The 51,036-nt window shown below is 41.8% G+C and overlaps 2 protein-coding genes, 1 long non-coding RNA gene and 1 pseudogene across 5 annotated transcripts; 2 read left to right on the forward strand and 2 right to left on the reverse strand.

The window, feature by feature from the left end:
- Nucleotides 1–2,316: 2,316 nt before the first annotated feature.
- LOC106577577 (la-related protein 7-like) lies at nucleotides 2,317–15,167 on the forward strand (annotated as a pseudogene). Its single transcript, XR_014381313.1, has 12 exons — nucleotides 2,317–2,337; nucleotides 10,058–10,141; nucleotides 10,209–10,373; nucleotides 10,469–10,575; nucleotides 10,744–10,852; nucleotides 10,906–11,074; nucleotides 11,655–11,790; nucleotides 12,018–12,157; nucleotides 13,359–13,463; nucleotides 13,560–13,727; nucleotides 14,320–14,411; nucleotides 14,590–15,167. The product of XR_014381313.1 is annotated as a la-related protein 7-like (transcript).
- On the reverse strand, nucleotides 15,165–18,149 carry LOC106577576 (stabilizer of axonemal microtubules 1). Its single transcript, XM_014155737.3, has 4 exons — nucleotides 17,963–18,149; nucleotides 17,112–17,294; nucleotides 16,787–16,986; nucleotides 15,165–16,563 (listed from the first exon to the last, which is right to left on the reverse strand). The coding sequence occupies exons 1-4, from the start codon at nucleotides 18,010–18,012 to the stop codon at nucleotides 15,524–15,526; spliced, it is 1,473 nt and encodes a 490-aa protein (XP_014011212.1). The 5' UTR covers nucleotides 18,013–18,149; the 3' UTR covers nucleotides 15,165–15,523.
- Nucleotides 18,150–24,272: 6,123 nt separating this feature from the next.
- LOC100380740 (perilipin-2) lies at nucleotides 24,273–30,448 on the forward strand. Of its 2 annotated transcripts, none has more exons than XM_045701337.2 (9): nucleotides 24,273–24,532; nucleotides 24,873–24,912; nucleotides 25,337–25,532; nucleotides 26,678–26,760; nucleotides 27,067–27,385; nucleotides 28,282–28,466; nucleotides 28,686–28,796; nucleotides 28,995–29,285; nucleotides 30,002–30,448. In XM_045701337.2, the coding sequence occupies exons 2-9, from the start codon at nucleotides 24,883–24,885 to the stop codon at nucleotides 30,119–30,121; spliced, it is 1,335 nt and encodes a 444-aa protein (XP_045557293.1). In that variant the 5' UTR covers nucleotides 24,273–24,532; nucleotides 24,873–24,882; the 3' UTR covers nucleotides 30,122–30,448. The 2 variants fall into 2 exon arrangements, with proteins under 2 accessions (XP_045557293.1, XP_045557294.1); XM_045701338.1 differs by having other exon boundaries at nucleotides 24,474–24,656.
- Nucleotides 30,449–34,523: 4,075 nt separating this feature from the next.
- On the reverse strand, nucleotides 34,524–39,714 carry LOC123728661 (uncharacterized). Its single transcript, XR_014381391.1, has 5 exons — nucleotides 38,476–39,714; nucleotides 37,643–37,753; nucleotides 37,316–37,436; nucleotides 36,888–37,203; nucleotides 34,524–35,010 (listed from the first exon to the last, which is right to left on the reverse strand). It is a non-coding gene; the product is annotated as an uncharacterized LOC123728661 (long non-coding RNA).
- Nucleotides 39,715–51,036: the final 11,322 nt, after the last annotated feature.

Genomic DNA, 51,036 nt, shown 5'->3' on the forward strand with positions numbered 1-51,036 from the left:
TCTTAAGTAAAGTGCGTTGTTCACTCATCTCTGCTCTCCTGCGCCTGAATTCATGCACCAGCTACACCTACCGCCTGACAGTATGCAATGCTCCTCCTCATGGGGTAACTTAATCTGGTCCTATGCTTCCTCTGAGGGCTGGACCTTTTTGTTGATCAGTTTGAAGGGCTAATTGTTTCAAAATAAAAATGGTCTTAATGAATATAGTTCTTAAAACGCCATAATTTAGACAATAGCAATTCACAGGGTTACTAATTGAAGACAAGTATAAAGTAATACCATTGATAGGTTTTCATATTGTGTAGTAAGATACCCAAAGTAAGTAATAAACACAATAATTACAACAATACTCAATGATATCATTTAACTACTACCATCAAGTTCTGTCACTCGAGAAGTAGTGGAACTTGAGCTACGGTGACTAGACGCTCTTGATGGAACATTGTGAAAGGAGGCTTCCTGACCAACCCCCATTATGAAGGAGGGAAGATCAAATGAAGCAGCAATCACAAATCTTCTCCTTTTGAGATAAAAAAAAAAAGTCCAGCCTTGTTAGAACAGAGTCTGGAGAAGTGACCTGCTGCAGCACTTCAGGATCAAGATTTTCAATGACGAGGCTCACCCCATTATTTCTTGGGCCAATCAATGAGGCCTCCGACACAATATCATTCTTCATATCAATACATGTGCTTCTAACGATAGGGAACTATTGTCCAGCAACTCAGTTGACATTGGAGTTCCTGGAAGTATTGCCAAATCTCTGAGACCTTGAGACTTTTCCTACAGTAGATAAAGAAGATGAAGGCCTTTGAGTCTCTCGCCACGCGCTTTATCCCCCTTACTGCAAACTGTCTCCACACTCTCCAGTATTGTTCCCACCATGTCATGGGGTTGCACCAGCTCCCCTGAGGTCATCAATTCCTCTGAACTGATCAGGTCCCCTTGGATGGCAACCAAGATTTGACTGATGCTTTTCTGTGGTGTTCACATCTGGTTGATGATGCCGAGTGAAAAACTCTCAAATAGTCTGTGCTGTAGTCCACATTTTTTTTATTCAGAAATGGCAACACCACTTTCCCAGCTCTTTGTTGAAGTCGCAGAAGAACTTGAGGTACCCTGTAGAAGGACAAAATCAGTTGGCTGTAAATCCATGCTCATAGAAGAAGTTAGAGAGAAATCCTGTCGAATGCCAAAATCTGGTTGACTGACCTGACAAGTGCGGGACTCTGATCGTCTGGAACTTCCCGAATTTCACTCGTTTAGCTGCCTGAGTCTGAAACGTTTCACCTGAGCTTTCGCAAATTACTGCTTTGGCAGCAACGCACAAACCTTCTGATGAAGAAGTTGTGGAACTTGCGGCAGAGATGTCCTCTAACCAAGCCATGGCGTTGTCCACAAACTCAGTAGACAAAAGAGACATATCCGAGGACGTCTCTTCAGCTGAACATGTCAATTCCTCCTCAGGAACCTCTGTCTTGTAAAATGTCACAATTGTGCTCATAACCTCCTTGGTGGTACAGTCGAGGTGAAGCTGAGTGATCTGAGGGATAAGAGCCATCATAGATCTGGAGCTTATGCCCTGACCTCCACGAAGGGCCACTTTTTCTGATGACATGACCCCTGGAAGCAAAGCCCCACTCTTACTGGATCTAATATACTTTTGGATCAAATTAGGAGTGAAATGTTTTTAGTTTGCTATAGATTCTCCTCTTTGTCTCGATCTGAACTTTTAAGGGGCAAAAGTCGAGAGTAAAATCCCCTCAGCATATTCTGCAACCTATTAGTAAGCCTAAGAACCACAGATAGAGCTTTCACTTTTGTCAAATCTGATTGTGCGACACACTTCATATCACTCACAAAGGAATCCATTATTTCAGAGGCCTCGGAGCCTAATGGTTGTAGATAAATGTTCTTCTGGCATAGCTGGCAGATTTGTTTCACTGGCCAGATTACTTGAAGGCTCAGGTCTGCCAGCAGACATTTGTGCAGATAGATTTCTGCTAGACCTAATGAGCCTCTCTAATAGCTTCAGTGACTTCTGACTTCAGCTCAACACTGGATATTTTCTCAATGGTTGACATTACAGGAGAGTCAAGCATTTTGTCTGGAGGTGAAAGTATGAGCATGTTTTGACTCACCAAGCTGCCATAGGATACAGTCTTTTCAGAATTTTTTTTCTCCACTAGGGAATCTTCCAGAAGACCACCAACACAATCCTTTCAAGCAAAAATGTTTACTTTGTGTGAGATTTCTCGAAGTGCATACATTGTTCCTTGCTCTCCTTCCTGGCATTCTCCGGAGTTGACAGTGACAGCCATGACCGCTCCTGTCAACGGTGTAAGGGGGGCCTCAATGTCTATATTCTCCATAGATGGATTAGTCTTGGCTTGAGACGCAGCCTTTTCAGTGACTCCAAACTGCCGCAGCTTGGCAGAGGTAACAGACACCATCATCTTCTTGGTGACCTGGATGCCATTTTGCCTGCTAGTTCACACAACACTGGGCTTAATTTACCTGAGCTGGAACAGGAGATGATCAATGAGATCTAAGAGTTAACCTGAATCACGACATCTCTTACCACAGATCTGGTCACTCCAAGTGAGCAAAAAGAGCAGGATTGGTCTCCCAGAACCTGAAGAATTGTGTCCTCTGTGATCCCAAAGAGGGCATTAACCTCTCTGGGATCATTCGGGACGTGAGCGTCCCACCTCGTCAACAGCCAGTGAAATTGCAGGGCGCAAAATTCAAACAACAGAAATCTCATAATTAAAATTCCTCAAACATAAGTATTATACACCATTTTAAAGATAAACTTCTTGTTAATCCAGCCACAGTGTCCAATTTCAAAAAGGCTTTACGGCGAAAGCACACCATGCGATTATGTTAGGTCAGCTTCTAGCCACAGAAAACCATACAGCCATTTTCCAAAGAAGGAGAGGTGTCACAAAAGTCAGAAATAGCGTTAAAATTAATCACTAACCTTTGATGATCTTCACCAGATGGCACTTCCAGGACTCCATGTTAGACAATAAATGTGTGTTTTGTTCGATAAAGTTCATCTTTATGTCCAAAAACCTCATTTGAAATTGCCGCGTTATGTTCAGAAATGCATTGTCTCAAACAAACATCCGGTGAAATTGCAGAGAGCCACATCAAATTACAGAAATACTCATCATAAACATTGATGAAAGATACAAGTGTTATACATAGGATTAAAGATAAACTTCTTGTTAATCCAGCCGCTGTGTTCGATTTCAAAAAGGCTTTACGGCGAAAGCACACCATGCGATTATGTTAGGTCAGCGCCTAGCCACAGAAAACCATACAGCCATTTTCCAACCAAGGAGAGGTGTCACAAAAGTCAGATATAGCGTTAAAATGAATCACTTACCTTTGATGATCTTCATCTGATGGTACTCCCAGGTCTCCATGTTAGACAATAAATGTTTGTTTTGTTCGATAAAGTTCATCTTTATGTCCAAATACCTCATTTTTGTTCACGCGTTTAGTCCAGTAATCCAAATGCACAAAGCCCGGGCACAAAGTCCAGACGAAAAGTCAAAAGAGTTCCATTAAAGTTAGTAGAAACATGTCAAACGATGTATATAATCAATCTTTAGGATGTTTTTATCATAAATCTTTAATAATAATATTCCAACCGGACAATTCCGTTGTCATTAGAAAGGAAAGAGAACGAGCGTCGCGCTCACGCGCGAGACTAAACTAATGTCTTTCAGCTTGACCACTTGTTGAAACAGCTCTTATTCGATTCCCTTTCACAATGCAAGCCTGAAACAACTTCTAAAGACGGTTGACATCTACTGGAAGCCTTAGGAAGTGCAATCTGACCCCACAGACACAGGATTTTGGATAGGCAATCACTTAAAAAACTACAAACCTCTGATTTCCCACTTCCTGGTTGGATTTGTCTCAGGTTTTTGCCTGCCATATGAGTTCTGTTATACTCACAGACATTATTTTAACAGTTTTGGAAACTTCAGAGTGTTTTCTATCCAGATCTACCAATTATATGCATATCCTAGCTTCTGGGCCTGAGTAGCAGGCAGTTTAGTTTGGGCACGCTTTTCATCCAAAATTCCGAATGCTGCCCCCTATCCTAGTGAAGTTAAGAGGGTCTGTCAGTCGAGCCTCTCCTCCATGTGCCCTCTGCAACAGATCTAAATTTAAATAAAAAAATGTTTTTATCAATCTTGACTGATGTTTACATATTGATGATCTTTACAAATTGTTGCTTTGAATGAACCAATAGTTAATTATCTAACCAATATGTAAAATGTAGTTCTATGAAGTGTTTATATGTGGTGTCTGCTTTGTTATTTTACAATAAAAATGGTAGTTTCTTAGCTTTGTATTCTAACAGTCAAATGCTGTGTAATATGTTAAAGTACAGTATACAGTGATAAGATCAGTTGGGTCAGGCACACAGTTGAGGTTGGTGAACATGTGGTAGATGAAGATACCTTCCAGAAGAAGAACGTGGAGTGGGTGCGCGGGAGTTGTAATAATGTATACTACTTCTGCTCTTCCTCAATTCTCTGTTGTAACTTTTCACGCATCAACTCCAGCCTCTGTTCAAATTCAGTGGATGAGGGTAGGGAGTCTTGACCACCCAGAGACTTTCCACTGCTAGGCCTTGTGGGTAGGTCTGTCATTTAAACGTCACCATGCGTGACTGCTTAAAGTCAGTGGCAGAGGGATATGGAGCCTTGACCTGTTGGCTGAACTGACTCTCCATTGCCAGGGATCTTGGGTAGACCTTCATTAAACCTCAACACACATTCCTGGATGCTTGCAATGTTGAAGCACTCTAGTCAGCGAGGGGGAGGAGCTAGCTTCCCTGGCAGCATTAAGCTGTAATATGTGTGCAAGGGCTGGCATGAGGATCTCTACCACTATGGGAAAACGTTTTCGCTATCTTCCAGCACATTTTGGCAAGGTGTACTTTGGGCGCCTGTTTCAATACAAAAAGCGCAGATGTATTTTGAGATGATGTGGTGTCAACAGGGGCGGAAATCCCGGGGGGGACTGGGAAAAATATGATTTGTCCCCCCAATATATCACTGAAACATAACTATGTAATTTAAATAATATTAATAATACGCAATGAAAGCAATTGTGCTGATTATAGACACTTAATAGCGCGTTTTTAAGTTTCAAAAGATTGTGACCCCCCCACCCTTTTCCTCACAATGGTTTGATCCACTGGCAAGGGAACAGAGGGGTCGTAGCCACTGTCTGAAAGGCACTCAATGAACGTAACTGACGTGAGGTTAATCCAGTCAATCGCGCACACACACTAGCTGAATATGCAGAGCTAGTGCGCAAATATTAACTATTAAGCTAGCTAGTACCTATTCCATTTATGTGGCCTCGTCAAAGATGGAATCTTTGCTATCGTCAATTTATTCCGAGATCAGCATGCAGATGATGTAAGTTAGTGCTTCAAAGTCCCTGTGATAAGGTTAGCGATAAACTGAAGTCCAAACTGAACAGAACTACACTCTCTTCTACCATTGTCTTAAATATATTTAATGGTCTCGTTGCAAAAGCTAAATTGTCGCAAGGGAACTTTTATTTATTTATTTTATTTAACCCGGGTAGCAAAGATTATAGCAAACACCACTGAAACTGAATTGGTGCTCGCTAGCTTTGCAAATTCAGCTATTGTTGGAAGCCAGCCAATATGAAACAAACTATTAAAATTACAAAAGGTTGCAGCATATGTTGTGTAAATGGTGAACTCATACAGCTGTCAACTCTTGTCATTTTAATCCGTTTCACATTTGCTAGCTACCTTTTAGATCGAAGCCCAAATAGAATGATAAAAGATAAGATGATAGAAGCCCATCTCCTACTGTAAATAACCTACACACTGTGTGTGTGTGTAGCCAGCCAGCCAGGTAGAAAAATGGCAGAAAAATAAAAGACGGACATCAGAGTATTTTTCAGTACACCAAAACGCAAAGTAAGAACCCTAGTAGCCTAATATCTCAAAGATTAGTTGATAAAATGTTCATAAGAAAGAAATGAAATTCTAATGGAAATGTTTCACAATGATGTCATTAGGCAGAGCAGGCAACAGATGGCACACAGACAGCAGAGTTGGGGACAGATATGCAGGGACAGACTGGCAGAGACAGGGAGTCTCAGGTAAGTTTGTTGAGTCTTTGCTTGGCAACATTATGAAAGGTTCTAAATTTTTTTGACTTGTAAAATAGGAACATAATTGGAAAATGCCATGGATACCCCCACTCTCAACTTAAACTGGTGACTGAACTAAGATTTGTTAAAGGCAATGGTATTGCTGTTGTGAGTAGTTGTGTAGTTTTGGGTACCGGTAGTTAGGAGTACGGCAAACACCTTATTTTTTTGGTTCCTCAATATACATTTACCATATTACAATGTAGGCTATGTGTTACAGCACTACTTTTGGTGTCCCCCTCAGGAATTGCTCTTGAGAAAAGTTCATGTAATTGTCCCCCCCAAAGTTGATATCAGATTTTCGCCCCTGGGTGTCAAGTGTCAATATGACAAACATGTTCAAATTTCTATCATATAATCTATCAAATGTTGACAGATAAACTTACAGGAGATCAAATGCCCTCTTGAATCACTTTCCACTGCCTGATAAAGACACAAGTAAACATGTTCAGTTGTTTTGTACTGGTTCAGAGAGGTTTGTTGTATACAGAATGTGTGCTATTGAAACACTGCATTCGGAAAGTATTCAGACCTCTTTACTTTTTCAAAATGTTATATTACAGCCTTATTCTAAAATAGTTTTTTTTCTCATCAATCTACACACAATACCCCATAATGACAAAGCAAAAACATTATTATTTATTTTTGCAAATGTATAAAAAAAAAACTGAAATATCACATTTACATAAGTATTCAGACCGTTTGCTCAGCAGATATTTTTTGATACCCTTCTCCAGATCTGTGCCTCGACACAATCCTGTCTCGGAGCTCTACAGACAATTCCTTCGACCTCATGGCTTGGTTTTTGCTCTGACATGTACTTTCACTGGACCTTATATAGACAGGTGTGTGCCTTTACAAATCATATCCAATCAATTGAATTTACCACAGGTGGACTCCAATCAAATTGTAGAAATATCTCAAGGATGATCAACGGAAACAGGATGCACCTGAGCTCAATTTCGAGTTTCATAGCAAAGGGCCTGAATACTTATTTAAATAAGGTAGGTGTGTGTTTTTTTGCACACATTTTAAAAAAACCCCGGTCATTATGGGGTATTGTGTGTAGATTGAGGGGAAAAAAATATTTCATCCAATTTAGAATAAGGCTGTAACTGAACAAAATGTGGAATAAGTGAAGGGGTCTGAATACTTTCCAAATGCACTGGACCTATCAGTGAGATTACTCATGAAATTGGTGAGGATAAAGAATCAGACGTCCTCTGCCATTCCTGAGGGGTGAAGTAGACTATTGAGAAGTTCCTCCTGTAAGAGTTGAATTACTGCTGCCCTGTTTTGGTATTTATCCAAAGAGAATGCCACAGAGGGACCTAAAGGACAACAATTATTATGAGTTTTTCCCTTTTTTTATAATGAATCTGCACAACAAAGGGCACACTAACTAAAAAGTACATGTACTGGGAAAAGTAATGTTTTAATATCGAAAAATCTCTAACCTGCTTCAGTGTCAAGTTCGGCTGAGGTCTTCTTGGCATTTGATTTCCATTTTGCCTTCAATAAAAAGATTTCAAATCCCACATTATTATGCTTAATGTGAAACTTCAAGTCAAAGCAGCCCATTTTTTAGCCAATACATAGACAGATAGATTAAAAACTAGCAAAGAGCCCAAATGACCAGAGGACCAATCTTACCGTTCTCTCTTCCTTCAGCTGAGCAACTGGCTCTTCTTCCTACCTTCTCCTCCATTCCTTTCTTCTGATGACTATCTTCCAAGTCCTGTTCATCAAAATGAAAGTAATACGTTTTTTAAATCTGTAGAGATTCTATAAACGTTTTGTTGAAACAACTGTAACACAAAGTGGCCAAATGTTCAATGTTCAGCCCCACCGTGCGGTGGACAGCGGCCGTCTCTTGTGCAACCCCATCTCTCATTATGATGGACGGTAGATAACCAAACTCGTCCTTATTACTGTAATACGTCATGCATGTTGTACATGTCATGCATAGAGATTAGAATGAGTATTCTAATTCCTAATTCTATTGAGGTGAGTGGGTGTGTGTGTGTGTGTGTGGGAGAGAGAGAGAGAGAGAGAGAGAGAGAGAGAGAGAGAGAGAGAGAGAGAGAGAGAGAGAGAGAGAGAGAGAGAGAGAGAGAGAGAGAGAGAGGGGGGGTGGTATCAATATTTTCATAGGGCAGAAGAAAGGCTTAGATTTATAATAAAAAAGTTTGCCCTAGGCAATCACAATGTAGGCCAAACGGATTCTTAATCCATAAAATGAGGCAGCTCTATCGTTTTCTTACACAACTATAATATATATAATTATATCCGTAAGAAAAATAAACAACATTTGCCTTTCATCTGCATAGGAGACAATCTAGTGAAAATACAGAGTACATTTCCTGAACAGGCTACAGTATTTGGTATTTACCATAGAGATAGATAGAGGACTGATCTTTCTATGTTTGAAATTATAGCCTCTGTGACAGCATGGGGAGCGCCATTGAGGCTACAACCCATATGAATCCCCACTCAGTTGACTACTTTGAATACTTTAAAATGGCGGAAGCATGGTGTAAGCCCCCAATGCCGCTAGCCATGCTAAAAGATCCTTTTGGTCCTTAGAGGCCTCTATCATTCTCTATGGTATTTCCCTCCTTTTTTGAATTCCCGCGGATGACACGTCATCAACAAGAGACAAAATAGGTTTGCAGAAAGCTTGGTTAGAAAATTAGAGTTTGTTTACCAACTAATTATTCGTCAAGAAAGGTTGTCATACACTGTTTCTCAGTGTATGAGGACCTCACAGAACATAAACGCGAGTAGCTCTAGTCTTAAGTCTGAAAGATACGTTAGCTAGCTAAATTATACATTTTTGCCGCAGATAATAAGGTAATGTCTACCGTTCAATTTGCTACCTGCTTCCTTCTGAAATATAGTTCAGGTGAGGGGTCCCCTTGCTATGGCTATCTCAGTGCCGGCTGGCTTTCTAGCTAGCTAACTAAATGCACTTTAGCTACATAACATTAACATTCGACTCCGTGTTCTTAATTAGCAGAGTTCAAAACACTAGTTAGCTTATGATGAATTAATACCAATAGCTACCTTCAGTGTAATTTTACACTTAAAAAAAAAAATATATATATATATATTATATATATATTTAACCTTTATTTTACTAGTCAAGTCAGCTAAGAATAAATTCTTATTTACAATGATGGCCTAACAAAATACCCCCTGCGAGGACGGGGGCTGGGATTAAACATATTTAAATATAGGACAAAACACACATCATGACAAGACAGACCTAAGGTAACAACATAGCAAGGCAGCAACACATGACAACACAACATGGTAGCAGCACAAACATTATTGGGCACTGACAACAGCAAGAAGGTAGTTTCAGTACAGTACTTTCTATTATTTAGGGCATTATTAATATCATTTACAACACGTACAGTGGCCATAGTGGTACTGTGTTTAGGTCTGAAGCCAGTTTGATTGCCAGAAAGAGTATTGTTAACAGTTAAAAAAGATTGTAGTTGCCTATTCACCAATGACTCTAGAATTTTAGCCCAACAGGAGAGCTTAGAGATGGGCCGATAATGATCCAATTCACTACCATCACCTCCCTTGAGGAGTGGTAAAACAAAAGCTGTTTTCCAAGCTTTAGGAATCTTTCCTACCACTAATGTTTGATTAAAGATATGCGTCACTGCACTAGCAATGATAGGTGCCGCACACTTGAGTAAATATGGATCCAGATTGTCAGCGCCTAATGATTTCTTAAAATCTATCAGTTGCATGCTGGTTGGAGTTTTGTATTGAATCCATAGACTTATGGTGTTCACTGTGGTATGTTTTGGTCCTTTAGGTCAACCTAGAGGGAACTAAAGTGCGGCGGCAGCGTCCAATAGGAAAGGATCCAAAAGATGTAGACAACCGAACAATCTATGTGGTTACATTCATGTTTGTCAATTCATGACGTGGTCCTTTGGCTATTATAAAATACAACTTCCCCCCAGGAACTTCTGCCCAAGAAAGTAACACACGACTGACTAGAGCAAGTGTTCACCAAATGTGGAAATGTGGTTTACGTCAGCGTGCCGAGATACAAAACCACAGGCCACTCCAAAGGGTTTGCCTTCGTTGAGTTTGCGACGGAAGAGGAAGCACAGAAAGCCATAGAGGTGAGATATCATAAAGATTCCTCTGTATTTCATTGATGTGTCTGTCCTATGTAGTAACAAACCGGTAGATAGCTAACCATGTTATCCTTGTCCAGATGCTAAACAACCCTCCAGAGGACACCCCCAGGAAGCCTGGCATCTTTCCCAAGAACAGGAAGCCTATCCTTGATCCATTTGATCCACTCCCTGAACACCACACAAGGTGGGTATTGGGAAGAATGTAGCATCACTAGTTAACTCTAGAGTGACTACACACAATAAGAACAAATGCGTATATTGGCCACTTTTGATTTAAGTGCCAACGCTTAAAGTGTCAAGTTAAAACCCTTTACCATCTGTTAATCTACTGTGTGTGTGTCTGTCTTTGCAGACGAGGAAGAGGAGGAGAAGAAGAAATCCAGGGGGAGCGCCAAAGAGGATGCCTCGTCACAGACGGAGACGACAGTGGGCGGGGGCAAACAGGAAATAGAATCCGAGTCTAAACCGTCTGACAGGAAGAGGAAACACACGGCCGAGGTTGCAGAGGGCGTAGCACCTGCGGAGGGCACAGGGAAGCCACCCGTCCAGAAAGCTAGAGAAGAAGAGACGGCGGTCCCAGACAGGGGAGAGCTCAGAGAGTGACGCACAGGGAGACATGCCATCCAAGCTGAGGAAGACGAGTGAGGGGAAGGAGGATGACAAGGTGGAGAGCGATGGGAAAGGTACTTCATTATATTGAACTCGCATCACATTGCTTGTAGGGCTGGGAATTACCAGGGACCTCACGACACGATATCATGATACTTTGGTGCCGATACAATATGTATTGCAATATCGCATGATTCTATATGTATTGTGATTCGATACAGAGAGCCATGAGAACGAGTTTTGATCAGTCATGGAAATAAAAGTGCTGAAAACAAATTGGCTCCCTATTTCAAAAGATGGAGAACCACCTATGAAGGAAAAATTGAGTTTTGGTGCAACTAGTGCAAAAATAATATTGCAATATTGTCAAAATGATACAATATATCATCAAATTATATCCCTATATGTAACTATCGACCCCCACCTCCCCACCATCACTAATTGCTTGTGAACGGATAAAATCACACAAAAGGGTTTGGCATACAAGAAAATCTGGGTACACGCCTCTCATTAACATGTCGATGCTCCTGGTTCAGAATAACATGTGGGCAGGTTTGACTAAATCCTGCCCTAAGGCTGGTCTCCTGGTCCGACACTATGGTGAGTTGGTCAGCAATGATGAATAAAGCCTAATAATAATCTTGTGTTCTTCAGACCTGCAAGTCAAGGGTGAGGAAGAGGAGGAGAAGATGGACGACTCCCTGCTGAAAGCCAAGAGGACCAGGAAGAAGAAGCACAAGGAGAGGGTGAAGATCAGGGAAGAGGTTATTCCTCTCCGGGTTCTCTCCAAGTAAGAACCATCATGCATCTTTATGACTACTATAGGTTACTCTTAGTCAATCAGACCAACAGCATTGATGTAATCTAAATAAATCCCTAAATAACTTAGTCTAAAGCATAGCATCTTTATTGAACAATCCAATACTCTAGTGACAAGATATCATTTAGAATCAAGCTCTTTCTTTTGTTCTCTCTCTCTCTCCTTTATCTATCTCTCCTTCTGGCTCTGGATGGAAGGAAAGACTGGCTGAAGCAGGAGTATATGACCCTGCAGAAGAGGAGCATGGGAGCTCTGAAGGCTTGCTTGACCAAGTTCCACCACAAGGGGGCAGGAGCCGGAGGGAAGATGGAGATCGACACCAGTCTGCAACAGACATGTAAGTGCCAAAACTGAACAGAAATATAAACGCAACATGTAAAGTGTTGGTCCTAACATACATGACGTTTCATGAGCGGAAATAAAAGATCCCAGAAATGTTCCATACGCACTAAAATCTTATTTATCTAAAATTAGTGCGTTAAGTGAGCATTTCTCCCAGACTTTTTCCATATGCACAAAAAGTTTATTTCTCAAAAATTGTGCACAAATGTGTTGACATCCCTGTTAGTGAGCAATTGTCCTTTGCCATGGTAGTGTGGGCAAGCGGTTTGCTAACGTCAATGTTGTGAACAGAGTGCCCCATGGTGGCGGTGGGGTTATGGTATGGGCAGGCATAAACTACGGACAATGAACACAATTGCATTTTATCAATGGCAATTTGAATGCACAGAGATACCGTGCCGAGATCCTGAGGCCCATTGTCGTGCCATTCATCTGCCACCATCACCTCATGTTTCAGCATGATAATACACGACCCCATGTCGCAAGGATCCGTACACAATTCCTGGAAGCTGAAAATGTCACAGTTCTTCCATGGCCTGCACACTCACCAGACATGTCACCCATTGAGCATATTTGGGATGCTCAGGATCGACTTGTACGACCGACCACATGCTCCAGTTTCCGCCAATATCCAGCAACTTCACACATCCATTGAAGAGGGGTGGGACAACATTCCACAGGCCACAATCAACAGCCTGATCAACTCTATGCGAAGGAGATGTCACGCTGCATGCGACAAATGGTGGTCACACCAGATACTGACTGGTTTTCTGATCCACGCCCCTACTTTTTTTGTTTTGGTATCTGTGACCAACAGATGCATATCTGTATTCCCAGTCATGTGAAATCCATAGATTAGGGTCTAATGAATTCATTTCAATTGACTGATTTCCTTATATGAACTGTAACTCAGTTAAATCTTTGGAATTGTTGCATGTTGCGTTATTGCCTAATATTTACCCACTACTTAGCTATCTGTCAGTAGTACAACTCCTGCATAATTAAACCTCTTAGTACTCTCATATAAACACCCCAAATATTGAACATATTGAGTCAAATGTTAGTTTGCTGTCCACATATTACATTACAATAAATGCTGAAAAACATTTGAAACCGGTTCCCTTACAATTGAGCATTTCCGAACACAATATTATGTCTTCACCATGTATTTTAGTGTTGTTTCTTTTTTTCCTAAGCTGAGGAGAGTAAGGCAGGTGAAAAGGAGACTTCCCTCAGGCCTCAGTTTGAGAGTGGCTGCATCATCAAGATCACACTCACCAAACCCTTCCCTGGCAGAAAAGTCATCAAGGTAGAGATGTGCTTTAACTCTCTTCTTTTACCACGTAAAACATATTACAGCCATGTATTCTTCTAACCAAAAGTTTGTGTTTGCCCATGTGTCAAAGATGCTCTCGCAGAGGTTACCCCAGTGGTGTATGTGGACACCATAGAGGGTGACGCTGAGGGTTACATCCGCTTCAAGAGTCCAGTCGAGGCCAAGGCCATCATTGACGCTCGCACCGGGCTGCAGAACAAACACAGCTGGCAGCTAGAGATCCTCTCTGGTATGCTGACTCTCCCATTACTTCTCTGTAGTTCATCAAGGGCCCTGTTCAAATCATCTTTAATTGCGTCCTTCCTTCTTCCCTATCTTGAGGTAATCACTGAGCTGACATGGCTAGTGACAGCAACACAGAGATCAGTGATTTCTTCAAAGATGGGAGGAGGGAGGGATGTATTTGGGAGAATTCAAACAGGGCCATAAACTATTTACTACATCTGAACAGAAGCAATGGAGATGTAAGATAATGGTCAATTAACAGTTGGGGGTCCTCTGTAGCTCAGTTGGTAGAGTATGGCACTTGCAATGGCAGGATAATGGGTTCGATTCCAGGGACCACCCACATGACTAAGTCGGTTTGGATAAAAGCGTCTGCTGAATGGCATATAATAATATTATATATTAACAGTTGTTTTTCAATTCCTCTTACAGCATTATCATTAGAGGATCAAGAAAGTATATTTATAAATGGATGTCTTTTACCGAAAGATGTTTGATTAATTTGGCTTCATTTGCTCATTAGGAGAAAAATGTGGCTGAATTATGTCACATCGAAATGAACAATTGATCAATTGTTCATACATTTTTACTTTTAGGCGACCATGAACAAAGGTACTGGCAGAAGATCCTGGTAGACCGCCAAGCTAAGCTGAACCGAACCAGGGACAAGAAAAGGGGCACAGAGAAGGTAAGATTCCCCTCCATTTTAATTTTCTACGGATTATTTTCAAGGATCTCTAGCAGCACCCAACCATTTTAATTTGAGGAAAAACATTTTGTTAATGAGCATGTTGTTCACTCATTATTGTATGCCTTAAATTGATTTTAACAGAACAATGTCTCCCTTTTATCTCTTTCTGCCCCAGCTCATTTCCAAAGCCGAGAAAATGATCATAGCCAGGGCCAAGGAGGCCACTAAACACATTCGCTTCATGGAGGACTGATCAAGACTGTCAAGTTCTACTGTGCGTCCTTTCTTTTTCTGAATCATTTTCTTCCTTAAGAGTTTGACTGTCGGCCATTTTGTCATTTCTACATAGGATGATGTTTTTGTGAAGCTTTTTTTTTTACTCTTCATGAGAATGGTACAAGCAGAGAGAAGCCATGGTTTTAAAAGGGATGTTGTAGTTTTAAACGGGATACATAATAACCTTCCACTGATGGGAAGGTTATCATGTATGGCGACTGTTTTACAAGCAGAAAGATGCTACATTATTTAAATTGGGAATAGGTTCTCTCACTAGTTTTTTGTGTTGCAGTGAGAGGTGCCAAAATTTCAGTTATGAATTGTGAATGTGTATATTCTGTAAATATGCTTTCAAAACGTGCCCAGAAAAGCTTTGCTCAAGAACGTTTTTTCGGTAACATGGCAACGATAACCTTTTCTTTTTGAAGAAATGTTACTATTTTCTAAATAATAAATATACATTTTGGTGCATAGTAATGGAATTGTGGCTTTTTTATTCAGCTCATGAACAAAAGCCTCATGGATTATATTGCTCATACGCATTAGGTGCATTACCATGCTAAATGGTGTCTGATCTTCGTGTCCACATTGTTAACATTAAATAGAAAACAGCTTAACAATTACATAATATTCAAAGTAAGAATTGTTATGAATTCTTTGTATATAAAAAAAAGCTCTAACAATCAGGATTATGCTTTTTTTATGTGAGTGACCATACAAAATACCTGAGGTGCTCGTGATGAATTCATCTAAAATGTCAATTAATATATTTGAATAGAAATATAAGAATCCCCTCTAGCTAGCTGTGTGTGTGCAGGTCTGTGATCGGGACTCTATGGCGCCCTCTTGGCTCGGCTGGGGACCCTGCAGCTCTTTCTGCTGTGGGAGTAAGAGGACTTGTCGGACGTTGCAGCGGCCAGCTGACTCAGCCCCGTTTCCTGTACCGAGATGGTTCGGTACAGCCTGTGTCCTCCAGCCCCCATGGAGCTGTACTGAAAGCCAGGAGGACAGCCATCCCGGGCTGGACAAGGTGGGATCTCCTTGGGTGTGTAGGTGGAGCGATAGATGGAGTCTACATCCATGGTCTGGGGGCTCAACAGCTTCTGGGTGGGTTTAAAGCTGGTGGCGCGCTGGGCCGTCTTGGGCGTGTATGCTGAGCGGAAGGTGGTGGTATTGGCGAAAGCTCCCTTGGGTTTCTCTAGCTCATCTGCGTAGACCATGGGGGGACGACGTACCACGTCCCAGGTCCGGTAGTCCTCCTTCATGGTGGACCTGGTCTGGAGGGGCTCTCTGGCCTCCTTTGTCCAGGCCTCGACCGGGGGACGGGCGGACTGGGGCCGCTGCTGGCTCTCGTGGTCGAGATAGTCAGCATGAGCTGTGGACAGACCGACCATAGTGCCCTCGGGTGGGCAGTACTCCTCAGCCTGGTGCCGGTGCTTGGGCTGCAGGGGCCAGGCCTTGTACTGGTCGCGGAACTCACTGGTCCCCTGGAATACAGCTGGGCTGCTCTCCCAGGCCACCTTGGCCCTAAAGGGCTTGGCGGGCTCAGCCTGCAGGCCCCGGTAGTCCTGCCTGTGGGTGGAGACCCCATTGAGGGGGGCGCTGGTAGGCCTGTAGACGGCCCTCTCTTTGGGCTGCCTGGGCTGGACCGGGTGGGGGACATACTGCGTCTGGTAGTTGGTGGCACTGTCAAAGGGCAGGGTCTCCCGGGCGTTGGCAGCCGGTTTGAAGCTCTCCCTGGCCTCGGCCGGGCCCTTGTGGCAGTAGTCGTCTTGGAAGGTGGTGGTCACCTCGAACTTGCTGTCGTTCAGCTTCAGGTTGTCACAGGTCCTGTAGGGTTGGACTTTCTGGTTGTGCCATGCTCGGAATTCCCCTGGAAACAGAGTGAGAGGACTACATTTTATGTCAATTCATTGTCATCTTTGATCATTAAAAACATTTACAAATTCTACGAGCGACCCAATGTTAACTCCAAGATGTATTCATTTGATTTGAACAATTATTGTTGATTTGATTACAACTGATTTATTCATCTTCCGTATACTGAGTAGCCTAAATCTTAAACTATTCTCCTACTAAAGACACAGATACTGTACCTGTGTATAAGGACTGAGCGACCATCTTTGCTGTGGGCGGATGATACTCCTCCGGCTTGGTCACGGTGTGCTTCTGAACAGGGTGTGATGGGTAGTCCCTGGCGTAGGTGCTGCTGTGTCTCATTCTCCCGTCAGGTGGCACATACACCTTGGTGACCTTTGGGGGCCTCTGGGTCACTTCATGGGCCACGTAGTCTGACCTGGAAGACATTACCCTCATGACTTGCAACGTGCAGACTGAATAAACTACGCAAACAATTCAACGGTGAATGTTGTCATTCACTCTTTTTCTACCAGAATATCGTATCTTCTTTGTGTGTCTCACTTGAAAGTGGTCATGTTGGATATCCTTCCCTCCAGTGGCTGATACTCATTATTCTGCTTCTTGGCTGCCCGGACAACAGTGGTGCAGTAGGCAGGGTACTTTTCCTGGTATTCCGAGACCATGCAGCCTGGGATCAGGACACAAGGTTCCTCTGGAAGGGATCCTTGTGAGCAGTGGTGATGCCTGCCAGAGGAAAGGGATTAAGTGTTGGGATTGGTTGGAATGGCGCAATAAAGTGTGTTGTTGAGAATCTGCTGTTGGTCAAAGTGGTATTCTGAACCACGGGAGGTTGGTGGCACCTTAATTGGGCTCGTGGTAATGGCTGGAGCAGAACGGTATCAAACACATGGTTTCAATGTGTTTGATGACCATGTGTTTGATACCATTCCATTCGCTCAGTTCTAGCCATTATAATGAGCCATCCTTCCCTCATCAGCCTCAGCGAATGTAGTTCTTATCAGAAGAATATTACAATTATATTGAGCTCCGATTAGTTTGTCTCTCTTCTCTCAGATAAACTATATTAAAAAAACATAATTTGGTGTCACACAGCATGCAAAATAATTCTACGGCAGTTAAACTTGTAAATGTAATTAGAAGATGAACGATAACACTAGCATGATGTACAATGATCATGTCCTTTCATTGGGTCAAAGTCAATATATTTGCATTATGTTGGTACGCGCGTATCCTACCCTGCCTTCAGGTAAAACTGTATTGCAACCCACTCCCCTTTCTCCCATCAAGGATTTTACAGCCATATCATCTCTCCATCATCAGAATATAACTCACACTCCATGCACGATCCGAGGTATTTAACGACCGCAAAGTTGAAACGTTAATGATTTTACCTCATTGGCAAAGGTGGGCATCTCCAAATTCCAGATATAGCTTGAAACATCACACTATGGAATAGGTCTGCGCGTCTTTACGCTGTGCGCTCGGGTGTTGTGTTCCAATCCAATGTACAAAACCCGTTTAAATTATTGACCAGAAGAACATGGGCTGTGTTGTGTAGTAGGCTACATGAAGTGCGTAGCGACCGAGAGAGCTTCTAAAAATAAATGCCCGTGGATTATTCACTCTCTCTACTCTCACTCTCTCAAGCCCTGTTTATACCTGATGCTTATATGGGTCCTTTATCCTGATCTTGTCGACATTCTGATTGTGCCTACATTTCCAGAAATGTGTCTACACACAATGTGTCTGTTATCCATCCACTATGTCTGCATTGTGACCAGATTTTCTGGTCCCTTCCTTTATGCAAATGATTTCACAGCTTTTCTTTTAGAATTATATTTATTGTAAGACACATATTTGATGTAATCAGTCAATGGTGCCACCTCTCAATGATTTTAGTGGGCGGAATAATTATGATTTATATTGTTTCTCCGTCAAGATCTGTCTACACTTGTAAGATATCCAGACAAAATGCGTGTCTGACTACCTCTGGGGGTGGGCGGGATGATCTGATGACAATCAGATCACAATGTGTCTTTTGATTGTCACACCTGTCTAAAAATGTGTGCACAATCAGAATGTGGGCACGATCAGGACAAAGGACGCAAATTAGAACTAGGTATAAACGGGGTTTTAGACACTCTCCCAGCTCTGGCTCGCTCGAAGGATGAGGACGCGACTATGCTATTGCTCTATGTAGAGAGTTATTTACAGGGCATTCGTTGGAGAAATGGATTACATAAATCCCAGCTACTTTAAGTAAACAAAATACTAACAATTAAATGAATGCTGAGCATACATATTGGTCATCCCATATCTACTCCAGTTACGAAATAGGAGTAGAAATTGGTGATAGACATCAATGAGAATAGTCTATGAGACATGTTGCAGCAGATTTTGAGTCAGTGTGACCTCGTAGGCTGTGTCGTAGTTGCAGCTCTCTCCATCTGTTACCTTTTATTTGCCCAAAAATCGATGTGTGAGTGCACCGTCGGTTGAGATATTGGTACTTACCCGCAGGTGCATATCTGGCACAAACATTGGATTTTCATGGTGTCTGTCTGTTGACTATACACTCCACTCTTGCTGTCAGATTAAACTTTGACCATCATTTTGTGGTTGAGAGAATAATCATTCCAAAATTGGAATTTAATATTCTAGAATGTGTTTTTTGTGTCATAATGAAGGCATTGTTCCACAGGTGTGATCATTCTTTGAATGTGACAAACTTTATGACATATACACTGCTCAAAAAAATAAAGGGAACACTTAAACAACACAATGTAACTCCAAGTCAATCACACTTCTGTGAAATCAAACTGTCCACTTAGGAAGCAACACTGATTGACAATAAATTTCACATGCTGTTGTGCAAATGGAATAGACAACAGGTGGAAATTATAGGCAATTTGCAAGACACCCCCAATAAAGGAGTGGTTCTGCAGGTGGGGACCACAGACCACTTCTCAGTTCCTATGCTTCCTGGCTGATGTTTTGGTCACTTTTGAATGCTAGCGGTGCTTTCACTCTAGTGGTAGCATGAGACGAAGTCTACAACCCACACAAGTGGCTCAGGTAGTGCAGCTCATCCAGGATGGCACATCAATGTGAGCTGTGGCAAGAAGGTTTGCTGTGTCTGTCAGCGTAGTGTCCAGAGCATGGAGGCACTACCAGGAGACAGGCCAGTACATCAGGATACGTGGAGGAGGCTGTAGGAGGGCAACAACCCAGCAGCAGGACCGCTACCTCCGCCTTTGTGCAAGGAGGAGCAGGAGAAGCACTGCCAGAGCCCTGCAAAATGACCTCCAGCAGGCCACAAATGTGCATGTGTCTGCTCAAACGGTCAGAAACAGACTCCATGAGGGTGGTATGAGGGCCCGACGTTCACAGGTGGGAGTTGTGCTTACAGCCCAACACCGTGCAGGACGTTTGGCATTTGCCAGAGAACACCAAGATTGGCAAATTCGCCACTGGCGCCCTGTGCTCTTCACAGATGAAAGCAGGTTCACACTGAGCACGTGACAGACGTGACAGAGTCTGGAGACGCCGTGGAGAACGTTCTGCTGCCTGCAACATCCTCCAGCATGATCGGTTTGGCGGTGGGTCAGTCATGGTGTGGGGTGGCATTTCTTTGGGGGGGCTGCACAGCCCTCCATGTGCTCGCCAGAGGTAGCCTGACTGCCATTAGGTACCGAGATGAGCTCCTCAGACCCCTTGTGAGACCATATGCTGGTGCGGTTGGCCCTGGGTTCCTCCTAATGCAAGACAATGCTAGACCTCATGTGGCTGGAGTGTGTCAGCAGTTCCTGCAAGAGGAAGGCATTGATGCTATGGACTGGCCCGCCCGTTCCCCAGACCTGAATCCAATTGAGCACATCTGGGACATCATGTCTCGCTCCATCCACCAACGCCACGTTGCACCACAGACTGTCCAGGAGTTGGCGGATGCTTTAGTCCAGGTCTGGGAGGAGATCCCTCAGGAGACCATCCGCCACCTCATCAGGAGCATGCCCAGGCGTTGTAGGGAGGTCATACAGGCACGTGGAGGCCACACACACTACTGAGCCTCATTTTGACTTGTTTTAAGGACATTACATCAAAGTTGGATCAGCCTGTAGTGTGGTTTTCCACTTTAATTTTGAGTGTGACTCCAAATCCAGACCTCCATGGGTTGATAAATTGGATTTCCATTGATTATTTTTGTGTGATTTTGTTGTCAGCACATTCAACTATGTAAAGAAAAAAGTATTTAATAAGATTATTTATTTCATTCAGATCTAGGATGTGGTGTTTAAGTGTTCCCTTTATTTTTTTGAGCAGTATATATATTTGGGGTGTTCTTATTCTTTTTGAATGGATTTGTCATACTGAACTCAACCTGTTATGCCATTAATACCGTCATTGTAAATAAGAATTTGTTCTTAACTGACTTGCCTAGTTAAATAAAGGTTAAATAAAAAAAATACACGGCTGGGCATATGGGCCCCAATCTGAAAAGGATATCCAATCTTAACTTGCAATGTATCAAAAAGTCCACATAGGGGCAGCAATACCCTGTATTTTACAGTATCACCACAGAATCAAAATCACACTACCTGCTTTGTGTCGAATTATTTAATAATCACGTTGATAGAGGGAGAGAAAGAGAGACAGAGAGAGAGACAGAGAGAAAGACCCAGTGGCAGGTATTCCTAGATGCCAAGGGAAGCATAGCTGCAGGAAGTAGTGCTGCAGCACCCCATGAAAAATCACAATTAAATGAAAATTGTTCAAAAAATATATAGTTTTTTCACAAAAGTAGTGCACTGTGCCTTTACTAGTATTACTGGACCGATATAGAGGTCTGTAGCATGGGCAAAACACATTTCTAGTATTTCCACTTTGGCAAAAAAGGTAGTTGTACACCTTTGGCAGAGATTACAGCCTTGAGTCTTCTTGGGTATGGCACTACAAGCTTGGCACACCTGAATTTGGGAGTTTCTCCCATTATTTTCTGCAGATAATCTCAAGCTCTGTCAGGTTGGATGGGGAGGTTCGCTGCACAGCTATTTTCAGGTCTCTCCAGAGATGTTCGATCATGTTCAAGTCCGGGCACTGTCTGGGCCAATCAAGGACATTCAGAGACTTGTCCTGATGCCTTTCCTGCGTTGTCTTCACAGTGTGCTTAGGTTCATTGTCCTGTTGGAAGATGAACCTTTACCCCAGTCTGAGGTCCTGATTGCTCTGGAGCAAGTTTTCATCAAGGATCTCTCTGTACTTTGCTCCATTCATCTTTCCCTCGATCCTGAATAGTCTCAGTCCCTGCCGCTAAAAATCATTCCCACAGCATGATGCTGCCACCACCATGCTTTACGGTAGGGATGGTGCCAGGTTTCCTCCAGACGTGACACTTGGTATTCAGGCCAAAGAGTTCAATCTTGGTTTCATCAGACCAGAGAATCTTGTTTCTCATAGTCTGAGAGTCCTTTAGGTGCCAATTGGCATACACCAAGCGCACTGTCATGTGCCTTTTACTGAGGAGTGGCTTTCGTCTGGCCACTCTACCATAAAGGCCTGATTGGTGGAGTGCTGCAGAGATGGTTGTCCTTCTGGAAGGTTCTCCCATCTCCACAGAGGAACTCTGGAGCTCTGTCAGTGACCATCAGGTTTTTGGTCACCTCCCTGACCAAGGCCCTTCTCCCCCAGATTGCTGTTTGGCCGGGCCGCCAGCTCCAGGAAGAGTCTTGGTGGTTCCAAACTTCTTTCGTTTAAGAATGATGGAGCCCACTGTGTTCTTGGGGGCCTTCAATGCTGCAGACATTTTTTGGTACCCTTCCCCTGATCTGTGCCTCGACACAATCCTGTCTCGGAGCTCTACAAGCAATTCCTTCAACCTCATGGCTTGGTTTTTGCTCTGACATGCACAGTCAATTGTGGGACCTTATATTGACAGGTGTGTGCCTTTACAAATCATATCCAATCAATTGAATTTACCACAGGTGGACTCCAATCAAGTTGTAGAAACATCTCAAGGATGATCAATGGAAACAGGATGCACCTGAGCTCAATTTCAAGTCTCATAGCAAAGGGTCTGAATACTTATGTAAATAAGGTATTTCTGTTTGACATTTTTTATAGATTTGCTAAAATTTCTAAAAACCTGTTTTTGCTTTGTCCTTATGGGGTATTGTGTGTCGATTGATGAGGAAAATTTTTTATTTAATCCATTTTAGAATAAGGCTGTAATATTACAAAATGTGAAAAAAGTCAAGGGGTCTGAATACTTTCCAAATGCACTGTATTATATCACAGTCACAAAGCATATGAACTAACAGATTATAGAGCAAACGCAATTATCACAACACATACTGTAGGTTGTAAACTGCATTTTTTTCTGGCTTCTCCAGTGATTTTACCCACGCACCACTACTGGAGAGACCTATAAACTATAAAGCTGTGGCATGACTCAGATGCGGTCAGAGAAGTCAAAAAAGGACAATGAACTTTGATCACACTCAACAGGCCATTGAAGATACTTTCACAACTAGCAACACTAAGTAAACATTTATATAAAGTTGGATTACAAAACCTACCACATCACGTACAAATATGTAATCTTGTCAGTTTCTCATGTCACATGCAAGACATAGCCTAAGGCAAACGGCAAAAACCAACAAGACAAAAACACAAAGCTACACATTTATTATGTGCTTCTAGACAACTGCAACTTGTAAAATATCCCTTATTGTCCATGCTACGTAGGCCTACTGATTCTGTACAGTTGACGGTGATATCACAAAGTGCATCAATAAAGTGACGACATTCATTGTTCTTGGTCCACAGGTTGTACTTTGCTTGACATCACATCAGGCCAGGCAAATAAAATTATATGATGGACCCTTCTGGATTGTAATACACTATGTGATTGGATTATAGTCCAGATCAAAACAGCAAAGTAATCACAAATGTCACTTAGTCATTGGAAGGGTCAATTCTAGCCTATTACAACTTAGAACTATTGAAGTAGCAAACTTTGCTTTTACCCACCTTTTTATTACCCTAGATCATTTTCCCCCCTTTTTCATTAGCATTTGCCCACCTATTTACCCACGGTGCTCAGGGTTAACGTACTTTACCACTACTTCCATACTTATAAATATAAAAGGCTAAGGAAAGGGGGTTCAGTTATGTAGAAACATCTATTGTAGTCCAATATCTCTTTAATCCAGACTTTTGAGCAAGGTCAAAAATGACGGCCAACTGGGGAATAGTTCATTGAGTAATACTGTATTCCAAAATCACATGGCATGATGATTCATAGTCTAAGTATGAATTACACTGTATTACAGCCATTGTAATTATAGTGTAACACACAGAGTCAGGTCATACAGCCTAAATGGTTTGATAAAAGTATCCATTCTTCTGACACCTCTCACTGCAAAGACTCTAGTACCTTAAAACCCAGATTCAATAGCCGGTCAGTCTATGAAATTCAATGACTTTTTGGCTAGGGATGTATTCCCGAAATGGCCATCGCCTACTTTAAGGGTTATTAAAAGGGAATCTCTGAATGAATGTGGAATAGAATCCAAACAGCAGTAAATTATATATTCGTATACATGTTATCCCAGTAATCCTACAAAATAAATATAACATCTATGGGATATCCACTATAGAGGTTGTTAGTGTAAGAAGCTACCACATGCAATGTGTTAAATGTCTGACATCGTTTATCCTCAACTGATGCAGGACTGTGTCAGCCCATTCATTTATCTAGGAAATCCCCTGCCAATTTCCCCCTCGTTACCTTTGCCCTAGAAGTTTTTGTGGCGATTACGTCAAGTTATTAGCAATATCTCGCGAGAAGCAGAGACTATAAATGGGACGTTGTTAGTTCACTATCAAATCAAACCTGAAACGGAGTAAGTTATTACACTGCTGGGATCATCATCATCATTCACCAAAATTAACCAACTAACGTGGTAGGTAACCTTGTTCCATTTTTTTTATTATCATACTTTTGTGTTTATTTGGTTTCTTTATCAACCAATTTGGTGGATATTCGTCTGAACGCGAGAGTTCCTCTTTCGAATTTGACAGCATACAGTAAGTAACGTTTGCTGCTACACTGTATCAATCAGTATCACTTTCCCTGTTGTTGTTTGGGTAGATAATTGAGTCGACATAATGATGTAGAAATATTAAATCGTATTTTTTCCTTGCGAGTTTATCAAAGCAATGTAGCAGAAAATAACCAATTTTTGTATTGTTGAAAGAAATGAAATGTCTATAACATTCATTTGTCTTTCTCCTCTTGTTTAGGTTTGCAGACATGGAAGTCGTTGAAGTCGTCAATAACCAGGTGTGTCTCTTTTGGGGAGTGAAACGGATCATAGTAGTGTGTGCCAGCTGATAATAAAACAGGACAGAAGTGCATATACAGAAAATGATCGAAAGTAGGCTACAACTCCTCAGATAGTTGACATTCAGTTGGCATGGTTATAGGTTTGTCTTTATTTTGATTGTGTGTTTACAGGTCCAATGTTATGATAAAGGATAGCAAGTTAAAGTTTCATACTACAGTAGCGAACTTTAGTCAGGAGCTGCTAGGCATTGATCCTTTGGACCTCAGGTGGGTTAGGTTGCTCATCTTAAATCTGAAGGAAAAGCTATACATTCAGAAGCCTATAGCATACTTAGGGTTTCTCCTTGTAGCATTGCTGACATTACTCTTGAGATGTAACACGCAGTGTTCTAACATCCATTTTCAACTCATTTCTCACCAGAATGTGGTTGAGAGGGTGGCCAGCCTCCCCTTGGTGAGCTCCACCTATGACATGGTGTCCAGTGCCTACTGCACCACCAAGGATAACCACCCCTACCTCAAGTCTATGTGTGAGGTGGCCGAGCAGGGGGTTAGGAACCTCACCACTGCAGCGCTCACCGGTGCAGCACCCATCATCAGCAAGCTGGAGCCACAAAGTAAGAATCTGTAGCCATCTCCTAATCTATAGCCACCTGGTATATTTTCACTAATGTAGACCTACATATTGAGTTTAATCTATTTGATTCATTTCCTATGTGGTGGTCAAATCTGGAGAGCTGAAAATGAAAAAAGCAAGCGCTTTGCCAGAATGGAATTTCTAGTATAAGATTTTAAACATATGCTTATTACAAAAATACTGTGCTTTTCTAGGTCGGTTTGGTTTCGATTATAAACAAATAAGCAGGATTTTTCGGTTTCGATAATATTTTTTAAACATTACAGTTACTTTGGAGATTTGTAATGGCAATTCCAAAGCGGGGTGCTGAGAATACCCCCATCGCTACAGAAGCCTATATCGGTCCGATATACAGGACTAGTGCACTACTTTTTTCAAAAACCAAAACTTTTAAAATATTTTATTTATCATTATATTTCTCAGCACCCCAATTTAGCTAGGCTAGCTGCAGAACTGTCTGACAAAATAATTGTACTGGTTCTTCAAAGGCATAAGGCATACTATCACGAACTGTCTCTATCCCTTGCGGTCTATGCGGTGTTTTGTCTAACCTAACGTATTAGGCTTAAAAGTATATCCATCTTTGCCTGAGCCGAAAAAAAACTGGCGTAATGGATTATGGTCATTGTAGTTAATTACCACGTTTCTGCACTGAAATAGGTTGGATATTAGCTTAATGAAAACTGCAACTCGCTTTAGCCCAGCGCCCCACATAAGTATTGAGTTTATTTCTCTCGTTATTGATTAGAATTTTCTCTAGTGAAACGGCGCGTTGGGCTCACAAAACCCCCGAAGTAAATGGAATTCAAGTAATTGAACCGACATCGGTTGTTCAATAACTGAAAATCCCGGAAATATTGGTTAATCGCTCAGCATTAGATCGTGGAAAGAAATATTGAGTTACACTTCCTAATTGTGTAAGGAGCAGGAAGTCCGTCCAGTCATCTATGAGCTGTTGCTCAACAACATAACCTTTTACCAAGTAATCACATCTTTGGCCTTGTCTTGAACCAGTAACACTTTTTTAGTATTCTTCTGTAGTGCTACAATTTGTGACTCTCCCTTCCCAACCTTGAATGTGATACATTTTGTTTATAATGTTATGCCCTCTTTTTCTGCCACCAGTTTCCATGGCCAATGACCTGGCCTGTAAAGGCCTGGATAAGATTGAGAAGACCTTGCCAATCCTGCACCAGCCTTCTGAGCAGGTACATGACTCACTGCCCAGTTATTACTTGGTACCGAATGACACAACACTGCATTTCACAATGAATCAAGCGGATGCCAGTCAGGTTGGTCACCATAGAGGGTGGAGCAATGACTGTGTCAAAATCAGTGACGCATCATCTATTTGGACCGGGCTCTCCCTCTGTCGTAAGCAAGTGTCTAGTCAGTCAGCGGTAATCCAAAGGCCAGGGCTCACTCATTTGAAAAATTAAGTTCAATCTCAATGTGACTTTCCTGGTTAAATGAAAAACAACCTTTTTTCTCTCTATCCCATTCTTCATGTCTAGATTGTCACCAACGCCAAGTATGCAGTGACCGGTGCCAAAGACGTGATGTCTAACACTGTCACAGGGGCCAAGGACAGTGTGTCCCACACCTTGACCAATGCAGTGGACCGGACCAGGGGTGCCGTGCAGGACGGCGTGGAGATGACTCGTGCTGCGGTCCAGGATGGTATGCAGATGACCCGGGCTGCGGTCAGCGGCAGCGTGAATACGGTGATGGAGAGCCGTGTGGCCCAGATGGTCAGCAGCGGAATGGACACGGCACTCACCACCTCTGAGAGCCTGGTGGACCAGTACCTGCCTCGCACTGAGGACGAGTTGGGTGAGTGAGAGCTAGGCTTATAACCTAACAGTCTCTTACAATGGATTCTCAGTGATGACTGAAGATTTGGACTGGGGCTAGCAACAACACCAAAGAGCATTAAGATCAGTCATTGATACTATTTAGCTATGCTGTTGATCTTCATCCACATTCCGGGGAAAAGGCAGCTAATCAGGTTCGGTTGAGATTCTCAGAAACTAAGATTATTCAGACACGGCCCATGATTTCTAATGACCAAAAGAGAACATTTCTGGTTGTTTTGGGCTAAATAATTTTGGTTTACAGTACAGAGACAAATAAAGAGGAATAATCCTGTACACAATGTTTCCTACAACACTTCCAAAACATATGTTGTCAATAAACTCAGTGTTAGGAAGTCAACTACTCATTTACTCATTATACTATGTGTGATTAGAGTCACTAAGCTTGCTCACTTAAACCCATACAATGTCAGCAAGCGTTTACATTACATTTACAATGATTACAATAATAACTTTGATATTTTTTTACACAAAACACTCAAAGCAATGCTTAAAGGGACAATCAGCAGTTGCTACATCCATTTTCTGACTTATAAATTAACGATATGCACCCATTGATTCTTGATGAATATAATTGATAAAGGCCTCATGAGCTTAGTTCAACTGTCATACCCCATCAGAACCCAAAGTATAAGCTTCTTCTAATCCAATGTTTGTAAACAAAATGTAAACAATCACTGTATAGCCCGAAAGCATGGTTAAAACTATAATTTTGATACCATGGATGGTCAGTCCTTGCATCCATAGCTGTCTTTGAATATGAGAGTAGTTACATTTCTCTAGTCCTAATTCCCCTTTATCGTTTCAACTCCTGATTGCTGCTTTAATTTCATGTTCCTTTTTTCACCTTGACAGAAATGGAGGCTAAAATGGTCGAAGGATTCGAAGTGGCGAAGGATGCACCTAGCTACTATGTCCGTCTGGGCTCTCTGTCTACCAAGCTGCGTAAGAGGGCATACCACAAGGCTCTGGCCCAGGTCAAAGACGCCAAGCAGCGCAGCCAGGAGTCCATCTCACAACTCAACCACACTGTAGACCTGGTGAGTGTTGACATCAAATGATAGAAGTGGAAATGGAAAACTTTATTCTCCATAGAATGTGTAAATTCTGCAGAAGATGGAGTAAATTGAAATTATTTTAACTGTCTTTCATGAGATGTAATAAGATCTCATGAGGTTCCCTTGCACTGGATTCATTTAAATTATGTTGGAATGAGATGTTCGTTGTGAAGTCAATCATTTCGTTTTCAACCCTTTTAGATTGAATACGCCAGAAAGAATATTGACGGAGCTAACCAGAAGGTGAAAGGGAAACTGAGCTCCCTGGTTGAGTGGAAGTCTAATGAGGAAGGAGATGGCAATGAGGCTGAGGTAATGACCATACTAAAGAGCACTCATCATAGAATACCATTTTAGCCACATCATATTGTACATGGACCATCTCTTGCAGTTTTGCGTCCAAATTGCATATTTAAGTTATTTTATTTGACTACTCCTTGAGGAAAAAGCTACTTTATTTTGTTGTGAAGATACAGGTGAATTAAATGGTCTTCATCATTTATCCCCCAGAATATAGAGTCAAGAACCCTGGCCATAGCGCGCTCCCTCACACAGCAGCTGCAGACAACATGCCAGGTGCTGGTGTCTGGCCTGCAGGGCCTTCCCCAGAACATCCAGAAGGAGGCGCTGTTCCTCAGCCACTCAGCCTCCCAGGTCTACTCCAGCTTCAGCAAAGCGGTGGCGTTTGGGGACCTGTCGGACGGGGTGCTGGCCAGCAGCAAGGCCCAGCTGGGCAAGATGAAGGAGTCGCTGGACGACATCATGGACTACCTGGTTAACAACACGTCCCTCAACTGGCTGGTAGGTCCCTTTTACCCCCGGCAGGCACCACCCCCCACCACCACGTCCTCCCAGTCCCAGAAGACACCAGCCCCCGCAGAGGTTGAGATGAAATCAATGGACTAACTAGCTGCCTGTTTAACGACTTTCTATCCCATATTATTCCTCCATCAAATATTTTGATAGTCACACTAATGAGCTTGTTGATGAATAAATGTTGACCAACTGTTTGTGAATGTTGCTCAGTGTGTGCTCAATAATCTAGCTTCATTTCCATATGCCTTTTCTTATGCAGGACATTGCTTTTGATGCTACTGTTGTTTTTGACACAACTTTATATCCTGTTGTAATCATAACCTGCCATATAATAGATACAGCCTTGTGTTAATACCTTACCTTGTATGCTGCCATCTTTGTACAATTCTAATAAATAAGTTAATATGTAATCTGTGTGTTGTCTTGCTGCCTTGAAAATGACGAACCAGTGTGAAGGCATTTGAGAATGGAATTGGATGTTTTATACATTGTCGAAACCCATCTTCGGCTTCAGTGAATTCAGTGTCTGTAATACATTGAGATTGGATATGAGGTTTGTCTGTGAGTGGTTCAACTAACTAAACTGTAGTTGTATGGTTTTCCAGGACTAGGTTTGGAAATGTAACCCTCCTACTACTTAGTAGTCCAAAGGTCATACAGTGAGGCAGGTTCTTGTGCTTAGATGTGTTTTCCATTTACAGGTACCAGACTTCACCTTGTCCGACCTGGCCTCGGAACCTGACCTCTCCTCAGTTGAAGACGATGAAATGTCTGAGACCAGCACCAACGAACCTCTATCAGCTCCCCTTGCCCACCAATAACCTGCATTGTCAGCTAAATAGCACGTATGGCTGATATAATGATTAGTTATTGAAAATAGTATTTATTTTCAAAATACATTCAAATACCATTGGTAGACATTCAAATACTTCAAATATAAGTAGTTGATTTGGCCAGTGTATTTGAAATACAATACGTAAATAATCATGTATTTCAACTGTCTGTTCTGTTGTGGATTGAAACATTTTTGCATTCGCTAAGTGACCGCCTCTCCCACTTACATATCCAGTTTTGAATCGGATTCAAGATATCATAAAATTCATAATGCGGTCATTTAAGATATAATAAAATTAGTGTTTGTGGATTAATTTACTTCTACTTGATGTCTTTTATGAACATGTTTGCTTGGGTTTTCATTTTTGTAGATTTTGCACTTGAAAACGTTCAATAAGTTAAACTACAAGGCGGTCACTTTCCTAGGGTATTTTCATGGCAGGCATGTGAGCGTTTAAACAAACATTGCAGCTATACAATAACTATGGTTTCCTTTACAGAATATAATGTAAAGGTAGTGGGATATAGACTGAGGCCTCCAGAATAAGAATGCTATTTCTCATAGTTGCAGGGGATTTAGGAGTAAATGTAACCAGTGTGTGGTTGTATGTTCTAATTAACCGTTCTTTAATAAGTAAATAGAGACAGTGTTCTGCCCCATTGCTGCTCATAACAATGTTTTTATTAACAAGGGGAATAGTCATATACACAAAATCAAAAAAAAAATCTAAAATCAAATCCTCAACAATTATGACAGCCTTCATAATGTGTCATGCAGGGATCATCAACTAGATTCAGCCGCAGGCCAATTTCTTTCTGGAGCGGATGGTTGTGGGCCGGAACATAATAAAAAAAAGTTTTATACTGCAAAATTACCGCAAGACGCCTAAACAGACATTTGACTAAAACAATCATTTCAAACCTTGATTACATTTGCGAACATTGTCCTGTGAAGGGTGCCTTCTTTCGGATGGCATGTTAAAATGGGTGTCCTGACTCTCCGTGGTCTTTCAAAATCCCATGGCGCTTATTGTAAGAGTAGGGATCTTCCATGCTGTCCATGGGAGGGGTGCGTCACTTGAGTGGGTTGAGTCACTGACGTGGTCTTCCTGTCTGGGTTGGCGCCCCCCCCTTGGGTTGTGCCATGGCGGAGATCGTTGTGGGCTATACTCGGCCTTGTCTTAGGACGGTAAGTTGGTGGTTGGAGACATCCCTCTAGTGGTGTGGGGGCTGTGCTTTGGCAAAGTGGGTGGGGTTATATCCTGCCTGTTTGGCCCTGTCCGGGGGTATCATCGGATGGGGCCACAGTGTCTTCTGATCCCTCCTGTCTCAGCCTCCAGTATTTATGCTGCAGTAGTTTATGTGTTGGGGGGCTAGGGTCAGTCTGTTACATCTGGAGTATTTCTCTTGTCTTATCCGGTGTCCTGTGTGTATTTAAATATGCTCTCTCTAATTCTCTCTTTCTCTCTTTCTGTCTTTCTCTCGGAGGACCTGAGCCTTAGGACCATGCCTCAGGACTACCTGGTATGATGACTCCTTGCTGTCCCCAGTCCACCTGGCCGTGCTGCTGCTCCAGTTTCAACTGTTCTGCCTGCGGCTATGGAACCCTGACCTGTTCACCGGACGTGCTTGTTGCACCCTCGACAACTACTATGATTATTATTATTTGACCATGCTGGTCATTTATGAACATTTTAACATCTTGACTATGTTCTGTTATAATATCCACCCTGCACAGCCAGAAGAGGACTGGCCACCCCTCATAGCCTGGTTCCTCTCTAGGTTTCTTCCTAGGTTTTTGGCCTTTCTAGGGAGTTTTTTCTAGGGAGTTTTTCCTAGCCACCGTGCTTCTTTCACATGCTTTGCTTGCTGTTTGGGGTTTTAGGCTGGGTTTCTGTACAGCACTTTGAGAATATCAGCTGATGTACGAAGGGCTATATAAAAATAAATTTGAAATTTGATTTGGATGTTCACCACAGTGTCATGGCTAAATTCCCAACCTGTCCATATTCCATCATGGCCACTGAATCATCCCCCTCATTCTTAATTGGAATATATCACTCCTCACCTCTCCACCTGATAGCTGATGTGTGGGGGAGACGTTTGGCATAAAAATGGTCACTGTGCATTACTGAGGTGGGTGCGGTGAGTTTCCCCCTACTATGTAAAGTACTTTGAGTACCTCAGTTAGCAGAAAAGTGCTATACAAATCCAATCAATTATTATTAATATTATTATTTGTATACAATCAAATATGTATATTATGCGTGGCAGTACTTGGGAATATACTTCCGAAATGAAAACCACTTGGAGCTGATTTCCTGGTGTTTTTACAGTCTTATGTCCAACAATGAAAATCTAAATTCGGTCCGCGGGTCGCCAGTTGGGGAACCCTGCTGTACAGAGCACAACGTCCCTCAACAACTTTCAGACAACTTAGACTTTTTCCTCGATGAACTCGCTGGTGTATTTTTAGGTTGCCGCTTTCAGCGAATCTCTTACCACACCTTATACACTGATAAGGTTTCTCCCCTGTATGAGTTCTCATGTGTTTTTTAACGCAGCTGCTGGATGTGAAACGTTTGTCACACAGTGTGCAGGGGTACGGCCGCTCGCTTGTGTGACTCCACAGATGCACTGTGAGACTTTCAGGTTGTTTGAACCTCTTCCCACAAAGTTGACAGCTGTAGGGTTGCTCACCTGTGTGTTTTCTCATGTGTATCCTCAACTGACCTGAGGTGCTTAAGGTCATTCCACAAACGCTACATAAGAACGGTTTCTCCCCTCTGTGCATCCGGAGGTGTTGCGTCAGGCCATTCGACTATATAAATCCCTTCCCACAGATAGAACAGACATAAGGTCGCTCCCCGGTGTGAGTGCGTTCATGTGACTTTAAGATTTCTGTTTTCCTAAAGCCCCTGCCACAATGTAAGCAAACGTATGTCCTTTCTTCAATTCGATTTGCCTGGTGAACTTTCTGGTGCTGTTTTAGACATCCTTTCGTTTTGTATCTCTTCTCACACTGGTCACAATGGAACGGCCTGGCTTCAGAGTGAACGCTTTCATGTCGTCTCAGGTCACAGTGGTTTCTGAAACCTTCCCCACACTGGGAGCAGGTGTACCTGTTGATTTGATAAGACAAGATATGATAAGGTGGTTTAGTCAAGGAACTTACCATAGTCACAAACTATAGAACAACTGAGCATCACTATCTTCACCACCGTAGTCCTATACAGAGCTCCAACTCATTTTGTTCGGGGGCCACATTCTGTCTTCACTGAGGTCCAGAGGCTGCACTGCAAATTTTGTATATTGCCTTATCTAATTACACAAACTGTATAAATATGTAAAAAAGAACAATTGATGCTCCCTGACTAACAGCCTAGCTTTCATTTCAGTGATTGTTAGTGGGCAGGATACACTGAATATGTTTGTGTGATTACCTAATATACGGTGTTGAAAAGCTACCACCTAGAGAAACTAAGTAACTAATTACATCAATATTAGGAGAAATCATATTACGCTGTCATTAAATGCCTCAGTATTACAAAACAGCCAATTATCTTGCTACTATGAGAAAGATGTTATTACGATGTAAGCTAATAACTTGTTATTATGAAATAATTATCGTTATAAAATGGCAAACATAACGTTGTTACAATATAATGTGTGTTCTTAGAACATGGATACACTGTGGTTACTACAATTCCTGTCCAACGAGGAGCGGCGGAATTTTGTATTTCTTTCTTTCCTTCTTTCTTGCCACACTTGGTGACTTGTGGTGGGCCGTACTGATATTACACACTGACACTTTCAGGTTGCCGCTTTCAGTGAATCTCCTATCGCACATTTTACACTGGTAAGGTTTCTCTCCTGTATGAATTCGCATGTGTCTGCTAAGGTCGCTGTGGGACGTGAAGCATTTGTCGCACTGTGTGCAGGAGAACGGACGCTCACCAGTGTGGATCCGCCGATGTATTGTGAGATCGTAACATCTTCTAAACCTCTTCCCACAATGCTCACAGCTTTTGGGGCGTTCATCTGTGTGTGTTCGTGAGTGTACCAACAAGGCACCTGAAGTACTAAAACTCTTTCCACAAACGGTACATAAGTACGGTTTCTCCCCTCTATGCCACCGGAGGTGACCTATCAGTATTTGATGTTGAATAAATCTGCAGACCTAAAGCCTCTGCCACAATGTGAGAAAACATATGGCCTTTCTCTAGGGCCGGGATGATACCAGTATCGCAATACTCGTTAGTATCGTGCAAGGAAACAAAACACAAAGAGGATTTAACTTCTTTAGGAAAACAACCCTAATGTTGGAAACAAACATCCTGATGTCATCCAGTCACATTCATTTATTTCCCAAGCTATAGAACACAATATTTTACATACAGCAGGTTTTTAAAGGACCAAAGAGTTTGGTCTGCTTCGTGTTTTCATTTTTGCTATGGAAAAAATATTGCAATACTGGTATTGTCCCAGCCCTACCCTTCTCCAGTGTGAACCATTTGGTGTTGTTTTAGAGCCACCTTTGTTTTCTATCTCTTCTCACACTGGTCACAATGGAAGGGCTTCACCTCAGAGTGAACGGTTTCGTGTCGTCTCAGTTCATATGAACATTTGTGACCCTTCCCACACTGGGAGCAGATGTACCTGTTCTTCCTGGCCTTCTTGGCTGAGGAACTTTCTGTCTCACTGACAGGCAGGACGTTGTTCTCAGCTCCAGCTTCTCTAGAACCCAGGATCCCACTGTCCTCCTTTGGATGGTTCTTCTTGATGTGCTCCTGAAGGGTGAGCCATCTCCTGTTGGAGAACTGGCACTGTGAGCAGGAAAAGCCCTGGGACTGGGGGAACTTGGCTTTAGCTTGTCCTGCAGGTACAAAACACAGGAGAGTGAAATAAGGGCTGCTTAGTTCAAAGTTCCATTGCAGATTGTTGTCAGTAGCCGATGAGGCGATAATATAAAGATTTGTATTTTATCCATGCAGATATCTGTTGTGCAATTATAGAATCTGATCTAAATTGATCTAAACTAGTGGAGTTGTGGAGTGGAGTAAGAAATTCCTGAAAAATAAGTGTTACTTTAAAATACATTTTTACAAAGTTACTTAAAAAAAAGTTTGACTAACAACTAGTGTTGCACGGTATACAGAAACCGTTGTACTTTTTCCAATACTAGAACATGAAAAAATGGTTCGGCACTAGAATTTGTTACTTCGGGTACTTCTGTCAAATGTGTCTCACGGATCAAGTCTATCAGCGCAAGGTGGCGCAGTGGCGCAGCGGTCAAAGGAACTGCATCGCAGTGCTAGAAGCGTTGCAGCCGGCCGTGACCGGGAGACCCATGAGGCGGCGCACAATTCCCGACATCCCGGCCGGGATGTCCTTGTCCCATCAAGCTCTAGCGTCTACATGTGGCGGGCCGGGTGCATGCACGCTGACTCGTGTCGCCAGTTGTAGTATTTCCTCCTACACATTGGTGCGGCGAGCAGTGTCAAGAAGCTGTGCGGCTTGGCAAGGTCTTGTTTCGGAGGATGCATGGCTCTCGACCGTCGCCTCTCCTGATTCCATACGGGAGTTCCAGCGATGGGACAAGACTAACTACCAATTGGGGAGAAAAGGGTTAAAAAGTAAAGAATAAAATAATAATATAAATACAAAAAAGTCTATCAGCGCAGACGATGTACCCCTTATCATGCTGTACAGAAGTTAACACACTTGAATAATGCGACATGACATCAGGCATGCAGAAATGTTGAAACTGTTAATTACGGTTCGCAAAACAATGTCAATACAGGCTAAAACTCTTTATAATGCAAGATGATACCGGTAGCTTCCAGCTTTGTAGGCTAACTTTCCTTGATAGTTTACAGCTGAAGCCAACATCAATTCACTACCCTTTGTGATAATATGCAAAATATTGCTGATTTCAAAGCTAAATGCCACCAAAAAACTTGATTAATTCACTTATTCGGTCTTTCTATCACGTCTCTCCCAAATATTATCTATTGCCTCAGCAAACTGACTGTGTGTGAATAGGGCTTCGTCGGGTTCCCCTATTGCCTCATGAATGACGTCATTACTGGCTAGAGAGACAGAGCGAACTTTTATAAAATAAGCTACTTCCATTCAAAGTTTGTTGATCAGTACAATAAAATAAGTCCCAAAAGGAAGGGAAACAGATTGTTTGTCAAATGGAGCCCCATGAAATCAGCCAAAACAAGCTCAATAACTCAATGCATGCACACACACCTATTGAATATACATTCACCTGTATAGTGAAAAGGCCTAGGCTAAATATTGATTTACCCAGTTTATCAATTGAGATTTACCATTCAAATAAATTACTACCATTATGTTGATATGTGCTGTAGTTAGAAATTGATTGTATGATTTTATAATTGATTCATTAATGCATACATGGGAGTCTCTGAAAAATGTTACCGTAAAAAGATTGTAAAGTAATGATATTGAACTCAAAAGATGCCCAACGATTGAACAAAGCAGTAGCTGAGTTTATCTATCTAGATAAAAGTACAATTCTGTGACTGGCTATTATATGCCTTCTTTTTTTTGCCCGTGGTATCGTTTTGGTATCGAGTATCATGACAATACACCTGGTATCAAAGTCAAAATTCTGGTATCTTGACAACACTACTAACAACCAGACTCTGCTACTCAAACTTCATCAACTCAGTTCGCCAGTGTATGGATGTATGTAATGTATTCCGCCCTGAATTTCCTTACCATTGATGCCTACTAATGATGGCTGTTTCTGCTGCCCAGAGTTCCCAGAGGATTCCCCAGCCTCTTCCACTCTTTCAGCGCCCTCATCACTTCCCTCATTGGCGTATTCGTCCTCCCCACTGACTTCTTGCTGTCCCTCCTCGCCACTCTCCTGTTCTTTCGGTCCTTGAGCATTGTCATTCTCTCCCTTTCTCCTCACATCGCTCGTTCATCACCGTGCCTTTTTCTCTGCCTCTTTTGGTCTGTTTAGACTTCAGTGAGGGAGCGAGGCAGGACAACGTAAACAGGATGGTATCAGAGTCATAGAAGAAAAGATCTTGAAAAGAGAGAGAATACAAATAATTCAAAATTCTCTTTCAGGAGAATCCCCCACAGGTATTTCACCCAGAGGTTAACAAGTTCAAATAGATCACCTGAGGGATCCTAACCTTTTTTCAGGTGCCCCAGATTTCTATGATGCTGCAGCAGTGTCTTCAGATGCTCAGGATCACAGAGAGACTGCTGACACTCTTCCAGGTCAGTAGGGGTCAGGTTGAGAATGGATGCTGTCTGAGAGGGAGAGAAGAAGAAGTATGTCTGCAGAACAGAGAAAAGCGCAGTCCAATCCCACATGACCCCTAGCCACTACCCTGTTGTTTATTCATTCATGGAATAGGGTCCTTTAAAATTAAAATAAATCCTACATTTTAAGCAAATGTACAAATTAACGTCAACATGTTTCAGGTGATCTAATAGGATGGAGATGGAGTCAGTACCTGTGTAAAGCTGGGCACTGGCAGCATCTCCTCCAGTCTGTCAAAGAACTGCCACACCAGTATCTGCAGTGCTGTGTCATACCTAGTGCTGTACTGTACAGGGAATACCTCCTTTAACACAGAGATAGAAAAGGAGAGTCATGTGGTTTTAGCCAAGGCATATGTAGAAATGTAATCCTATTCAATATTTGCCTTGAGGTCATTCTAGTCGAGGGATGGGTAACTTTAATGGGGCTAGGGGAAACAAAAAATCTGAACTCATCAGGGGCCGCAGTTGCTAGCGAGTCTGCGTACCCACAAGTGCATACCCCCACCACCACATTTTGAGCAAAACATTTTAGCAGCCCCCCTCTTGACAGCAGGGAGACATAAAAATTGATTTAATTTTGTGCAATTCTACACATTTTACCATGGGGCAGAGAGAAGATTTAGCAATTTTATAACTCATTTCCTGCAATTCAACACATTTTGTCATAGGATGGAGAGAAATGTTTGCCGTTTTTAATAAGATATCTGGATGAGACTGACTAACACAATCAATGTGTGCCCCTTAGCTGGTAATTCGACCATTATTACAAAGTTTAGGTAGCTGGCCACTAAAAAATGTTAACTTACATGGGCTAATTGAGTGTCTATCAGTGAATGGCGTAAGAGAAAAACTGTTAATGAACAACCCATTTTCGAAATTGCACCTTGTGTATTCTACTATTTTAACTCTGAAGAGTAAGTTCAGACCTGGACTGAGTTGGCAAAAAAATTATAATTGAGTTGCCCATCCCTGTTCTAGTCCTTTGAAGGAGGGATTTGTAACATCTAGATGTTAGATATCTCACCTGAAAAAAGTGTTCCCTCTGTTGAGTCTTCTAGCAGAGTTCGGACCAGCTCCACAAAGTTATCCTTTGAAGTCTCCACGTATCGGTCTTTGCTCTGAATATGTCAATCGCACACAAAACAAATGTATCCATCCACAATGAGAACTAGGTAAAGCAGACTTTCCATTAATAGACTGGTATTACAGGTTACTTACCCCTTTACGTGTTGTGCATGAATGGATTCTGTCCAGGTGGGGCGGGATGGTTTTGTAGCCAGCTGGGTTACACTCCACACCCCGACACAATTCAAGAACCCGCTGAAACAGGAGGCATATACTGTTGCAGCTATGAACAAATTATTACTGACCAAAAATATAAAACGCAACATGTAAAGTGTTGGTCCCATGTTTCATGAGCTGAAATAAAAGATACCAGAAATGTTCCACACGCACAAAAAACATATTTCTCTCAAATGTATTTATCTCCTGTTAGTGAGCATTTCTCCTTTGCCAAGATAATCCATCCACCTGACAGGTGTGGCATATCAAGAAGCTGATTAAACAGCATGATCATTACACCGGTGCATCTTGTGCTGGGACAATAAAAGGCCACACTAAAATGTGCTGTTCTGTCACACAACACAATGCCACAGATGTCTCAAGTTTACATTTACATTTTAGTCATTTAGCAGATGCTCTTATCCAGAGCGACTTACAGTAGTGAATGCATACAATTCATATTTTATTTTTCTCCGTACTGGTCCCCCGTGGGAATCGAACCCACAACCCTGGTGTTGCAAACTCCATGCTCTACCAACTGAGCCACACGGGACCAAGTTGAGGGAGTGTGCAATTGGCATGCTGATTGCAGGAATGTCCACCAGAGCTGTTGCCAGAGAATTGAATGTTCATCTTTCTACCATAAGCCGCCTCTGTCATTTTAGAGAATTTGGCAGTACGTCCGTCCGGCCTCACAACCGCACACCACGTGTAACCAGGCCAGCCCAGGACCTCCATATCTGACTTCATCACCTGCAGGATCATCGGAGACCAGCTACCAGGAAAGCTGATGAAACTGTGGGTTAGCACAACCCAAGAATTTCTGCACAAACTTTCAGAAACCATCTCAGGGAAGCTCATATGCGTCTTCGTCATCCTCAACAGGGTCTTGACCTGACTGCAGTTTGGCATCATAACCGACTTCAGTGGACAAATGCTCACCTTCGATGGCCACTGGCATGCTGGAGAAGTGTGCTCTTCACGGAATGCACAGATACCATGACAAGATCCTGAGGCCCATTGTCGTGTCATTCATCCACCGCCATCACCTTATGTTTCAGCATGACAATGCACAGCCCCATGTCAGAAGGACCGGTACACAATTCCAGGAAGCTGAAAATGTCCAATTTCTTCCATGGCCTGCATACTCACCAGACATGTCACCTACTGAGCATGTTTGGGATGCTCTGAATCGACGTGTACGACAGCGTGTTCCAGTTCCTGCCAATATCCAGAAACTCGCACAGTCATTGAAGAGGAGTGGGACAACTTTCCACAGACTTGATCAGGATGTTGATTGTACTCTATGTGAAGGAGGTGTGGCACTGCATGAAGCAAATGGTGGTCACACCAGATACTGACTGGTTTTATGATCTACGCCCATACCTTTTTTTTTTTTAAGGTATCTGTGACCAACAGATGCATATCTGTATTCCCAGTCGTGAAATCGATAGATTAGGGTCTAATGAATTTATTTCAATTTACTGATTTCCTTCTATAAACTGTAACTCAATGAAATCTTTGAAATTGTTGCACGTTGCATTTAAATGTTTTTTTTCAATGTATATGTAACAGTGTAGGTTCCGTCCCTCTCTTCGCCCCAACCTGGGCTCGAACCAGGGACCCTTGCACACATCAACAACTGACACCCCACGAAGCATCGTTACCCATCGCGCCACAAAAGCCACAGCCCTTGCAACGCAAGGGGAAACCCTACTTCAAGTCTCAGAGCGAGTGACGTCACTGATTGAAATGCTATTAGCGCGCACCACCGCTAACTAACTAGCCATTTCACATCGGTTACATATATACTGAGGATACACAAACTGAGGAGTCAAATATGTAACTGATAACGAGTGTAACTGATAACTGTTACAGAGGTCGATGAAAGGGGACCAAGGCGCAGCGTGTAGAGTGCTCATCTTAATTTATTATAGGAGAACACTTAAACAAAAAAAATACAACGACCAACAGTTCCATAAGGTACAAAGACTATAACGGAAAACAACCACCCACAACCCACAGGAAAAAAAACAGGCTGCCTAAGTATGGCTTCCAATCAGAGACAACGAAAGACACCTGCCTCTGATTGGAAACCATACTCGGCCACACATAGAAAATGAACATAGAAAATGAAAACTAGAACAAATCCCCATGAAACAAACCAACTCCAAAACACACAAAAACAACACCCCCTGCCACACTATAATGACAAATGACCCCTTTTACTGATCAGGACATGACAATAACTGTGATATCCAGGGGCTAGGGGCAAACAAAGGTCTGAATATCACCCAATGGCCCACATTATAATTTAGTGGAAGACATTTCTCAAATTATTCCCCCAACCCTACACCATTCCCAAACCTCAACACTTCCACCTGTCTCACCCTCGCTCTCAGTCCCAGGATGAGTTGGACCCTCTGCTTGAGAGTCAGGAGCTCCGGAACAATCTCTGTCACCAGAGTCACAAACTCCTCCAGCTTCCCATACTGCATCACGTTATGCTGCTGAGCCACTTGCCACATGGATGCAGACATCAGACGTAGAGGTGGCACTAGGAGACGCAGGGAGGATAAAGGGAGATGGGGACCTGTCACCAGAGGAGGAAGTTAGACAGTTCATGTCAGTACACTCCACTGTTTCGTGTGGCATTTGAGTCTTTGTAAACAATTAGGCTATATGTTTGAAAGTACACCGTTGAATGTCAGTCTCATGGTCAGCGTTTAGACATCAGATCTTTTTCAGAGCTGATCTGATTGGTCAAAAGACAAATGAGTGAAAAAAATATCAGAATTGGGCTGCCTGTCTAAACACTGCCATGGACTGCCAGTCCTTGCAATAATTAGCTTGCTACAGTATTTGCCTTTCCCCAGCCTTTAACTTACCAAAGAAGTAGCAGGGTCAGGCTTGTCGACGTTACAGACAATCAAAAGCATTATCATAACAATTCAACAAACCTGAAAATGTTGATGTAGGGTCCATTTCCCCACTCACTTGGGGAAACTTTCCCCAAGTGTGTTTGTCCTTGTTAGATCTAAAGTACATTTACATTTACATTTAAGTCATTTAGCAGACGCTCTTATCCAGAGCGACTTACAAATTGGTGCATTCACCTTATAATATCCAGTGGAACAACCACTTTACAATAGTGCATCTACATCTTTTAAGGGGGGGTTCTCATTCTATAAGGCTGAGGAGTGCCCAGAGTGTCAACTGTACGAACATGAAAATGCGGACCCCTGTGATGCGTTCTATCGAAGTTAGACAGGCATGGGCTGTCCTGGGCATCAATCTCAAATGCCCTTTTGAGAAAAAAAATGCAGCTGGTAACCAGTATGTCCTTACCATGACTTGCAAGCGATGTACGCAGTCTTATTGTCACTGTCAAACATTGGTCATGAAAAGTCTAACACTTTCGAATCACAATCATACAAGTGCTAGGTTTGTGCTACTTTTTTTTCCTCAGCTCTACAGAACTATCTTTGAGAAGTTTGGAATCGAACAGTCTCGTCTGCCTACTATCCTCAGACAAATGGACAAGACGAGAGGATGAACCAAACCATCAAAAGGACTCTGGGAAATACTGTGAAGACCATCCAGAAAAATGTGTCACGTCCTGACCCTTGTAAGATGTCATTTTCTATAGTAGAGTAGGTCAGGGCGTGACAGGGAGTGTTTTGGGTGGTTTTCTATGTTTTCTATTTCTATGTTTAAGTTCTAGTTTTTCTATTTCTATGTTGTTGTTTTGGGGTTGATCTCCAATTGGAGGCAGCTGGTCCTCGTTGCCTCTAATTGGAGATCATATTTAAGTCGGTTTTTTCCCCCCCACCTGTGTTTGTGGGCAGTTATTTTCTGTTTAGTCTCTGTACCTGACAGAACTGTATTTTGATCATTTGCCTTTAGTGTTGTGGAGTTAATAAATATCATAATGAGCACTCAACACGCTGCGCTTTGGTCCCCTCTATACGACAGCCGTTACAGAATGGGATCTCCATTTGAAGGTTATTGCGTATGCCATCATCATGGGTTAGTTATAAAAAGTGTTGACAGTTAATATGCCTTTAACATGAATTAGCATATTAATTTGCAGTGCTGCCATTTACTTTCGACAATGATTGCTCCAGCAGAGGCTACCACTGTACTGTTGGCTTTGGGTAACGAGAGAGACGGCGAGTAAAGTTAAGTTAGCTAGTTGATCATGTGATGCACGGAATGCCATATCTAGCTCAATACATTTGGTTATCAATAACATCTTTGAACAATGTCAAAGTAACTAGTGGAGATCGGAAACGGTTGTTTCTACTTTGGCAAAAACCTAGCTTTTATATTTGTTTATTTCGCTAGCAGCGTGAGAGAAACATCCGCACGCCCTCAGCCATCCACAAAGAGATGCATATGCAATTAAAGAACTGGGAACATTTTCACGGTGTGAGAAATTTTACAACATAACGACACAACACAATCAAAGACTGGGAACTACTTCACGCTGGGAATATTTTTTACACGACCCTGTACAATTCTGATATTTTTTCCCACTAATTGGTCTTTTTACAAATTTAAATCAGATCTTTTCACGTCAGATTTTTTTTGTTGTTGAGCTGAACTGATTGGTCAAAAGACCAATTAGTTAAATATCAGACTCTAAACTCAGCCATGGACTGCCAGTCCTTGCGTACATACAGTAGGTCGCTGGTTACTTGCATTTCGTCCACTTACCAAGAAAGTGGCAAGGTAATATTTGTCGAGACAAAAAGTATGAACATAATTCAACAAACCGGAAAATGTTGACGTGGGATACATTTCCCCACTCACTTGGGGCAACTTTCCAAATGGTTAGCAGGTGCTGCACCGTGGCAAAAGGTGGTTTTAAACGTCAGCTAGCTAACGTTAGCTATGCATTGCCAACAAAACAATGTAAAGCTGGCCTGGCTAGTAAACAATATTTCGCCCAAAGACAGGGTTTTACTGTTTTCTAAACTACTAAGCTCGACTTGTCACAACCATTAATAAACAAGGTAAGTACTTTTTCCTGCTACCAGAAATGTTTTGAAACGAGTCTCTGCAGCTTTTCTTCACCACGCCAGAGACGAAGGGTCAGAGGCCCAACTCGGCGGAAAATGTCTCCCTCCAGCAGCAGGTGGCGTGGTTTCGCAATAAGTGTCGAATTTGTGAAACAAAAAAAATGCTTGGTTTATTTTCTACGTGAGGTTTATTGATCAAATGGACGTTCCGTACTGCGTAAATTATAAGCGTACTGGACACATGACATCCAGGAAACTTTGAGAAAAACTTCTGTCGGAGTTGTCTCGAGATGGCTCTGCATATTCATGGTATGAGGATGGTCTCACAGCGTCTCTCTCGCCATTGAATACAGGCGGTTGACGTCAACAACAATCAAATATTCAAATGATTACAATAATGAGATGTATCCACCAATCCAAAGAAAGGATAGGCGGAAACTAGACCGCCTGCCGTGCCACTTTGTGGACAATGACTCCCATTATTAGGGCTGAGAGACATGTATCTCAGTCTATCCATAATCTATCATGTAAAGTAAACCACTGGAGGCAGGCATAAACCTATAGGAAAAACGGGGGTACATCTCAATAGTTTATCCTGACTTCCTCTCGATAGCTTCTTGCCTCTCTTCTATCGTGTGAAGTTGTCATGTGGATATTTGTTTTTCATTCATGTTTTAACACCAGCAAACCTTTCCTATACGCTTAGGGTAAAACTTTCCCATACAAAAAAAGATTGCAGTTTTGAAACTGCAGTGTAGATGCAGAATATTGAACTGCAGTTATACTGCAGTTTTACTGCACTCTGACTGCAATCTTTTTTCGTAAGGGTTATTATAGAATAGTTAGCATTTTTTTAGACCTTAAAATATTGAATAATAATAAGTAGGGGATAATCAATGAGGGGCTATGCGTTCTCTGGAAAATAATGAACAACGTGGAAGGTGTGTTCCAGGACGTGCTAGCCTCCTTCCACGGAGTTACATTATTTTCCAGAGAACGCATAGAGCCCTGAGTTGATTATCCCTTTTATACCATGGCTATTATTTAACACATGTACCGCTAGAAATGTGTTAATTTGCTGGTAGAAATGTTTTCAACATCCACTGAAGTAGCTATCAAGTTGACTAGATATTAACAATAGTTGCCATGGTAAACAGACTTGCTAGTTTAGCTAACAAAACCATCAGTCCTAGCTGGCTAATATAAAAATCAAATTCAACAATGCTAATGTTTTCAATTCAATTTTTGCTTTCTAAAGCAGCTCGAACATGTAAGAATGAACTATAGTCACTGAATTCTACCGTGCAAATATATTGTGCATTATAGGGAAACAATGCATGCTCTAGGATGCCCTTCAAGCAGTGGTATAAAGTATTTAAGTAAAAATAATTTAAAGTACTACTTGAGTAGTTTTTTGGGGGGTATCTGTACTTCGCTATTTATATTTCTGCCAACTTACTTTAATACAGTCCTAAAGAAAATAATGTACGTTTTACTCCATACATTTTCCCTGACACCCAAAAGTACTCGTTACATTTTGACAGGAAAAGGGTCCAATTCACACACTTACCATGAGAACAATCCCTGGTCATCACTACTGCATCTGATCTGGCAGACTCACTAAACAAATGCTTAGTTTGTAAATTATGTCTGAGTGTTGGAGTGTGCCCCTGCTATCCGTCAATAAAAATAACAAAGACAATTGTGCAGTCTGGTTTACTTTTACTCAAGTATGGCAATTTAGTACTTTTTCCACCACTGCCTTCAAGCCAATCAGAAATGAGTATTCAACAATGCCACGATATAATGCCAGAGAAGCCGGTGTTTGGAGGATATATAGGCAAGGTGTTATTATGTCCGAGACGAAGTTGAGGGCCAGCAAACCGTGCCAATATATTTTCCAAACACGGGCTTCAAGATCATTATCAAGGGTTACCAACATATTCAAATTATGATTGACATTTTTATAAAAAACATTGAATTTATTCATACCATTTCACCCTTCCATGAGATACAGTCCTGACACATCTAGGGTTGCCATACTGTCTGGCAATGTTCTTATCACTTGCTTCCTAGCTAGCCAAAATGGCTAACTTACGATCACGTCAAACATTGCAGCCAGAATAACAGCTAAGTAGCTGCATTTGTTTAAGAGGTTTTCTAGTGACATTTATTTGGATATAGTCCCAAGAATGAGCTAATGAGTGATTTAACCTGGCATAGAAATGTGCTCTCTCGTCAGGACACTGTTGTTTAGAGGTGCTAGCCAACAAAACAGCTAACACAATCACTTCAAACTGAAGCTGGGAAGACTGCAAACTAGCTGCATTTAATTTTCTATTGACATTTCTTTGTATATATGCATAAACAAATTATGCTGATTCATGATTGACTGGCTGAGAAAAGCTGCCTGCCTGTCTCATCCTGACTCCCGACCCCTACACATGCCTAACCAGTTATCATTTAACAAGTGTCGTATCAATTTGAGGTTTGTCAAAGTCAGTAAGGAAAAGATGAGTCTGTTCTACTCATGAATTCGGAAAGTATTCATACCCCTTCACTTTTCCCACATTGTTACGTTACAGCCTTATTCTAAAATGGATTAAATAAAAGAACAAATCCTCAATCTACACACAATGACAAAGTGAAAACAGGTTGACATTTTTTGCAAATTTATAAAAAACATTAATACCTTATTTACTTAAGTATTCAAACCCTTTTTTTACCTTTATTTAACTAGGCAAGTCAGTTAACCTCTTATGCAAGGGGGCAGTATTTTCACATCTGGATGAAAAGCGTGCCCAAAGTAAATTGCCTGTTACTCAGGCCCAGAAGCTAGAATATGCATAATTAGTAGATTTGGATAGAAAACACTCTAAAGTTTCCAAAACTGTTAGAATAATGTCTGTGAGTATAACAGAACTCATATGGCAGGCAAAACCCTGAGAATCCAACCAGGAAGTGGGAAATCTGAGGTTTGTAGTTTTTCAAGTGATTGCCTATCCAATATCCAGTGTAAATGGGGTCAGATTGCACTTCCTAAGGCTTCCAGTAGATGTCAACAGTCTTTAGAAAGTTGTTTCAGGCTTCTATTGTGAAAGGGAAGCAAATAAGAGCTGTTTCAACAATTGGTCAGGCTGAAAGCCTTTAGTTTAGTCTTGCGCGTGGCCGTGAGCGTGACGGTCGTTCCCTTTCCTTTCTAATGACAACGGAATTGTCCGGTTGGAATATTATTGAAGATTTATGATAACATCCTAAATATTGATTATATACATCGTTTGACATGTTTCTACGAACTTTAATGGAACTTTTTTGACTTTTTGTCTGGACTTAGTGCCCACGCTTTGTGCATTTGGATTAGTGAACTAAAGGTGCGAACAAAAAGGAGGTATTTGGACATAAAGATGAACTTTATCGAACAAAACAAACATTTATTGTGGAACTGGGATTCTTGGGAGTGCATTCCGATGAAGATCATCAAAGGTAAGTGAATATTTATAATGCTATTTCTGATTTTTGTTGACTCCACAACTTGGCGGGTATCTGTATGGCTTGTTTCGGTGGCTGAGCGCTGTACTCAGATTATCGCATGGTGTGCTTTCGACATAAAGCTTTTTTGAAATCTGACACAGCAGTTGCATTAAGGAGAAGTTTATCTCTAAGAACAAATTCTTATTTTAAATGATCGCCTAGGAACAGTGGGTTAACTGCCTTGTTCAGGGGCAGAATGACATTTTTTACCTTTTCAGCTCAGCAATTCGATCTTGCAACCTTTCAGTTACTAGTCCAATGCTCTAACCACTAGGGTACCTGCCGCCCTTTGCTACGAGACTGGAAATTGCGCTCACTCCATTGATCATCCTTGAGCTGTTTCTACAACTTGTTTCAATTTATTTGAAAATTATTTGATTCAATTAATTGGACATGATTTGGAAAGGCACACACCTGTCTATACAAGGTCCTGCGGTTGACAGGTCGAAGGAATTGTCTATAGAGCCCCGAGACAGGATTGTGTTTAAGCACAGATCTGGGGAAGGGTACAAAAACATTTCTGCAGCATTGAAGGTCCTCAAGAACACAGTGGCCTCCATCATTCTTAAATGGAAGAAGTTTGGAACCACCAAGACTCTTCCTAGAGCTCGTCCAAACTGAGCAATCGGGGGAGAAAGGCCTTGGTCAGGGAGGTGACCAGGAACCCTATGGTCACTCTGACAGAGCTCCAGAGTTCCTCTGTGGAGATGGTTGTCCTTCTGGAAGGTTCCAGATTGAAACCAAAATTGAACTCTTTGGCATGAATGCCAAGTGTCACGTCTGGAGGAAACCTGGCACCATCCCTACTGTGAAGCATGGTGGTGGCAGCATCATGCTGTGGGGATGTTTTTCAGTGGCAGGGACTGGGAGACTAGTCAGGATCGAGGGGAAAAATGAAATGAGCAAAGTACTGAGAGAGCCTTGATGAAAACCTGCTCCAGAGCGCTCAGGACCTCAGACTGGGACAAAGGTTCAGCTTCAATACATTTGCAAAAATGTCTAAACCTGTTTTCGCTTTTTCATTATGGGGTAGTGTGTGTAGATTGAGAAACATTTAATCCATGGCTGTAAAGTATCAAAATGTGGAGAAAGTGAAGGGGTCTGAATATTAAATAGTACCCGCAAAACACCAGTCTCAACATCAACGGGGAAGAGGCGACTCCGGGATGCGGGCCTTCTAGGCAGAGTTCCTCTGTCCAGTGTCTGTTCTTTTGCCCATCTTAATCTTTTCTTTTTATTGGCCAGTCTGAGATATGGCTTTTTCTTTGCAACTCTGCCTAGAAGGCCAGCATCCTGGAGTCACCTCTTCACTGTTGATGTTGAGACTGGTGTTTTGCGGGTACTATTTAATGAAGCTGCCAGTTGAGGACTTGTGAAGCGTCTGTTTCTCAAACTAGACACTATAATGTACTTGTCCTCTCTTGCTCAGTTGTGCACCGGGGCCCCCACTCCTCTTTCTATTCTGGTTAGAGACAGTTTGCGCTGTTCTGTGAAGGGAGTAGTACACAGTGTTGTATGAGATCTTCAGTTTCTTGGCAATTTATTGCATGGAATAGCCTTAATTTTTCAGAACAAGAATAGACTGACAAGTTTCAGAAGAAAGGGCTTTGTTTCTGGCCATTATGAGCCTGTAATCGAACCCACAAATGCTGATGTTCAAGATACTCAACTAGTCTAAAGAAGGCCAGTTTAATTGCTTCTTTAATCAGAACAACAGTTTTCAGCTGTGCTAACATAATTGCAAAAGGCATTTCTAATGATCAATTAGCTTTTTAAAATGATAAACTTGGATTAGCTAACACAACCTGCAATTGGAACACAGGAGTGATGGTTGCTGATAATTGGCCTCTGTATGCCTATGTAGATATTTCATTAACAATCTGCCATTTCCAGCTACAATAGTCAGGTAGCCTAGTGGTTAGAGCATTGGACTAGTAACCAAAAGGTTGCAAGATCAAATCCCCGAGCTATCAAGGTAAAAATATGTCGTTCTGCACCTGAACAAGGCACTGTTCCTAGGCCGTCATGGAAAATAAGAATTTCTTCTTAACTGACTTGTCTAGTTAAATAAAAGTTTACAACATTAACAAATATTGTATACTACTGTTTTAATGGACATTTTTTTTTGCTTTTCTTTCAAAAACAAGAACATTTCTAAGTGACCCCAAACATTTGAACGGTAGTGTACGTTCCACAACATTTATATGTAAGTCTGGTAACGGGGAACTATACACATTCAGAGATACAGTTATGTTGTCCTACCGTCTTTAGTTACATCAAAAATTATTAACAAATTCGACAGGATTGTTCTTTAAATATCCATGGACCATTCTAAATGTTTGGAATACTGTAATTATTCAACCATTTGATGTTACCGTACTGGCGAGTTTTCCTGCTGGTACTTTTGACCATCATAAAACTGTGGAGGGAGAGGGGAGACACTGGTATGAGAGGAATATTGACTTTGTTCTTGATGTTTTCGACAACAGGGGTAATATTCTTTCATATGAACAATTTATAACATTGAATGAGTTTCCAATACTTTTCAGATTTTATTTCTGTGATCAAAGCCTTACTACACTAATGAAAACTCCTCTTAGCTTTGGTGATGATGACAGAGCTTACCCAGAACTCAGTTTGGAAGGCTTGGGCTTACTTGAGAAGTCTTGATGTAACAAATACGTAACCCACATTTTCCATTCATGGAACCAATTTACCCGTAGCACCCTGTATTATCGGCATATTCAACAGTGTTATCTTGTGATCAAGTCACAAATGTTTTGTGATTATTTATGTCGAAAAATGTTAGCTAACGGGTTAGCAATTAGCATGTTTGACATTTCAGTGGAAATACTACCACAGCTTTTTGATAAGCTTTAGCAAAAGCATACGTCCCATAATATCGGCATACAGTCCCCAGTTATTGGCCACCTTACTATTTTGTTCAATTACAAGATGTATCCATTTAATTTTGTTAAAAAAAGAGAGACCAACCTCGTATCCGAAGTGTTTACTAGATAGTTGGCTAGCCTTCCAGTAAAAAAAAAAAGACTCAACTTTTCATTGCGTAGACCGGTGCGCCCGCCTGAAGACTCTTTAAAAATGGTTCTTCACCAACATCTTCTTCAGTGTTGTAACCAAATAATGTCTGATTATTTGTTTTACAGATTAATCTTATGTTTTGAGAAAGTAGTTAACAGTTTAATACAAACATATAAATGAGTATGAATAATTTAGGTAGAAAGTTGAATATTAAATTGTGTGGTCTGTCGCGCAGTCGAATTTTACAATATACAGCGTGTCCCACAAAATGTGTCTGTATATACATTTACATTTTTTTTATTCTCAAAACCTAACTTAACTAACATAAACTACAATTAAAATCGGTGGGCAGCTAGCTAAAATGGTGTCTTTAGTCGCAAAACGTACCGTTACTTTCCAGGCCATTTAAATGTTGAACTCGAGGTGATTTAATCCTCCAACCGCTAGAGAGTGTCCGAAGTTACGGGTGTCGGTTGTTGGGGGGGATATTAGCTACGTCTAGAGGAAAATGTTTCTGGAACATGCTTATTCCTGACATTGTCTGGAAAAAAGTTTGGTTGATGCCTTACAAATATTGTAGACCAAACGCATTTAAGGAAGTGCGCCTTAAGATTCTACATAAGATATATCCATGTAATTCTATGTTATCCAAATTTGTTGATATTGATTATATCTGCGTTTTCTGTGAAAAAGGTAAATCTGATTCC

This window comes from Salmo salar, chromosome 18, assembly GCF_965601325.2.
Source record: "Salmo salar chromosome 18, fSalSal1, whole genome shotgun sequence".
Lineage (NCBI taxonomy): Eukaryota > Metazoa > Chordata > Actinopteri > Salmoniformes > Salmonidae > Salmo > Salmo salar.

Coding starts and splice junctions, on each gene's coding strand:
- LOC106577576 (XM_014155737.3), bottom strand. CDS start 18,012: ATGTTTCAAGCTATATCTGGAATTTGGAGATGCCCACCTTTGCCAATG. Junction 16,987..17,111: donor TCCAACATGACCACTTTCAA/GTGAGACACACA, acceptor AATGTCTTCCAG/GTCAGACTACGTGGCCCATG. Junction 16,564..16,786: donor CGCTCAGTCCTTATACACAG/GTACAGTATCTG, acceptor CTCTGTTTCCAG/GGGAATTCCGAGCATGGCAC.
- LOC100380740 (XM_045701337.2), top strand. CDS start 24,883: ATGGAAGTCGTTGAAGTCGTCAATAACCAG. Junction 27,386..28,281: donor TCGCACTGAGGACGAGTTGG/GTGAGTGAGAGC, acceptor TCACCTTGACAG/AAATGGAGGCTAAAATGGTC. Junction 29,286..30,001: donor ACACGTCCCTCAACTGGCTG/GTAGGTCCCTTT, acceptor TTCCATTTACAG/GTACCAGACTTCACCTTGTC.